Source organism: Mastigoproctus giganteus, chromosome 7 (genome assembly GCF_048544385.1).
Source record: "Mastigoproctus giganteus isolate SK-2022 chromosome 7, ASM4854438v1, whole genome shotgun sequence".
Classification (NCBI taxonomy): Eukaryota; Metazoa; Arthropoda; class Arachnida; order Uropygi; family Thelyphonidae; genus Mastigoproctus; species Mastigoproctus giganteus.
Window position 1 is genome coordinate 18,421,990 of NC_143581.1, and position 72,089 is coordinate 18,494,078.

The window sequence follows — 72,089 nt, forward strand, 5'->3', positions numbered from 1 at the left end:
TGATTGTGCTAATCATGTATAATGCTAATAGATTCCTGATCTCATACACTGGATCACTGAGGCAGGCATCAATTGGGAAAAAATGGCTATTGAATCAATATATCTATCATGTAACTCGTCGAGTTCATATCAAGGAGCTGTAAGGTTCATAGCAAACTTTCAGAGATTCCTTGTCCAGTCTGTGTAGCTACTTAAAATGGCTGCACCTTTGGATGCATCATAGCTATTACTGTCCATGTTGATATAATCAGACAGAGGGAAACACGTGAAAAGGTGAACAAATGATGACCTCTGAAACAGGACTTATGGTTACTACCATAAGCCATTCTCCAATAATGGTGTTATGTATTGTCACTATCACAGCAGTGACATTACATCACACCCATAATAAATGCCATTTTAATTTCTGTGATTCTTGAAACTTTTCTTCTTTTTTGAATCACCTTGTATTTACATGTTATTGCACTTTAGAATGATACACGATCAAATGCTTTTATATATAAATGTTGTTGGCCATGATTAATACAGTAAAAAAATATAAGCTTAATAATATTAAAAATCGATAACATCAACTCTGCAGTTTATTGTAAAACATACACATTCTGATTCAACTGCCACACTTTTTAGTTACATGACTATGTTGGTCAGTCAGAAAGTAATCTTAACTTTCATTGTTAAAGATATGTGAAAATGTTCCTTTTGAAGTTAACTGCTCTATTGTCCACGATTTTATGTGGAATGAAACTCAACAGATGACAGAAAAGCAGGGTAGCTACTTAAAATGGCTGCACCTTTGGATGCATCATACCTATTACTGTCCATGTTGATATAATCAGATAGAGGGAAACACATGAAAAGGTGAACAAATGATGACCTCTGAAACAGGACTTATGGTTGCTACCATAAGCCATTCTCCAATAATGGTGTTATGTAATGTCACTACCACAGCAGTGACATTACATCACACCAGTATTGGAGAAGAAAGCATCCTTTTTATTATAGATGCTTTTGATACTCCAAAATCTGTTGGGCAGGTATGATGAGAAAATCAGTTGAAAAAAAGCACTTTGAATAGTTAAATGTTGGAAGGCAGACTCCATTTTTTTCCTCCAAGTTATGATGATGACTGAGTTGCCACGGCTAATCTGGCATAAAGATATCAATCTATTGTGTCTATTCTAAGGCTGCTGGTTTGTCTTCAAGATAAAAGGAGGGGGATGAGCCCTATACTTCCACCTGAAACTAGCTGACCCAGCCCCATATTTGAAAAATCCTTACATCATGACACAAAACTTGCTCACATAGCAGAGAAACAATCTTTGCTCTGATGGAGTGTGTTGCACCAAGCTCCATTCCAATTCAGGCCAGGCATATAAATCAGATGGATGGAAGGCCATGCCTTTTTTTAGTGCCACCAGAATGGACAATGCAGATCATATTTTGAGAAGGATGATACTAAGGGAGAAAATTATAAATAGATAAACAAAGAGAGGAAGCATTACTTTCTGACTCCCGTACATGCTAGAGAGTAGCCATTGCTACCTCAATTTTTGAGATTACTGAACTTAGTTGAATATAAATTAATAAAGTAATACATTTTTAGTATTATGTAAAATAAATATTTATATTATAATGATAGTACATAAATATTCAATTACACCAACGATAGCAATGAGTCCATAAAACAAACTGATCAGATAACGTGTGGGGATTCTTTGTACTCAACAATATTAACAAAATATTTCTGTTCAGGAAACTGAGACTTCATACAACAGCCTGTCAAGTTTTATTGACATTTATGATAAATACATTTTAAGGAATTGCAATTAACTTCCAAGTTATTTCATATGGTGTTTAATGAGACAGAACAAAGCAGAAAATAAAGAACAAAAATTCTGCAACAAGTGCAATAAAGGTAACATATACATTAATGTCATTTTGAATGGATCAGTTATGTCTTACCTAATAGCTCAAAGGAGCAATATTAATAAACATTTAAATTATCTCCATTTTGGAAATTTGTACCAAAATGACAAATATAACACAACTTTTATATTATGCTAATATTTAATACACAGACTAAAGCATTTTCACAGCTTATAAAAAAATAATGGACAGCTATCAGACAGAACCTGGGTAAGTGTATTTTACAGATTCAAGAAATTCTGCTTAATGGAAACATGTAATCACCTTATCTTACATTTCCCAAAGAAGTTTTTTTATACACTGATATACCAACAGAATTTAAAGGACTTAAATAATTTTAACAACACAAAAGGAATAAGGCATTTTATACATCAGATTATGTATAAATTTAGACAAAAGTGAAATTATAACCCACCTCATTTCATTTATTTTGTTGAGATCACAATAAAATTAATTCACATCCCAATATTCACATTAATTTATAGGAAAGGCTAAAATACAGACTTCAGGTGTATGAAACAGATCTCATTAAAAAAAAAGTTTAAAATAGAAATTTAACAAATACCTAGAATGATATGCTAACTCTTCTTATATTTAACTAACAGTATCAATTCCTGCCTTTTCCTCTGCATACTGATATTGTATTCAAAATGTTTATAGGAAAAGGAATGGTCTATAAACTAACTAATGACACTTCATACATACGTAGGTACATATACAAGAGGGTTCATAGTAAAGTAGTTCACAGTTTTTATCACAACTGGATTTCAACTTCTGCTAAGGAAGTTTCATGTTCTGGAACTATAGAGGAGGAATGGCAACCACCTAGCACTGCTGGTTCTATAAAGGCCACATCATTTGCAGTAGGTATGCTGTTATTTTGGGAGAGAAGAACTTCTCCATCCATACCGCTGTCCATAACGTCACACACTTCACTCATCATAACATCGGAAAGAACCTCACTTCTTCCTTCATTCATTTCGGAATTCCAAACTATTTCGTCGATATCTACATTGGGGGCAGTGGTAATATCAGTTTCCATCTGAGATGAATTCTGTTCTCGAATATATTGTTCATCATTTGCTTCAAAATAGCCTTCTTCAATATCAAGGACAATGTCACTAGCCTCGTTTAAATTGGGATTTATATTTTCGTAATCATTGTGAATAATCTCTGTTGATTCCTGCAAGGAACTACACATTTCTTCTTGATATTCATCTTCAACAGGAATGGTTTCATCTGACACTGAATCACATTCCTCTAAAGACTCATGGAAAATATGGGTTTCACTGTTAAGTGATTCACTATCTTTATGTTCCTTCCCTTCTGCAGCTTCTGGATGCACACGACCTAACTTACTACTGACTTTCTTTTCTCTCCCAGTCATTTCTGAAGAAGTTCCTTTGCGATGCAAATTTTCCTGAAGTTCACCTGCACTTTTAGAAGGTGGACAAGTTTCCCCCTCCGTTTTAACCCCACCATCATCACTATCAGAGTTAGCAGATTTCTTTCCAGATTTGTAATCAAAGAACACATCTGTCAAGTCAACTTCAAGTTTTTTGCTATGTTTTAGTGCTGCATTAATGAGCTTCTTGCTTGCTTGTGGAACTGTGTTTGAGGAAGACTTGGATTCAGTCTGTTGAGCATTATCACTACTTGCAGTTTGGTCATTTCCATCAGGATGTGATATATTTTCGGTAGGAACTTCATTTACAGCACTTTCATCCACATCTGTTTCAGCTTGATCATCAGGAACATCAGCAGCAATGTTGTTTGCTACATCTACACTGTTTTCCATTTCACCATTAATCAGAGGAGGAAAAAAGCGTTTATCAGGAAGCTTTTCTTTACCTTCATCTCTAAATATCAGTTCTTTCTTTCCATCATCATCTACAATCCATACCTCTGGCTGTTCACACACCATAAAGGCTTCAACTTTAAATAATTGCTGTGGCTGAGTGTGCCATCTAATGTGGTCCCTTAAGAATGATGTCTGAAGAGAGCTATAGTCACAATGAGGGCACTTCATTCCATCTCTAGAAGAATGGCGCCGTTGATGACTTTGTACAGCATCTTTACGAGTCTGAATATATGGACAGCGGTCACACAAGAATATTTTCTTTTCATCTAAGTTCTCTGATAATTTTGCATCTTGTACTTTTGAAGCCATAATAGACTGATTTCCAATACTATTATACATTCCAATACAATTATTAGTTTCTGTTGTATTAAAAATATTTAAATCTTGATTTTTGTATAATGGGCGATGTTTCGAGTGAACTGCTTTATGTTTGAAAAGATTTGCAGCAAAACGAACTGAATAATCACACTGATCACAGGTATATTTACTCTTTTTTCCATGCAAACCTACATGTCTTTCAAAGCGATTCAGTTTGTCAAAAAGTGCTGGACATTTAGGACATGCAAACACTCGGTGACTTGGTCTGTGTGGAACCTGCCCTTTACTATGAAGACTATGAAGCTGTTGATGGGTTCTTAAATTAATGGAACTACTAGTTGCATAATTACACAAAGTACAGTGGTATGTACCTTCACCACCATGTAAAGATAAATGATAATTAAGCGTGGAAGGTTTATAGAAGGCGCCTGGGCAGAGGTCACATTTGTACATCCTTCCTGTGCTTCCAGAACTACTCCTTAAAAATGTACTGATTTCTGCTTCTTCTAATACACACATCTGTTCTGAGCTCCGCCCATCTGCAAATGTATCTTTATTCTCAGAGTCTCCATTGTGATCACCATCCAAATCAAGTTCTGGTCCATACGAAGCTGCCCTTTTTGCAGCATATGCTGCTGTATGTACTAAAAGATGTTTGTGAAGGTGGGGCTTATGTCTTGCTCTATAATCACAATGTGGACAAGGATATGGTAGAAAAGCACCATGGAAAGTTTTGTGTATCTGAAGGTCTGCGATACTTTTAAAAACTGCTGGGCACTTCATACAAAAATAACTAAAGACCTTTTTCTTGACTAAACCAGTTGTGAAATCATATTCAGCTGGCTTGCGTGACACAGTGCCTATAAATTTTTCAGAGTGCTCAACACCAACTGCTTCAACATCATGATGATTTGATTTTCTGTGTATTTTCATGTGATTTGTTAAGCTGCCTTGATTAAGGCATTTATAATTGCAAAGATGGCAAGAGAAACGTGATGTACTCAGCTTTGTATGCATTTTTTCATGGATACGAACATTTGCACGTTTCTTGTTCATCATAGGGCAGAATCGACATTTAAACATTCTAAAGAGGTAATCACCCCGTTTAACAAATATGCATGGTATTTGTTCTGGAATTTCTTTGTTTGATATCTGCCTCTGGATTTCACTTCCATAAGCTTGGAAACTTGAATTTTCAGAAGCAATACTCTGACTTTCATTTGTAGCATCATAATCACATTCCACAGATTCATTCTGATTCCAGCCATTCTCTTGTTCAAGTTGAGAATTTTCTTCATCCTCCTTCCAGTGGACTTTCATATGTTGGGTTAAGAGATGTTGAAGACTTGCCCAATAGGAACACCTTTTACATTTGAAGGGTGCATTTTTATTAGGACGGTGAAACTGTTTATGATACAGGTACTGTGTTTTGTTGTTAGTCTTATAAGGGCAATGCTCACAAGCATGTCTCTTTGCCCTTAGTCGTGGTTTAGGATAAGAATTCAAATCAATGTTCCATTGGTTTTCACCAATATAATCACCATAGTCATCATTTCCCATCTCCATCTCTTCATCTTCATCTCTAGGTAGCATATCTAAAACATCTTCTGTAATTTCAATGTCTTCTTGGCTCATTTGTCCAGAAAATGCTTCTGCCTCATTTGGCTCCATGTTGTCATATTCAGATTCACCCGGAAAGACATTTGGTTCATTGCAATGAAGTTTCATGTGTCTCACCAAAGTTTTTCGAAATTTAACATAATACGGACAAAATGTGCATTTGTACATTGCACCCTCTCGGGGGCGATGATGCTTCATGTGAAATTTCATATAGAAGTATTTATCACACTTATAAGGGCATAATTTACAACAAAACACTTCATTTGGACTAGAAGAACTAGTGTTTTTATTTCCATTGTTAATTGAAATAAGTCGAATGCAATAACCTTCCTGACTAAAATTAAGTCGACTTTCAACATCATGCATGTAACCACCGTGACGGACTTTAACATGTCGAACAATAACATGTCTCCAACTTGAAGAGAGTCCACAAATACGACACCGAAAGGGTTTCACCCCAGCATGAACTGCAAGATGACTAATCACCACTTTCTTATCCATGTGCCGGAAACTACAATGTTTACAACGATATAATTTAAATTCACCAACGTAATTCTGGGAATTAGAATTTTCCTGAGGTGTTACAGTTGACTGATCCTGATGAGCAGTTTCTTCATTAGCAAATGATATGTCTGGGGTAACAACAATGCTCTCAGCATCTCCTTGTACAGGTGCTTCTCCCTGTTCTCTGTAACTCTTCTGTTCTGTTGTATTAACTGTTTCACCCTCCATTGCTTTTTCATGCATATTCATTTCCTCTTCATCATATTCTTCATCCTCTTCAAATTCTTCTAACATGTTAGAAGGCTGCATACCAGAATCTTCTTCAGTGTGATTACCATCTGCTTTTTCTTCTTCTTCAACTTTTACAATAAACTTCCTATATTTTTCATAATTTCTTCGCCCAGTTTCATCAGTTAATACAAGGTATGCACCCATGTGAGATTTGTCTCTGGACATCTTCATTCGGATATGTTTGTTTATATCCCATTCCCAGTTTGAACGATACCCACACTCAGAACACATAAAAGGCCGCTTATTGTAATGTTGAACGATGTGAACATGAAACCTAGATGCAGTACGTGTTAGAAAATTGCAGAAAGGACACTGATATTTTCTTACTACTATCTTCTGCGAAGGGCTTACTGGAATGTCTGTACCTTGTGAAGGTGAGTTGGCTCTTGAAATTTCTTCAATATCAGGATCCTGCCCACCAAATTCACCATTATCATCAAACTGTTCTTCATCATTCATTTCTATTAAGTTACTTTCTAAGGCTGTATCACCCTCATTATCATCATCATTGTCAGCATCGTCGTCTTCTTCGTCATCATCAAGGGTCACAAAAGGAACGTCATCTTTCTTACACGTGCTTAGGTCAAGTGGAATTTCTTGGTCGGGATTTGAACGTTCGTTTCCTGTTTCATTTTCGGTTTCTTGTGTTGCTCCTTGCCATTCACTTGAAGAATCTGAATTGCCACCAGGAACTTTAGTCAACTTTAATTTCAATGATGGTTGTCCAGATTTGGAATCAGATGAAGAAATTTTTGAAATGTGATATTTCTGCACATGTCGCGTGAGATCACCTTTCCATTTACACTTATATTCACACTTAGAGCATTCAAAGGGTTTCTCATCTGAGTGAACACGCATATGTTTTTGCAATTCTGATATCCACCTAGTTTTATAACCACAGATACCACATGTTGGGGTGGGTCCTCCTTGATCAACTTTTAATTTGGAAATAGAACTAGGAAATGCTGAATGTTGAGATGTGGAAGCTGTAGGCATCTTTGATGGTGCAGACATCTCAGTCTGTTTGAGTGGAATCACTACGGGAGAGTGCTTACCCTGTGAAGGATATGAAGGAGACTTGGCTGCTGGTGGAGAGTGTGTTGGAGATTTTCCAGACATTGCTGGAGATTTGTCTGGACTGTTCATGTGAGGCTGCACAACTGATCTCTTCCTCTTAGGTTTGATCATCTGCAATACTGTTGCAATATTATATGCCTGGGAATTCTCTTGATGGACTCGCATTAGATGCTTTGTTAACCATGCTAAATGTTCAAATCTCATACCACACAGTGGACATGGATGTTTCTTTGAAATCTGATGACCTTCTTCATGTTTTTTCATTTCAGAAGGCCAAGCTGCTCGAAAGGAACAAAACCTACATTTCAGTGACTTTTTATATATCTTGCCTTGTTTCCACACAAGTTCTGGATTCCATCCTTGTGCTTCATTTTTACCAGAATTCATGCTATTTAAATAGCTACCTTCTTCATCTTCTTCTTCCTCTTCAAGCTCATCTGTAAAAGTATAGGCATCTTCTAAATTTTCATCTTCCCATTCTAGTTCATTAGAATCATTAAAAGAGTTTTCATACATATCATTTTCATTGGGATCTTCATCATCGTCATCATGCTCAGAAAAATTATATGTTGCCCCATGGTGATTAATCAAGTGGACTGTTAGGGACTGCTTTGAATTGGCAGTAAAGCAACACTTATCACAACGAAATTCTCCACCGGTGATATGATTTCTCATGTGGCGGTCCATATTCCACTTATAAGCAGTCTGGAAGTCACACAAGTTACACTTTACCTTTGGAATATTATGATACTTGACATGCTTTCCATATCGTGCCTTATCATTTGTAACATATCCACACTGCATGCAACGAAAAAACTTCTTTTTTAAGTGCATTGTTTTTTCATGTTGCACCATCAAAATTTTGTTCCGTGTTTTAAAATTGCAAGATGAACACTTGAGCACTTTGATGTCATTTTCATTAGAGGTATGTTTTCCTGAGGGAGGAAATGAAGTTGAATTGCTAATAGTAAAATTCATCTGTGAAGCTGATGATGTTGTAACAGATGCCACTGGTGTTTTGGTAAAGCCGGGAGATGGTTCTCTAGTCACTGGTTTCACTGGTTTTTTAGGAGCTGTTACTCCTACTTTATCACGATGAACGAGACCACAGTGCCGTTGCAACTTCTGTATATGTCTAGATGCATAGATACAATATTTACATTCATGTATAGTCATACGCTCGTGATGAATATCACGTCTATGATACAAAAACTCTCTGGGATTGGTAGTTTGGAGGTTACACGATATACAAGTGTAACTCCTCTTCACTTTAAGAGGACCAAGCTGTCCTGTTTGTGTGTCACCTGACATTGTTCCTACTGATGGGGTTTCTTTTCCTAATTTAGATTCTGTTTGGTCTTCTTCAAATTTCTGATGTAATGATGAACTCTCACCAGAAAAAGTACCATTTACAGGAAGAGAAAACTGAACAGCATCTTCGGCGGTTTCACCTGATTCTTGGTTTTGCACTGGAATTGAGTTCTGTGTTACTGGAAACCTTTCATCATACTCTCGCAAAGCACTAGAATTAGTTAATAGTTTTGATTCTGAAAGTTGCTGATTGTGAGGTACGCCAAGCTTTTTCTTCTCCCTCTTGTACTTATCTGTTAAGTATTCTACTTCATCTCTGTGGACTGTCTCCGTATGGCGTGCAATTTCTTCTTGGTTCGGAGCAAAGAAGCCGCAAAGTTCGCAGGTTGTTTCTCTAGAAAGACCATGAATGTCACGCTTATGTCTGTACCAGTTAGCAGGATAGCGAGTGATAAATGGACACACAGGACACCTGAACACCTTTTCAGAATGGTTTATGGCCACGTGACGTGCCAGCATGCGCCGATTTGCAGCAACATAGTCACAAGCTTCACAAGGAAATCTTCCTAGCCCTGGCATGGCTGAGCTGAAAGCATGCTCTTCACAGACACTTACTTTAATACGATGACAGGCAAAGTTTTGTAGGGCATGCAGAGATGTCTGAAATAAACAAAGGAAAGAAAGATCACAATTATATTGCTGCTGTTAACATGCCAAGTCAAAAATAACGCATTTCAAGTATAATCATTTCATTCCAGTGTCATGCTGTTAGCAAACCAAAGAGAAAAAAGCAAACAAAATATAAGTTTACAGATCAGAAGACATTATGTTTGGCAGTGGCAATGCGGACATGCAGTTAATGATAAGCATATCATAAAATGTTTCTTACCTATTATATGAAAATGCCAACCAAGGTTCCTAAAGATTTTGAAGAATCTATTAAATAAGAAAAAAAGAAATGATCAAATACATCATAAAAAATATTACATAAAGAAATATAATACAGTGCGACCTTGATCATCCATGCTAATGATTGGGAGCGGGATGGCAGTTAATCGAAATATATGATTTATTCACAGGAAATGTGATTTGAAAGTACAATACAGTACTTATATACACAAGAGAAGAGTGTGTATATGTAACTTAATTTTACATATTTTGAAACAACAGAAAATAAAATTACCTTGCGGTAATCTGATATTAACTTTTGTTGTTTTTTTCTGTTGAAACTGTTTTTGTATATATCCGTTCTAATTTTCCTCAAACATAAAATGACACATTTAGTCAAAATTGTATAACAAAAAGACCTTGAGCAGAAAAACAACAAGTCACCTTACTGTTATTTCAATGAAAACAACCATAAGAGATGCAGGGAGGAGAAGTTCATGCACTGTAGACCCAGGGTATATTTATTTATTAAATAAATACAAAGAAATACTATAATCTCTATTGTTTATGCCAAACTGTCATTCAACTATCCACAAGCTTTGAAGAAAAAGAATAAAACAAATTGGTATTAGCAGAGGCATACGATGCAAGAAAGCAAGCTTATTCAGTATCAGCAAAAAAAAAAAAAAAAAAAAAAACCCCTTTAATTTTTAAAGCTTAAAATTAAGATGCTGTCAAGGCATAACAAATTAAAAAAAAAAAAAAAAAAAAACACAATCAAATGCACAATTGATCAAGGCATGGATAATCCAGATTCCACTGTAGTAACTTTTGATGATAAACACGTAGAATACTGCTGTACAGGCATGTTTTGAGGGGTGGAAATACAAAGCAATAATTCTTAATAAGATAAGAATTTGCATTAATAAATAGCAGCTAAAATGCCAGTTTTGAAAACCATAACTGCATACTTAAAAAGCGATTTTTAAAAAAACTATAAAAGTAAGTGAAGTGATATTTATTACAGAACTGAAGTAAAATGAAGGCAATAAAAATAAAAAGGCAGATTCAGTAGGGGATAATATTTCAAATTGTTCACAGTAAAATAAAGGGCTCAGAACACCGTGAGGCATCTGGATTTGCTTTCAGCTCCTGACAACAAGATTAATTTAACCCATAAATGCATCTTATTTCAAAAATGTCTTTAATCTCTTATAATTTACCTTATTAAATAATTTAACTTGCAGCATAGTGTAGAAGTCAGAGCACATAGCACTCATTGTAAAATTCAGATTCATCTACTAGATGGTTGCCCTGCACTAAGGACCTCAGTTAGTATTAGAATCAACATTTAAATATTTATTTTTATTTTTTTGCGATTAAAAAAAAAAAAAAACACTTCTACAATAACAAAAAATTATCCTTGATTACTTATCTTTTTGTAATACAGTGTTTCGCAAGTCTGAAACCACAGGGAATATTTAAAAATTGTATTCAATATATGTATCGTAAACATGATGCAAATTTTTTGTCAGTCAAAGAGAACACATGAATTGTTGAAGGAGTCCTGCTGCATGCAGTGACAATTTATTCTCCAATTTGCTTGACATTCTGTACATTCACAGCTTGACTTGGAGATGGTTTCACAAGTAAAAGACCAGAGGTGTAAGACCAGGGAATTGTGGAAACACTTCCACTGGCATGGCATCATGCTCGAAACATACCAGATATTTGCCTTGTTCGCTGGAAATGTGTGAAAAGGCTTCATTCTGCAGATATCAAGATATAGATGAAAATGTTCGGGCAAGGCACTGAAAAGTGAGAATTCTATGCACATGTTTCTAAGTTGTACTGTTTCCAAGATTCATTGGGTAATTTTCACTATATCGTGTGTGCTCTAAGGTTAAGGAAGAAATTCTCTTGGCTATATCTCAATCCATCACAGATCTACAAACAAAAATAATGTCATACACAAACAGTAATTCAAAAACAGAGAATGGAAAAAATATTGGTAATGACTCAGGAAAATACACTGACTGTAAATAAAAACCTTTAGTTGTATATTTATTTGTTAATGCTGATATAGGGATGTCAGACAAAAAAAAAAAATTCATTTGCAGTAATTACGGCATATTGTATTTAGTAATGACGAATGATACAAGGATGAAGCAACGTTACACATTAGCAAAAAAAAAAAAAAAAACCCCACAACAAGGAGGTTAGATCTGCACAGACAGCTTATTTATAGTTTGAAGTACACTTAATTCCAACAATGGCTGAAATAATTGACTGATTACCACCTTCTCCTTCTGCACAAAGTATCTATCTTAATGAACAAAAAAATTGTTCGAAGATAATAAAGAACTCAAAACATAAGTTGGTTGGTATTATTATGTTTATTTCCAAATTGAAAATACATACATAATAGGGTCAAACATTTCGTGGTATTTTCTTACCACTTCTTCGGTGACTGCAAAGATAGCAACTAAGGGTTATTGTTACGGAATTCTTACAAATTTTCAGTAAACCAAAATAAGATCTAATTCGAAGAATTTTGTTCAAAAGGTTAATTTTTATATAGTTAATAACGATAACACGTAAACTTACTAGTTGTCTTTGCAATATAAAATGTGACAAAAGATCACTCTGATTCCAAGAACTTGATTTGTGTATGGGTGAAACACATATGTTTCATTTCATTGGCTCAATGGGTAAAGGAAGAAGTTGATACACATTTAAGGATATATGATAAAAATTAAATAAATTAAAATAAGACAAAATTAAATAAATGAATTAAATTATGTAATCTAAATAATACTGTTGGAAAACTTTACCAAATAAGATCTTCTGTTACTGGGGTTGGTAGGAATTGATCTAGGTCGGTAGTCTACTTCTTAGTGGGGGGGGGGGAGATTATTTGGCTGGAAATTCTTCTTAACCAACCAAATAACTTCCATCCCCAAATAAGAAGTAAACTACAAACTAAATCAATTTCTACCAACCACCCTAGAAACAGAAGATCATATTTGGTAAAGTTTTCCAACAGTATTATTTAGATTACATAATTTAGTTCGTTTATTTAATTTTGTCTTATTCTATTTTATTTTAATTTAAACAATTTTTATTTCTATGTATTTAATTTATCATATATCCTTAAATGTGTATCAACATCCCCCATTAAGCTAATACCTGCAACAATGATATCCTCAGGGCATGAGTAAACCTGGGATTGACTATAAAAGGTAATCCCTTAGCCCACCTGGTAATGAAATTAATTAAATAAACCACCCCACAGTGTACGCGCACACACACACACACACACACACACACACACACACACACACACACACACACACACACACACACACACACACACACACACAAAAATCAAGAAGTCCTTGGGACCAAAATGATCTTTTGTGATGGTGATATTGCAAAGACAACTGTTAAGTGTTTACATGTTATTGTAAATAAAACTTGAGATCTAATTCAAAGCACACCTTTATCAGAGATATGCTTCGAATTAGATCTTAGTTTTATTTACTAAAACTTTTAATTCTACTAAAATATATTTTTCAGAATTCCATAACAATAACTCTTAGTTACTGCACAGGGAAATAGAGTGGGCCAGTAAATCAGAGAGTCTTATAATGGGAGATTTTAATTTCCCAGATATTGACTGGAATTTGGGGGCTGGTCACTAGGGTTGACTTAGTTGCAGTCACTGAAGAAGTTGTAAGAAAATACCACAAAATGTTTGACTCCATCATGTACATATTTCTAATTCAGAAATAAACATAATAATGCCAACATGGGTTTTGAGTGCTTTATTATCTTCAAACAACACAGTTTAGCTAAATATCATGCTGCTCGAGGAATACCACAAAAATTATTTGTTCAAAAAATCCCAGGGGCTCACATCTTGTGAATATGGGCTTGGCACACCCAGGGTCCTGAGCTGGATATCATCATTCTTCTCTTTCTTGGTGATTCCTTTCTACTTTTGACATACTCACTATCTCTCTCTCTCTCTCTGAGGGTAACTTGGGAATTTTTTTTAACACACAAAAAAAAAAACACCCTATTTTCAGCTTCTTAATATACTTTTTCAAAATCTCAAATAAGAAAAAAAAAAAAAAATTTTTTTTTGCCAAACTCATTCATTATTATATCATAAAATGCTAACAACGACTATATTTTGACACATCAATGGCTGAGAAACTTCAACTTTCTCAGCCATTTTGGAAATGTAAGAATTACCACACCTCAGTTAAGAAACTTTAAGTGGCTTGCATTTTTCAACATTCTGTTATTTGATCTATATTTGAAAGGGCAAATAAATGTGTTTCTCAAGCTTATTCTTTGCAAATATCCTTCAATTTTTCATAAATGAAGTTAGAGGTCAAGCATATTTTTAATTTGGTAATTTCATCACTAGTCCAATTAGAACAATTCCAGCATCCAACTAGCATCCACAGTTCATCTCCAAACTTGTTAAACCAAGCTTCCCTTTTTCTTCAATCATTCTTCTTAATTTACTCTTTAGGACAAAATTTAGGAAGAATAAATTCTAGACCAGTGTGATCAGATTTCTTATAGCTTCCAACTCGCCAAACTAATTGAATTTTATTAGAGTAATAGGGGTTTCAACATGTTTTAAAAGAAATAAAATAAAGTAAAATAGATAAATAAATATATAAAAGAATTAATGATATACATGGTAAATATTTTAGGATGGTAGCAAATATGTACTGAACATGCGTCAAGAACACAAAATAACTTATGCAGTGGAATGGTGGAAAGAGGGAAAATACAGTTTTGTTGTAAATTGAAAATTCTGATGGTAGATGAAAATTGTGGAGAGAGAGAAAAAAAAAAAAAAAGGTGGGTAATAACCTCCGCACAGCTCTCTGGGCTATCCAATCTAACTTATTTACATTTAAAAAAAAAATAATAATAAAGAAAGAAACAAAACTTACTTTCGTTTTTGTGGAAAATAAAAATCGACTTTTAGATTCCAACTCAAAAGGGCCTATATAAAAAAAAAAAAAAAAAAAATATTGCCTTGCAGTTGCATATATGACCCACAAAGGTCTCACTTTTGCTCACCACTGTTGTAAATGTTAAATAAAAAATCATGTAAAGTATTATACTGACATATTGAAATAAAAAATGGATACTAATCAAACTGGAATATCAAAGGTGTGCATGAGAGAGTGCAAAAATGATTGGGGGGGGGGGAACGGTTCCAGAAATAAAACAAATCTTAATTTTGGAAAATCCTTGTTGAAGTATTAATATAAATTCACGGAGAACAGGATAATTAGCCAGCCATACTATAAAACACTATTTCCTGGCTGTATATGTAGTTGTATAAAGTTACAGTTGGTCTCCTGTGATTCAATGGAATGAGTCACCTCAATGGGTTGGAAGTCTACCATGTGTTGTAATCCAACTCTGCATAAGTCCATGCAATTAATGTATTTACAACTAGTACTCCATTTTAAGTATGTATTTCATATTATAGCAATATATCCAATACATTTTTGTCAACATAAATAATTTGCCTTGTAAATCTTCACACCATACTCAAGCAAGACTATGGCTTCTATGGGTTTAAATTTGTGGGTATTTATAAAAGATAAATTTTCCTTCAATATCCCATTACTTATGTATTTAATATATTCTCAGAGATGTCTTGTGTCATTACCATGTACTGAGAATCAAATTAGAGTGTACTACTACATTATGTGTGTATGTGTGTTGTGTGTGTGTGTGTGTGTGTGTGTGTGTGTGTTGGGGGGTCAGAATGCAAGCTACTTAGGACCATCAAAACAATATGAAAAACTGATTCTCAGCACTGAACATCAAGTATCAAACTACAGTATGTTCCACCCATCTTCCTGATGGGAAAAATTGGTCCATACATCACGATCTTGCAATTGCAAGTTTCTTTCAAAAAAATTAGAGCACTCTGCACATTAATACAAATCGAAACAGCAAGTGCTTGTCATTCTGCTGCTCTGTTCATAGTTATTAAATGCAATGTTGTGAAACTGTGAAGACATTTCAAGAGAGAGAGAGAGAGAGAGAGAATGATGATACATGTTTTATTCAGATGAGAACTTTGAACCTCTCTCTTAGTGTTATATGAAAGCAAGAAATCTGTTTCCCAGCATGTAAGACCCAATCCAAAAATCCACTTCTTGCTCTCAAAACTTGAAATTTACAACTAATATTCATTCAGTAACATCCCTTATAATATTTTGTGTGAGAATTGGCACTATATAAGTGGGGTATGATCATTACTAGTAATAAGTGAGTGGAAAATGAGTTAAAAAAAAGTAGTTTGAGAAAGAATGATCTAATTTAAAAACGCTGGAAAATCCTAGTATTTTGAAAATTAATGACCATATCCAAAATGCATTTCAAAGTAGGCAGTCATTTTTAGCAGTCCCCCCCTCCTTTTCATTTTAATACTTTCCTAATGAAAACTAAACGTGCAGCTTTTACAGCTGAGAATTAATTTTGAGATGCACTGCTCTTAATCAGAAACCTTTCTGGCTAAAATTCTAAGAATATTAATATGCATAATAAAAGTTTGTTTCAGCCTTTCAACACCACATTAAGAACATATGTAAAATTAAAACAAATGTTTATGGCTGTCTATTAAAAGTTAATGCATGTTTTTCATGGAATAAGTTTTGGTACATGGTTTAAAAATTCCATCATATTTAAAATAATTCAACAGCTATAAACATTTTTAGTTATGGTTCTGAGAGGTTTAAATTTTTAAGCCATTTGAAAAGAAAGTATTTTCTGGGATTTAAATATCACATCTGTGTGTTTAAATTCTTGCAAGTGCCAAAAATTAAATGTATGGAAACAAAATGCTTAACTATCAAAAAAATTACTGTCCTATTTGAAATCCATTGGAACAAAGGTATCTGCATGGGAACTTAATGCCATCTTGAAGAAGGGCAACATGCCAAGTAAAGACATGGTATCAGGAGTTCACAAAATGCCTAAAGATAGCACAAGAACTTTGCTCTCTCTCCAGCTACAGAGCATATTTCCTAATGTTCACATCTTTCCAAGTGGGCAATAACACCAAAAACCAAGGTAGAAAAATGCAAAGATGCAATATGAAGCAAACTGTATACAGGATACGAAAGAACTGGTATCCACAAAATAAAAATATATGTAACAGTATAGCCAAATTTGGGCCATTTCAAAACTATTTACAATGCAATTTCTTTAATAATGAATTATACTTTTTTCACGGGATATTTCAAGTTGCAAAAAATTGAAATCTGCTCCAAGCAAGTTTTATATGTGTAATAGGGTTTGTGTTCTAAGGATTTACATATTGCCAATATATCTACATACATTTTATAAGTGAAAGGTGGAATGCAATATCATTAAAGGGTTTTTGAAATAAAATTGCTTCCATTTGAAGCAATTTTGTGATTTTTTGAAATAAGTAAATATAATTACATCTGTTTCTCACTATTTTGTGATGCACTCGTGCTTTCTATTTAAAGACAAGCAAGGATATAATAATTTGAATTGCGGAAGAACTGAATGACTAAATTTTCATATTATATATGGAATGGCCAGGGCCAGTTCATTCAGTGTACCTTTGCATTCAAAGAACTGACTGATCCATCCAGAAACAGTGTATATAAATGTGCAACTCAGAAAAAAAAAAAAAAAAAAAAAAGCCCAACAAGCATGACCTAGGTGATTTTGAGTGTCATATGATGGCACAAGATGTGCCAGTATCACGTATATTACTGCCTTGCTGGAGTGTTTACACATGTGTAAATTGACATACTGGAAGGTTCAACAAAGAAAAAATTCAGTCAATGACAGCAGCTGGAGACAGCTTGTTGATGTGAAAGGCTGACGGACAGTGAAAAGAATTGTGCAGTCCAACAACTGGTCAAACGACAGTCCAGAACAACAGTGGTATGCAAAAAAGTATATATGGGATGAGGTGAAACAAGCTATTCACAATTGAGATGCATTGCCACCGTCCAATGTGAGGCTGAAACAGGATGCAATCAAGTCTGCAAGGGCCACTTTCAGCATCATATGGATTCCATTCCCTGAAATTTGACAATGTTCTGAGACCTGAAGGAAGTATCATTTGCTATTAAGTCAATATAACTAATAAACTGGCCACAGTGTACATACAGAGTAATTTGAAATGACGCTCCATTTTCAAAAATTTGTGTTAAAACCAATAAAGATAGTTATATTATATAATAAAAGAAGTTGCCTTTAAACAAAAACAAGTGTTAATTCCTTCCCCATTTACCAAGCTAGTCTAGTTTAATATACACTCCACACATACACCTGCAGACACCAAATTAGTAATAAATTTCTTGTGATATAATTCACAACGTAGTGCACCAAACTGCAATATCAATATCCTTTATCAAATAATGCAAAAAACGAGTTGTGTGTGTGGGGGGAGGGGGTTAAGATTGAGCGAATGAAGCAGACAAGAAATGTATCTGGAAACCCAAGTTGCTATACTGTGAAAATTGGCTGGTTGTTTAAAATAAGCTCCAAGGCAATTATGGCTATGCAACATTGGTATATCATGTTGGTGAACCAACATTACTTTGAAAAAAAAAAAAAAAATAAATAAAAATAAATAAATAAAATAATAATAATAAAATTAAACAATAAACTAGTTCTAATACGTGAACCATGTTCTGCTGAATAAATTTGTTGTATAGTTCATTAGTCAAAATAAATATTTATTCTTAATTGATGCATAATGTGATCTTTATCATTAAGTTTTCAGTACTGTAGGAGTGCCATATGCTTTCTTTATTTGAAGAAAAAACTTGTGCAAAATATTTTTTTGCAGTCTTGCTCAATTTCTATCTCCATTTTTAAAAATTGTTCCAAAAAATTAGTTAATCTTGTATAACTACAGGGCCATATATATGAAGATGATAGCTTCACATGCTCAAAAGGATGCAAATGTATGGCCCATTTACAAAACAAAGAGCTCTAGTAGTAGCAATAGTAATAATGGAAGCATGTGATGCAAGAAAGCAAGCATATGAGCTTATGTAGCATCAGCCAAAAATTTGTTGTATGCCTAGAATAATGCTGATAAGAAAAACTTCTAATTATTAGCATTAGCATTAGTAGAGGCATTTGATGCAAGAAAGCAAGCTTATGCAGCATCAGCCAAAAAAAAAAAAAAAAAAAAACCACTCCCACTTCACCCCTCTGTTCGTTCAAAATACCTGTCCAGCTGAGCCTTAAACTTATTTAGGCTATCAACTTCCACGACAAGGGATGGAAGTCTGTTCCACCAACCAACCACTCACTGGCTAAAGGCAAATTTCCGCACGTCTATCCTACATCTGTCTTTCCTCAATTTGAATTTATGCCCTCTCAGGTGATTATTCTGAGTGAGAGGAAGAATCCCATCAGCATTGAGCATGCTCAAACCATTCAATGCTTTATACACCTCTATCAGATCACCTCGCTGGTGCCTAGTCTCCAGACACTGTAATTTGCAAATCTTAAGCCTTTCTTCGTAAGAGCACCCCTTTGTTCCATTCACTAATCTTGTTGCCCTTCTCTGTACTCGTTCCAGCAGCTCTACATCCTTCTTGAAATGAGGCCTCCAGGCCTGTATACAGTACTCTAGGTGTGGCCTGACCATTGCCTTATACAAGGGAATAATCACCTCCTTATCCCTGCTAGAAAAATTCCTATATATCATTGACAATACACCATGAGCTACTCTTGCAGCCCGTCTGCACTGCTCAGAGAACTTCATATCTGCCTGCACAACCACCCCCAGGTCCCTTTCATTCTCTACCACTGTCAGTGTAATACCACAGAGTTGATACGTTGCTCTGGGCTTGCTGTTTCCCATGTGTAGTACTTTACATTTGTCAATGTTAAACTTCATTTGCCACCTCTCAGCCCATCTGCTCAACCTTTCCAGATCCTGTTGCAGCAGCATAGTGTCAGTAGTGTCCTTGACAACCCTGCCTACCTTTGTATCATCTGCAAACTTCGACATTAAGCTTGATATACCATCATCAATATCATTTATGAATACAGAAAACAATAATGGACCCAGCCCTGAGGGACTCCACTAATAACATTAGTCCACGACGAGCAGTGTCCATTGATTACCACTCTCTGTCTTCTCCCCCTCAGCCGCCCCTTTACCCACAGCAGCAATTTGCCTCCAATGTTACACTGCTCCAATTTGTGCAGCAGTCTTCCATGTGCAACAGTATCAAAAGCCTTTCTAAGATCCAAGTATATAATATCAAAGTTATTCCCTGCATCCAGTTCCTTTGTGACTGCATCATAGTATCCAATCAAATTGGTCAGGCAAGACTTCCCCTTAACAAAACCAGACTTCCCCTTAACAAAACCATTATGTCCAATAGATGGACTTCGACAGAGGATGGACAATCAGCAAAGGTGATGGAATGTCATTCTGCAATGCTGCTGAATGAGTTGAATGAGATGTGCCGGTCCACAGCTCACTGATGTTCGACACAACAGAAAGAAGAAGGCACATATGTTTGAAGACTAGGTACAGGACCTTCCAGAAGCACTGACATATCTGTTTGATGTCTTAGGTCAACTACTTTTGTCCAAATTAGGAGTGCTGTTGTGCCCCACATGATTCCTTGCACGGTCTGCAATCTTTGGTGGAAGCAGGACTGCAATCTGGAGTCCCACTGAACTATCTGACCCTTGCACCTAGGTGTTATCATGAAAGTCTTTGGTGGTGTCATGGTCCAATCGAAGGCTGGAATGGCATGCAGTAGCATTTAGTAATGAGAGCTGTTTTAGCCTAGGTGTGAGTGATGGACAAATGAGAGAGAGAGTGTGCATGCAGACTGTATAAGGGAAAGCACATATTGCAAACTCATGGTATAAGGGTCTGAGAAACTTTTAAGCATGACATGAAAATCTCTCTCATGTAGAACACAGTATAACAGTCCATTACGTTGAAAATGTCATCAACAAAGAAGTAATCCTGATTTTGGTGAATAGTAATAGGGGCATGTGATGCAAGAAAGCAACCGTATGAGATTACGTAGCATCAGCCAACAAAAAAAAATAAATTTAAAAAATAATAATAAAAAATAAATTAAAAAAAATAATAAAACAATAAAAATTCACACAACCATTCCCTCTAAAAGTCTGTCCAGTTGCTCCTTGAATTTATTTAAGCTATCAACTTCCACAACGACAGATGGAAGTTTGTTCCAGCAATTAACCACCCACTGGCTAAAGGCAAATTTCTGCACATCTATTCTACAACTGTCTTTCCTCAATTTGAATTTATGCCCCCTTAGGTTCGTAATCTGAGCAAGTGGAAGAATCCCATCAGAATTCAGTGTGCTCAACCCAATCAAGGCGTTATACCTCAATCAGATCACCTCGCAGGTGTCTAGTCTCCAGCTTCTGCAATACAGATAATGTGATGCTCCAACACGATAATGCCTGTCCATTATATGCTGCCAACATTACCAGATTGGCTCTTCAACATTTGAATGTACTCCTATAGCAAGATCAGCAGTTCTGTCCCCAAACAAACACATCTCGTAATATAACCGGAAGGCACCTGACCTCAAATTTGATACCTGCACAATTGATCCCTTAAATGAAGGCTCATCTGAAACAGGCCTGGAACAGCGTACTTCAGAATGACATTCAACACCTCTTTAACTGAATATATATGCCTGAGTCAGTGCTAGTATTCAAGTATGTGGGGGAGGTCACACCCAATATTAATTTTCAACAATGTAAACAGTTTTTGTTGATATCTCAAATAAAACTTATTGTATTCACTCAAAAATTAATTTATTCCTATAATCCCACTTAACATTATCACCAACTTTGGTCAAAATTAGATCACCTCATGGTGTTCTGATTGCTGGTGCAAACAGTACATTCAACTGCTTAAGCTGTGACATCCTTAAACCTGCCGCACAACAAATCAAAGTAGCAAGAATGAAGTGTTGCTGGATTGTGTTTTGGAAAAGAATGGTTCCATTGCACAAAATCTATTTTTTCTCTGAAGATTAATTACTATATTTAACAACCACTTTTCTACCATGTGAAATTAATAATATAGTTTATTAAACTTATAGACCAAACCACTATATAAGGTGACATTTCAGGCATCTTACCGATACCCATCATCAGACCATGCTGTTAGGGGTAAAAAATATAAAGGGTTACAATTTAAATTATATTACAATAATTATTAATTATGAATTTTAAGTCTAAAGTATTTAAGGTTAAATTTCTATTATGGTTACAATAGAAAACATACATTACAATAAGTAAATACGTACGGATAAAATTACATAAAGATTAAATTCTTACCTGCTAACAGACTCCTGCTTGCCAATGCTACCAGAACCTGGTGTGCATACTGGAAAGAGGTGCTGCCAACAGTTAATTTATAAATAAGGGATTAAGTCTATTAGCTAATAGAAAGATGCCAAGCTTTTCTATCCTGGATTCAGTGATTCTTGTTGGAGTGGAAGACTTGGGGTGAACTATGCTCTCATAGTCCGAACGTTAGGAAAACCCTACTTCTCATTCAATGAGGATTGTATACACAACTTTCTGGCCTCATCATGGAAAATGCCCTCTCTCCACTCATAGCAGAAATATTTATGCCCGAATTAGAGATGAATTTCTGGAAAACCAACCTAAAAAATCAAAATTCTGGAGCAGATATGTTGAAGATATAATAGCAATCTGGAGCTATGGAACAGAAAATCTACAAAAATATTTTGAAGCTCTTAAAAACAATACCAATTCAAAATGGAAATAGAAAACAACAGCAGGCTTCCTTTCCTAAACATCCTGTTCATCCCCAGGGCTACTTATGGAAGTTTACAGGAAGTCTACAGACATTGGGTTCATCTTAAACTACAAATCTTGCCATCCCTTCTCAACAAAAATCTCTGTTATCAAATCCTTCATTCTCAGAGCATATAGAATTTGTAAAGAAGAAACCCTCCAATAAGAACTACAAACAATAACCAGGCTTGTCCTGAAGAATGGATTTCCTCTACATGTTATTAATAGATAGTAATTAGATATTAGTAGAATATTAATGATATTAATAGATAGAAGGCATCGCCAAGACCTTCACATAACCCCAACCCAGCAGGGGTAGAAATATAGCTTACATACCAACAATCACTACTAAAATAGCAAAAGAAGTAAGAAAATATGGAATAACCACCTTTTTCAAGAGTTAAGCTTCCATTAAGCAGATCTTAAAACAACAGCCCAATAGTCCCAACAACCCTAGAGGTCCTATTTATAAAACAGATTGTAGGTGGGGGTACATACATAGGAGAATCCTATAGAAGAAACTGCAGAATCAAAGAACATAAAAAAAAAGACGTACAATATGGAAGAATCCTAAAATCCGACACAGCCTTACATGCATTCCATTGTGGTGACACATGGGATTCCAACAATACTAGAATCCTCTATACAGACAATCAATCTGTATAGAGAATTCTAGTATTGTTGAAATCCAAAAGAGGAAAATATAAAGAAGCCTTCTTCATAAAAATGTTCGGAGCCTCATCAATTAACTGAAAACACGGAGTTGAATTCAACCCACAATATTTCCACCTTTTCAACAAGAAAATAGAAGAAAAGAAAAAAATAGTCCAGATATCCGGAAGAGCAGCCCATATACAACTCCCCCCAGAACCAGCCTGCACAACCACAGATGATCGGAGTATGAGAGCAAAGTTCACCCCAAGGCTACCACTCCAACAAGAACCACTGGATCCAGGATAGAAAAACTTGGCATCTTTCTATTGGCTAATAGACTTGATCCCTCACCTATAAATTAACTGTTAGCAGCACTTGCCAGTATACACATCAGGTTCTAGTAGCATAAGCAAGCAGGAGTCTTTCATCAGGTAAGAATTTAATCTTTATGTAATTTTATCCGTACGTATTTACTTATTTAAATATATGTTTTCTCTTGTAACCAAAACGAAATTTAACCTTAACTACTTTAGACTTAAAATTCACAATTAATAATTATTGTAATATAATTCAAATTGTAACCCTTTATATTTTTTGCCCCTAACAGCATGGTCTGATGATTGGTATCAGTAAGATGCCTGAAACATCACTATAAATGTATAGTGGTTTGGGTTTATTAAGTAGCAATTAATCTTCATGGAAAACAACCATGTCAAGTCATTCCCTAACTATTTTTTCTCCCTTCAGACATTTCTTTAAACTAGTTCTGTTGCTTCACCTTTGAACAAAGATTTCTATTGCTTGATATCATGATTGCATTTTTTTTTTAACTTCACTGAACTGGAGAAGTAAATTATATTCTGTCAACTTAACTAACAAATCCTCTCATTTCTTTAATTACCTTTTGGTTTTTCATACTATTGACAGCAGTCATTGAAAATCTTATTTTTGGCTGAAAAAAAATCTAAATCACAGTCAAAATTAATCAAGACTGCTTTTAATTTTTTTTTTTCATTAAATTTGGCCATATGGGTGAGTAATAAAACTAAGAGAACAAACTTGTGTTCAAAAAGATCTAAACTCCTTTCATTTCACAAATATACATGGTCTTGGTTCAAATCTCAATGATGCCAATTTCCACCTACAATCCCCACTTACTTTTTCTTGCAGAATCCCATTTATTGGTTGCTTCTACCACCACTTCTCTCAACTGCCCTATTTGCTCCATGATTCCTTTCCCTTCAAAGATGGTACTTGTGCATATGTCTGCTCTGATATTCCTTGTTAGTGACTTCTTCACCCAGGATCTCCTATTTTTGACCTCTTGTGGCTTAAAACCTCTACCACAATCAGTCAAATTCATCTGATGCTTCTATCATTCTCCCAATTCTTTGAAACTCTACTTTCTCTACTCTTAACTTTCCCAAAAGTGAGGTAATTTTCCTTGGTGATTTTAATGTTCACAACTGCAGCTGGCTTCAATTTCCTATTTAACGTGGACCCAGCTTGTCAACATGCTGATGTATTTGCAATTACTAATAACCTCACACACCTTCATTTACCTACCAGAATTCTAGACAAGGTGCAATATGGCCTAAGTAGCTCTTGCACCAGAAAACACTACAACAACAACTCCAGACAATTTTAACCACACACCCAACATTCATAATCTGTACCTTACCAACAATCCTTCAAAGTGCAGTCAATGATAGTGGTACTATAGGTGCTTCAGATCACAACTTGGTAAGTCTCTTCTTCAATGAAGTCTGCCCCTCCCCTCTCTCAGCTTGGATTGTTTGGCATTACAAGAATGCAAAATGAGATGATCTGTGACATTTCCCTCTATTCTTTGCCATCACTGTTTTAAAACTTCCAACCTCAATTTTTGCTCAGACCATATCAGTGAAATTATTCATGTAGGGATGAAATCCTATACTCGCATTCCACCCAAAATTTTGTCTTTTGTCTAAACCTTGGTTTCCCAATAAATGAGCTAAGGCTGTAAAGCATAAGAATGTGGCACATTGTAATTGGCTTAAGTCCAAATCTTCAGCTTCATTTTCTTCATACACTGAAGCTTGCTACAATTGTAAAACAGTTATTAATCAATCCAAACTTGATTTTGAACAGGCTAAGAGTAGAAAAGTTGATTCTTGCCAAAATAGTAGTCAAGCATTCTAATATTCAACCAAAGCTACTAACATTTCTGCTGATAATAATAATAAAAAACCTTCACACATCAATTATCCTATCCACTGCCTTTAATAATTTGTTGTCTAATCCTTCCTTAAATTTATTCTGATTACCCACTTCATATAAAACCAAAACTACTCTCCGGCTGAAAACAAATTTCCATACATCTAGCATTAGCATTAGCATTAGTAGAGGTATATGATGCAAGAAAGCAAGCTTATTCAGCATCAGCCAAAAAAAAAAAAAAAAAAAAAACCCTCTCCCATTTCACCCCTCCGTTCGTTCGAAATACCTGTCCAGTTGAGCTTTAAATTTGTTTAGGCTATCAACTTCAACAACAAGCGATGGAAGTCGGTTCCACCAACCAACCACCCGCTGGCCAAAGGCAAATTTCCGCACATCTATCCGACATCCGTCCTTCCTCAATTTGAATTTATGCCCTCTGAGGTGATTATTCTGAGAAAGATGAAGAATCCCATTGGCATTGAGCATGCTCAAACCATTCAAAGCCTTATACACCTCTATCAGATCACCTCGCCGGTGCCTAGTCTCCAGACTCTGTAATTTGCAAAACTTAAGCCTTTCTTCGTAAGAGCAACCCTTTGTTCCATTTACTAATCTTGTTGCCCTTCTCTGTACCCGTTCCAGCAGCTCTACATCCTTCTTGAAATGAGGCCTCCAGACCTGTATACAGTACTCAAGATGTGGCCTAACCATTGCCTTATACAAGGGAATAATCACCTCCTTATCCCTGCTAGAAAAATTCCTGTATATCATTGACAAGACACCATGAGCTACTCTTGCAGCTCGTCTGCACTGCTCAGAGAACTTCATATCTGCCTGCACAATTACCCCCAGGTCCTTTTCATTCTCCACCACTGTCAGTGTAGTACCGCAGAGTTGATACATTGCTCTGGGGTTACTGTTACCCATATGTAGTACTTTACATTTGTCAATGTTAAACTTCATTTGCCACCTCTCAGCCCATCTGTTCAACCTTTCCAGATCCTGTTGCAGCAGCATAGCGTCAGTAGTGTCCTTAACGACCCTGCCAACCTTTGTATCATCTGCAAACTTAGACATTAAACTTGATATCCCATCATCAATATCATTCATAAACACCGAAAACAACAATGGACCCAACACTGAACCTTGAGGAACTCCACTAATAACATTAGTCCACGTTGAGCAGTGTCCATTGATTACCACTCTCTGTCTTCTGCCACTCAACCATCCCCTTATCCATAGCAGCAATTTGCCTCCAATGCCACACTGCTCCAATTTGTGCAGCAGTCTTCCATGTGCAACAGTATCAAAAGCCTTTCTAAGATCCAAATATATAATATCAAAGTTATTCCCTGCATCCAGTTCTTTTGTGACTACATCATAGTATCCAATCAAATTGGTCAGGCAAGACCTGCCCTTAACAAAACCATGCTGCGTCTGAGCTATAACTGAATTCTTGTCTAGATGATCCTGCAGTGCTTCTTTAACCAGTGCCTCCATTAATTTACCTGGAACAGAAGTTAAACTAACAGGTCTATAATTACTTGTGTCAGCCTTTGATCCTCCTTTGTGAATTGGGGTTACATTTGCACATCTCCAGTCTATGGGTACCTCCAGTCTATGGGTACCTCATCTATCCTGCAATCACCATTTTTTTTTTTTTTTTTTTTTTTCACTGGTGCTTAGTTTCCAAGCACTGCAATCTACAGAACTAAAGTTCTACTTAGTAAGGGTACCCTTTTGTGTTGCTGACTAATCTTGTTGCTCATTTCTGCACTCATTCCAACAGATTCACATCCTTCCTAAAATGAAACAAACTTCCAGACCTGTACACAGCTACTCAAAGGGTAGCTTAATCATTGCCTTATATGAGAATTTAAACATATCATATTGAAGCAAATTCCAATTCATTTAATATATTTCCAGAATTCTGACCAGAGATAAAACAGAGGCCCACCATTGGGACCAAAATAAAACGAAAACTAATGCAGTTAAATAGATGTATTTACTCTCTCAATTTCTCCTCCATCCCCTCCAAAAAATTGCAGCTAGTACAATAATTGCAACTAACATTCTTCTACATCCTTTTGATTAACTATTTATAGGAATTTTGATAGATGGTAATATTCTCTGGTTTCCCCCCCCCCCCCCCGGTATAACTTCTGCCTATTTTTTTTTTTTTTAGATAGCTACAGACTTGGTTTCAACACTTGAATAAACATGTATTTTCACAGCTTTTCAAATGATGTTAAAATGCAATGTGTGCTGTGTCCGTATGGCTTCAAAATCAATATCCCATTTCTGCCCAGGAGGATTATCAGCATTATGATAAATCTTCTTTTACACACTTTAAATTCACTGCTGTGGTAACTATCCTGAATGCCACTCAATTAAAAATGTGTCAAGCATTCTGTGGCGGAATGCATGTCCATATCTATTACCCCAGTCTAATCACAGAGGAATGAATATACTGGGTTAAGTGGGAAGAACTGACAACCATTTTTACATGTTGCTCGAACAGCATGACACATAGGTAATGTAAATTTATTAAAAGAGGAATGAACCACTTTTAACCTATGCAAGATTTAAATACCTGTTAATTTCCAGTTGGTAACTGTATACAGAAATTAATCATTTCAGGGTGTGGGCCTAACACTTCATTATGAACTGTCCTTACAGTCAATGCTAGTTCTCTGAAGGGTGGGTAAGTAAGCCAATAAGAATATTTTAAACTTTTTTTGTATAAAAATACGGTTATCCTGACAATTGAAGGCTAAAATCTGTAGTGCTCTAATACCATGTTTGAACTAAAGGACTTAACCAGGCTGTGAATTCAAATTTTCAGGAAATGCATATGAAGAATCATCCCAAAGAATGGCCTCTTTCCTGCCCCCCCCACCTTACAGGGACTCTTATGAAGATCAGAAATTGGTCTCTGTTTTTTCCTTGGTAGCATTATCACTATTTATAGAAATTTATTTTTTCATTAATGAAATTTTTTAATCAACTGGTCTAGGATATTGGATGTCATACCGCAAACAAACTGGTTTGCTTTTCCTCGGTAGTACTGTCACCATTTCTAGAAATTTTTCTTTATTTTAATGAATATTTCTTAAGCAACTGTTGCTATGACGTTGAATGTATTACCACAAATGTCTTATCTATTAAACTTATGATTTCATTTAGTTATTTGGACTTCCTATCTTGTTTGAATAATACCAACATATCATATCACCAAATTCCCCGAAAGCTGCTATTTTTCAGTATATGAGATTATCTTTTATGAGATATATCATTCCAAATGAAAACAATACAATGATGTAATAAGCATATAAAATTATTCTATTTGGATTTTTGTTTTAATTTGATTTCTGTTTGTGCAAGGATATGGGAATTTTTATTTATATGAACCACCATATGACTATCATCATATTAAACTCGGGATTCATGTGAGATTATTCACCTTCTTCCTTTTAAGTTAAGTTTTGTAATTTGAGTGAATTACCAACTCAGTGCCTTAGAAGAAAAGTTTTTCCATGGTTTCCATATTAAGAATTTGAAAAATATCTTTGAACAAATTATTTCCGCATGTTTATGGGATTCTGTACAAATACCAAAAGGTCAATAAAACCAAAAAATTGTTAAAAAAAAAAAAAAATTGTTCAAGTAACACTTGAAATATTTTTGGATTTTGGACAAAAGTAGATCACGCAGTAGGTGGTATCATGATATCTGCTTTTTAAGGGCACAAAAGGTGATATTGTTGTATATGTTGCCATTAACGACAAAGAGTAGATCTGCGAGACTTACATAACAATGGCAATGATGGCAAGAGTCACAAGTTAGGGCAATTAAAAAAGTACCCAGTTAGAATTGAATTTAAGTGTCTGCAAATTCTGCTCAGACATGATAGGAGGGAGTATATGTTAAGAGCCTTGTCAATCAATTCAGCCCTGGAGAGAATGTGCAAGGCTCATCGGGTAGAAATTTTTTCAGCGTGGGTCTGTGCTTGTTAACAGGAGAGTGTTTTTACAGGAATGGAATTATACTTGAACAGAAGGAGTGCAAGAATATTTGCTGATGCTATCAAGGCAGTGATAGGTGGGTCAGAAAACTGCTAGTTTTGGCAACATGCAGACTAATAGTTTAACTAGAGCCAGCCACAGGCAGATGTGAAACGGATTCTTGCATTGCTGCTATTGGTACATGCAACAGACTAGAAAGCAAGGTGCCTGGGATTTCAGGCCCTGCTGTGGGTCATCATGGAACAAATGAATAAATGGGCTGTGTTAGGGTAAGAGCAATGTAAATAAATTGATGAATTTGAAGTACTGATTAAGTTGCCGAATGAAGACATTGTAGGTTTTTTTTTTTTTTTTTTTTTTTTGATTAGGTAGTTGTTGGCGTATTGGCTTCTGTGGCCATATTGCACCTCCCAAGGTTTTTGCAGTACTTTGATCCAAGCCCGAGGCGAGAATCGAACCCGCAACCTTTGGGTTGCCGGGCAGGTACTTTACCCACTCGGCTAGCCCGGTCGGCGACATTGTAAGAATAGCGGAGACGTGGTCACTTAGACATAAGTGATGCTGAATTTGAATATGGTGAGTAGAATGTATACAGGAAGGACAGGAGAGGTTATGATCTTAGTTAAGAGGAATATTAAATCTAAGGCAGTGCATCCAGTTGACTTGGGTGATGAGTGCAATGTTGAGTCAGTTTGGTGTGATATAAGCACTGGGAAATCAAAATTGAGTAGAAGTGTGTTGTAGACCTAATGATTATGATGAGTACACCAAACAGCCAAATATTGTATGTTTGTATTTTAAGTATAACATTATACATATTCCTATAGAGGAAAGACCCATTAAGAAAACCAAAAAATCTGGTATATGATCCTGAGATCTATATTAACTGTAGATAAAATCTAAAACCAACATATTGGCTTGAAATTCCTAAAATTAATTTCATAAACAAGTGCCATGTTAAAAAAAAAAAAGCCATTATAGCAATATGGATGTACGAGACCCTAAATTAATAGAAAGTGTACCAATATGCAGGGTTATGAAATAACTACACGGAAACATAGATAATGTTCTATTTTTAATGACTTCTAATCAGATTCCAGAAGTGGCCGTCTCCAAGAAAAGCAGTACTGCTATCAGAGAAGAAACCATTTTTCTCTGAATTGAAAATTATACGCCTTAAAATTATATACACGATTATATGCCTGGTCAAAAACTGTTTAACTCAATTTTAATTTTTTTTTTTTTTTTTCATATTAGGTATGTTATACTTCTAGATACTCTACAGAAATCCCCAGTTTTGCATCACAAAGAGCACAGAGCTTAGATTTTGTGGTTTTTCTTATTTTCTTCACTTGAATTAAACTTGTGAATATAAAAAGTTCATACAAGTAAATTATGAAATCAGTGTGTGAACTCAATATGGAATCAATGATCACAAATAAAATCGGGCACTTCCATGGGCAGGAGCAGCAGTGCGTAGCACACACTTCTTGATTAGACCGGGGTTCGAGCCCGTAACCACCAAATACGGAAAGGTCAGGTAATGACCACCGAATATCCCCAGAGCAATATGGCCTTAGTTGCTAATGCTCCTAAAAACCAAACCAACAACAAATAAAATCCTTCAACAGTTCCTTTCAAAGAAAGTTATTGCTAGGTTTCAAATTCCATGAATTTTTGAAGTGTCTAACTTAACTTCCAGAAAAAGACACCAGTTCTTCAAATCTTTTTGATATAGATTTTAGTTAAATCCATTGGTATAATGGATTTAACTAAAATCCATATCTGTGTTACAAATATAACTGAAATTAGGAGGAGAAAATTGTTCATTCTACAGGTTTCATTCAACAATACACCAAATGGAACAGACCCCATGCTACAGGAGGGGTCTGTTCAACAATACACCAAAAATCCTGATACACTTCAGCGTATCAGAATTTCTAACATATGATATTTTAATTGTGACACACACAATATTTTAAGTAATCAACTTTTTGGGACCCATGAGTTGAGAAGCACTGGCATATGCAACATAACATGATGGGTTATGTGTAGGACCCATAAACTTCAAACATGCATACCCAGTATGCATATTTAAAATCCTTGGGTACCACAATGGGTAGAGCCTGTGACATTCTTGTTCTGACAACAAAGAAAGATGCATTCTGAAACCTTCATCAAAGGTTGCCACAAAATGACTATTTATTATGACAATGCAATAGAATAAGCAAAGTAATTATGAAATTTAGTTTTCAGATTTACCAAAACCATTGACAGAAAATCTTTAATGACCCTTTGGTGCAAGCAACCTTCAAAATGGGATAGAAATAACAAATGATTAGAGGGATCCATCCACAAAGTTAAACCTTTTTGATCTTCAAGAACCTTCATGGATGCACAAGGACCTTGTGATTTACTAAAGATGGGTTACGAAAAATCAATTTGTGTGAGAAGGGTGGTAAGTGCTGTTGTGTGTGGTCAACTTGTTTGGTTAATACGATTAATTTACAGTTTACAAAAGTTCCTAAATATTTCACATAACTTATAGGGATCAAACAACATTGGCAGTTACTATGAGCAACTTTTAATTAGAACCAAAAATTGGACTTGATTGAAATAATTATCCATTATAATAGATGGAAAGTGATTTATTTTTTGGGTAGGGAGGAGTGTGAATACCAGGATGCATGGTCTTTGCATAGGTACTTGAAGTTTGATAACTCTTTGGTGGCAATGTTTATTGAATGCCTTAATAAATAATTGCACAAGTCGAATGTGCTGAATATACCATGTCCTTCTTCCACAAAAAAAAAAAAAAAAAATTGGTATTCCGCATCTCATTTACTTAGTATTTTTTAAAAAATATTCTTTATTATCTCATAAAAAACAGAATAAATTATCACTATTACGTTAACAGATGAAAAATCCTATCGGATTACAACTGAAAATGATTATAGCAAGGGTTTAAAAGGAATAAAAAAAAATAGCATTTCACAAAAACGGCAATTTCTATATGTTGTAATTAATGCATGAACTCAATAATCCTTTTAGGTTCTATTTATGATCTTTTCGTTCAACGTACAATATGAAAGAGTAAAAATATACACCCAATTTTATTATTACATCATAAATTTCCGGATGTTCCATCAAGCTTGGACTATGAGCATTGATATGTGGCCAAAAATTTCTGAAAACTTAGCATGGTACATTAAAATCAGCCATTAAAATTGCGATGTTTTAATTATTTCCATCATACAAATTCATGGCAGGAACTTTAAAACAATTCTTGTTACTTCCCAAAGAATCGTTAACTCCAATGAGTTTCAATGAATTGGGCAAACGTAAATACCGTATATAGCAAACCACAAAAGTTTAAAATTAGTAATTCTTTAATTTTGCATGCTCAATTATAATCCTTATCCATGGTTGCAAAATTAATTACTATCAAGTTGCCATCTTCTTGGGTTCAAATTCCAACAACTTGCGCAAAACTGAATATTGCTAGGTACCATGATTACGATAATTATTTTTGATGCACTATTTATGCATACGACTACCACCCTTCTTGCTGGCAACTACGGAATTCAAGATGGACGACGTTTATCAACTAGGTTACCGTGCGCTGGTAGATCGACAGAAATTACAATCGACACGAAGCACTACTTCCTCAAAAAATGCCAATACCATCTCTTCAAAGCATTGCATTAATAAAAACAAAACATCATTACTTACCATTCACGCTATTCCGATGGTCCAAAAGCCTAACCCAACACCAAACGAGCGACCCGGACAACAAAGTGATATAGTCTCCATGTACTGGGAAGGCAAAGCTGCAGAACTAGTCGTCGTTGTTACGCCCGATGGCCATGCGCCATGTTAGTGCCAACTGTGCAGTCCCGAAGAGCAGGCCTCCCACTGTACACCATTATGCTCCGCGCTTGTTATCGAAGGTTGCCCTGCCATCAGCAGGGCTTTGCCGAGTACCTTGCCAATCAAGTTGATTAGTGTCGAAACCTCAACGCCAGATACTCTGTTGCTATGTAGCAAGTTTTCGAAGTCACCGATTAGAAATTGGAGTTCCTAAACTACTCATTCTTCTCAAAATTAAAGACCTCTTCACGACGACACAGTCCACGCCGAGTAGTCAACTTCTACAAAGACTCCGAACGCACCACTAGCGATTCGTGGCATCCACCTATCTCTGAAAGGAAAGGAAGTCACGTGACTCGGATGTCTGGTGTACCATTCCTCTGGCTGGATGGAATTTAAGCAGTTGCTTTCCATTGGAAAACCAGCAACGAGGTGCTCAATTCATTATCTTAGACGATCTAACAGAAAGGCCATCATATAATTGTTGTTTATATTTGTATTTCAGTAAAACTAAAGCGAGAGCAACGATAAATGGCACTGCTTGTACAACGGACGGGGAGCGTGCCCATGTCACCCATGCGTGCGACCGTAGCAGCAGCAGCAACGGCTGACGGCCGGTAAGCGATGCCTTGTCCTGCGGCAGCTTCGATTTCCGCAGATCAGGCTGGAACTATATATGAATTACACATATTTTCTCTTCTCCAAAGCGTGCTGCCAGCTCCGCGAGCTTCATTCGGTTCACCTTTACACACACCAGCGTTTGGTCACTTCAGGGAACATCTGCATGACACTCTTTAATGGTCCCGTTTTGACACATTGCTGGTCATCGAAGGAGTCGCAGAAAAAAAAAAAATTATGCATCGTTAAAACTTTTAAAGGTAGCAAGCCAGCTCCATAAGATTCTAAGGGGGCTACCAAATGGTAATGGTAACGAGGTACCAGGGGAACACCGTACCAGGAAAGAATAATTAATTCATGTTTGTTGATGGTAGCATTCACCATTTGTACGAACATTTCAGCATACAGTATGGACAAATTGCCCAACTGAATCTCTATAGATAAAAATAGTGGTGGGGGGGGGGTGAAGACATTGTCCGGAGGCATCATAGTCCACCATTGTCCTTTGACTTGAACGCAGATAATTAGATCTATTCTCCACTTAACAATTTTCCTGTTGAAACGGGTTAGTATTTAGTTATCCCCCCCCCCCCCAACACACAAACTGGAACTCTGCAATTTTTATTTCTACTGCGGCTTTCAGAGAATTGAAAGGTCATCATCGGGTTACAGGAAATTAAAAATGTATTCTTTTTTTTTTTTTTTTTTGTGTTTGTTTGATGCGTTGATACAAAAGCATAATTTTAAAAGGTTGGTGCTACTGGTTCCTTTCCTTCAGTCTTTCCCTCCTTCCACGTCTCTCCTTTGGAAGGGGGGGAGGAAGAAGCTACTTGCTGACGGAAGAATCCATGGTTGGCATAAGATTAATCCAGTGGATGACGGTGTCGCTTATACTTTATCCTTTATAAAGGAGTTGCGAGGTTCACAACTCAAGTGGTAATTAAAAAAGCACTTGTCTATATGCCACACGGATCCACGCCAAAAGCGCAATTTCATCCTTGCATAATGTCCCAGTCATGCACCAAAGGTTTCTTTAGCTAATAAGAAAACAAACCAGTAATCGTTACTTTTATCTTATCACAGCGCAATGTGTGTAAACCAGTATCTCAAGTTCGTGAAGTGTGTTTTGGACATGGAAAACTCCTGCGCAGAAAGTCAGAGGCCATAAGTGTTGCGATGTCCAAAATATCCTAATTTTATGCATGCCAAAAGCAGTATCGTTCTCCTTCGCTTGTGTTCCATTTCTTACTCCAGCCTCTCCAAAGGGCCATATCAAAGCAAAAACAGGGCCGGGACCATGCGAATGTACTGTAATCGAATAAATCCGTTTTCACCAACGCTCAAAACTTAAGCCTCCAATCTTCTCTGCAGCGTTCTACTTCCTGTGTTGAAACAGAATTAACGCATGCGCATACTAGATGTATCTGATCGGAGCTTGCCAGCGTGAGTGCTTGGCCTCTAGCACTTGTCAGCATTCAAATACACCGCAAGGGCAGATCCAAACGTTGGCTTTATTCAGCAGAACACATTCCCACAAGCTGCAAATTCTGCACGAGATAGCAGTGCTTCTTGTCATCTGTGACAAACAGGAAAAACGCCCCCTAGGCGTCGCTCTGACTGTAAAAGTGTGCACTCTTCGAGAAGTGTTGAAGGAAGATTATGCAAATAAAGTAGAAGAACGGTGTTTCGCTTTTATTGAGTCAGCAAAGAAAGCACAGAGTTAGTAGTCATGCACACTCACGCGCCAAGTTATTATTTTTTATTTAAGTAACCGAACTTGAAACTTTTACTTCTATGTCTTTTAAGTCATTCACTCAGTGTTAAGGGAAAAAAATAAAATAAAATAAAAATAATATGCATACATACATCCTGCATGTCCACTAACCAAATTTTATACATACAATTAAATATTATCCATACTGCTAACTAAATTATACAATGTTTTTGTAGAATCATCAACAGTAAGGTTATCTTAGAATTATACATACTAATCTGTGGTCGAGGTTATCTAGAGATAATGTGGCAAAATGTATAAAATAATAATTTGTATAAAATATTTAAAATAATAATTATTTAAATAATTTTATTATTATTTAAAATAATAATTATTATTTTAAATAATAGTAGCAGTTACAAAATTAATTTTAAATTCATTGCGAGAAAGAGGTGAAGGATATATATATACTTTTCTTTTTTCATCTTCTAATAGTGGTTAAAATGAAATTTAGTTAATAAACAATTTTGATGAAAGTTTTCAATTCAGTTATTCAAATATTTCTGAGATGTACTATCCTTTATCAAAAATAGCTTGTGGAAATACTTCAACGCTAACAAGTACACTAAGTTACCAAAAGTTTGGTGATATAGTGAATCTTTAGACAGTTTCTCAGAATGAAGAATACCACGCAACATTTAACTATCGAAGCCACTCCAAGCAAAGAACTGTTTTATATGAAGGTAGTACCGGTTTTCTCAACTGCAAGCAGGCAGCAGCAGGAAGAAAAAGAGCTGGCAGACCTTCAACATTGTGGAATGGTAGCTCTATGCAGCATAAGAAGCAAGTATGGTAGGGCTACTAAGGCCGTTTCCTCAGCAATTCTACCATGCTTTGTGGAATTTATTTGGCTCTTAAGCTCACAAAATGTTCGCGTCCCTAATGTAGAATGCCCTTAAAAATGGAAGGGTCAGTTCCTGTTAATGTGATTGGATATGAAACAGACAATTGTCCAATTTTTTGTAACTTAACTGTAAATGAGAAAGCGCGCACTCAAACATACTCACACACACAATGAATTATATAGAAACCATTGATAAACGAGATCGAATGAAAAATATCCACAGCTAGTACGGTCCCTGGGGACGTGCTGGGTCTCGACACCCTGCATATTTTCACGGTACCTTGGGCTTTAACTTCCCTCCTGTAAGGTCAAAGCAAAGGCTTTCATCTTCAGTCTCCCCCTACCCCCAGCGGAGCGTTATCCTATAGGCAAAAAATACACCTGCCTAGTTCCCGATCAGAGAGTACCCCCAAAATCACTGTTTCAAAACCTCATTGCTGTTTTTTACTAATATTTTAAAGTAATTTTTATCGAAAACTGAACTTTTTACCTGCCAAGGTCAATGAACACCTGCCTTTGAAGATTAATTTGAAAATTAAGTTTCTTTCAAAAATGGTTTTACCGATTTCGATGAAATTTTATATTTAGTTATGTCGTATAATTTGTTTGTTTTGTTGTCACAATAAAATGAATCTGAAAATATTCTTTATCAGTTTTTTTCTTTAGTTGGGGACCTCAATTTCCATTTTGTCTTGGGCCCCATGAAGGTATAACGCACCACTACACGCACCCATCAAGGTAATGATATATTCAAGATAAATATTCTAAACTGGCTTCACTCTGAAATGAAAAACAGCGTGTTTATAGACGGACGTCAGAATTACATCATTCATACTATAGAAATTATCGATGACTCTACAAGCAGTATTCATTATTATTGTGCACACAGACATCATCATCCAGAAAAGTGTTAGTGCTTAGAGATAACGTTAGCTGTGCGATATCACAATCATTGGTTAGGATGAAGTTCCATAGATTGTACGGATACCAAACACATCCGTATAACATTTCATGATCTAATTTTACAGCGATACCCAATGCCAGATTAGAGGCCCTAAACGTAAGGTCGCGGGAGTTCCCAGACCAGCATTAATTGGACTGATTTGGATGGATGCCAACTTTCGGGTCTTAGAATAACTATTCACTACTAATAAATGCTAAGAAAAATCAAGCCTTGGCAATACCGTATGAATGGTTTATTGAGGTGGAGAGCGGTCGGTTCAATGGAATCAACTAACCTGAATGTCCGCCTAAATGTGATACCCCCCCCCCTCGTCCATTTTGAACACCAAAATGTGATCTCGTCACATTTTGGTGGACATTCAAAACCCCCTCTCAAAGCTATTTAAGAGCTATTATATGGATATACCAACTATAATAACTAGTAAGCGGAGAGGCAGAGGTCTATATGTGAGGGACCCATGAGTCTTTTTAACTGTCTTGAACATGCCAATTGGACCAGGGCAATGGACCAACGTGATGTTCGTTCATAGCCTGTATTCTCTAGTAAGCTGAGAGGTAGAGGTCTATATGTGAATAGGGCCCATGAGTTGTATCCTTTTTAACTGTCTTGAACATGCCGGTTGGATCAACGAGATGTTCATTCATAGCCTGTATTCCGATTCTTGACGTATTCTCAATTTACCCTACATCTGCAGAGAAGATAATTGGAATAATTACTCCTCTAAGATTATTTCAAAAGCCTGCTCTTCGATGTTCTGCTTCTGCATTACACATGAACTAATTTGCATCTTTCGAAAATTACATGCTTTTCCCATAAACAAAGAGGAGAACCAAAGTTCAAGTAGAGTTCTTACGTGCTTCTGCACCGAACTTTTTGACGTGTGCTGATTATTTTGGCAAACTGTTGCACTTTTGCTTACCAGTGTAGCTGAATAACCACATTACTCCGCGATATAACAGATTAATTTACTTTTCGAAAATCTCTGTCTGTCTGTGACAAAACATCTGGTGAGTATGTATTTATAAATGACCGAAGATTAAATACTTGCAGCTTCATATCAGCCCTAGAAATTGGGTGAGAGATTATATCAAAAATAAGATGGAGTAATTTAGGTGTTCTCTTTTGAATAATTATAACCAGTTATCATCAATATCTTCACTGTTATTTCAATCAATGGAGATCAAAAAGTTCATTAATTGAAAATAAAATAAAAGAAACATGTCTACACCGAGTTTACTTATATAATTAATTGTGAACTTTGATCTCTGAACCGAATGAACGAAATACAGAAAATATATTTAAATGTCCCAACACTTATTTACACATTTAGTAAACTAATTGGCTATCTGGCTAAGTTTCAGCATAAATTTGGGTTTGCATCATCAATACAAAATAAAACTAAATTAATGCAAAGAAAAGTTATAGCTGTGTGTGAGCAACTAAGGCGATGAGGCGTCAGCGTATTGTGTCTGCAACTGCGTGTATTCTTCGGTAGGTTTGTGTTGCTGGAGGAAGAATCCTACCCTCGTGGGTAGCACACTTGGTAGAATCGCTGTCCTCCCGACACTGGCTGAAAAAGACCTGAGTTCGATTCCCGTCGATGACGTGGGGAATTTTTATGGGCATTTTCACAACGTGACTGAGTTGGTCGGTCTCAGGCGAGAGTAAACTGGATTTTCACCGGGAAACATAAAATCGCCCACAGAACACATGCAATTTACAGATGGTATACACGGAACATATGGCCTTAGTTGCTGATGCTCCTAAAACCTAACGACAACAACAATGAAGAATCCTGGTTTCCAGTACAACAGCCCTCGCCTGAGACCGATTAACTCATTCACACTGTGAAAAAGTCCATAAGAATTCCTAGCGTCATTGATTAAATTTGAACTCAAGAATACCCACTGCTATCCACGAGGGATTGCTAATAGATGCTAAGAAAGTAAACTATTAAGAATAAATCTATGAATTAGAAAACCTAAGATCAATTCTAAAATATTCGCCCTGAATATAACAATAAACAACTTCCCACAAGCTCAAATTTTCCCTTACTATAAAATTCCCAAGCTGGAAAAGGATAACTCGCTTCTCAATCTCACGGCTAGGGAAAACAGAAATTAACAGTTGGAAAAACCCAGGTGTGAACCAGTGCGAGATTATCTTGTTTAAGCAGTTATTGCAAAAGAATTCCCTGGGGGAAAACCTGTATACCCAAATCCAACCTTTATAATCCCTAACGGAAGCACTATGTAATCTAAAACCCAAAAACAATGAAATAATAATTTAATAAACTAAACAAAAATCTACATAAACATTTTCTTGTTCTTTTCTTCATTAACCCATATTCAAAATTTATAATAGTCATAAAAAAATAAATTGAATTAAAATTATCTGTGATTCTTAAATTCAGTCTTTGGGATTTTCTTCTTTTAAGTTTTAATTATGGGTAGGATGATCTGACTTCCCCTCCACCGACACCAACCCCGGAATTTTTATCTGCAACCATGTTTCACTTCGTTATATCTGCCAACCCAATCCAATCCAACCAAAGAAGTATATAAAATATAGCTTGAAAAACAGCATGCCAATCCAATAAACGATTGGTCCATTTTATGCGTGTGTAGAGTTATTGTGATGTTAAATAAATTTGTATTTTTTTGGCATGTGCCAAATACTTGCCACCATCACATTTGGGGAATTTTTGTCCTTCCATCGATGGACAGATAACATGACAATTAATACAACCTGCAAACCCAGTAACAATAAAAAATTGTAATATGAGAGATGCTAAAAGGTGTGCGAGTTCAAACTCAAAGTGCATATTAGCTTCAGATTTAGGGAAGTCAAAACGTATGACAACATAATTTCTTGACTTTTTTTTTTATGGCATTGTGACAAAATTTTCTGTCAAGACTTTAAGCTCTGGAACATACAATTCACGCTGCCTATAAAATTGTACATGACAAAGAGCAGTAATGACTTCTAATGTAACAGAACATGTGTGTTTTGGGCTGAAAAACCCGAACTTAGATATTCCTGCAGTCGTCAACTGGAATCGAACCCATAACATTCCAGACTGATCGCTAGGTGGTCCTTGCAGTGAGACGCAATAGGGGTATACAACTAACTGCATTTTTCCTTTTGAACAAGTCAGCAGCTACAGAAAGGAATTTGAAGGCAAACTGTATTCATGGAAGGCTTTACAGGGTGACTACACTTTTCAACGTCAGAGAAAGGGATCATTGCTGAGTGCGTGGTCCAATTCATGCGAATAAATATGATAAAATCTCGTCGTGTACATATACTTTTTGATTTTATAGTCCTAAGATAACTTTTGGATACCAGTACACAGGATTTGTTTTAGCAAACTACACCCTGTGCTAAACCCTTTGCCCAAATACTTAGAAACCATTAGGGATTGCAATGCTTGAGTTGTTCTTTCACAATACTGCAAATTGCATCAAACCGCTTTTATTTATTTTTTGTTTGTAACCACCCTATAATTGGCTATCACTGTAATAATAGGAGCTGTGGGTTAGCATAATGCTCAACCACAACTCATCTAACTGTTCCAGTTGTATACAACTATACCCCAAGGTTGGATTTATATCGGAAGTGCACTACCGGACTCGCTCTTAATGAGGATCTCCATCCTCACTTAATGGATGGACAAAGTAATCATCCAGGTATTGTCCTGTCCGGTTTCTATTGGTTGTTTTTGCCTCAACGATGACTACTAGTCTCTACTGAGACAATTTAATTGACTGTTCTGTATGAAGAAGTTTGCTTTCATGGAGGAAGATTTTTGTTTCGATCCTGCAATTCATTATGTCACATCGTAGATGTTGAATTCATATTTAAATACTTTTGGAACTAGTTGGTGCTTCATATCAGGTCATAACCAGCGGAACTACGTCCAGTGATCAGTTGTCACGGGCCTTGCCAGTGGAGTGAAGCAGCATTCCTGCAGCTACAGACAGGAAACTGATAGAGGATGTACAGCCGCTAAGGGAGGTCCTAACCGTCATTAAGGTTGCAACAATGATGTCTTTTATCACTGAACCATGGCGTCCAAATAGTTCCAATGAGGAAGAGTATGCTTAGTGCTGATATCGCGTTTCGTTGGTGTTTGTTTACAGGATAATTTTTTAAATATGTGCAGTATTCGACATTTTTTATTCGGTTGCAGTGAAGAGTGCACTTTTCGTTCCTGTGGTATAATATTTCTGCGATGTAACTTTGCTTCGTGTACCTTATGAAAGACAACAATTTTATCTAGTAGAGGAGATTTTTTCACCTCTCTCAGATGTCTATATTTTAAAATTTCTTGTTTTTACTCTGGTAAAAGCAAGTAGCAAATGATGTTTGCAACTTTACTATTTCAGATAGCAATTATAGCAGCACTCAGTTAAAATGGACAGTGGACTTTTTTTTATGGTGGATGGAACACAGTTTCGATTTTCCAACATAAGTAATTATAATCACAGCTGCTTGTATTGACCAACATGTATTCGTTAAAAAAGTTGGTATTCACAAATTACTGTTACAACGGTTGCTTCTCCACCTACCTTCCTGTATGCCTTTCATACATCATGCCATATATTGCTAAATATGCTCCAACCGTTATTCAGCTGTTACATATGATCAGTATTCTGAGTGCATCCAATAAATAAAAATCACAGATAGAACATGTTTCTCATTTTACTGAAGTTAATGGAACGTCTACTGTACCTTAATTTATTTATCTTAGTGAAAGACTACAAGATGGGCATAAGCCCGCCCACAACTTAAAACAATACACGCTGCAGTGAATGCATATATTAATTTTAATGCACTGACGTTTAAAGAATTAATAAAATTCTCAGGTTCAGAATGACTGTTTTTGGAAACTAATTCTAGAAACGTCAGTGCATGAAAATTTTATGTATGTCCAACGTAGTGTGAATTTATTTAATTCTCAGTGGTTTGCCCATTTAGAAGTCATTCACAACTTGCGCGACATGTCGTATATTTAGGATCTAAGTCCATTGAAGAAAATACATACATTGTTATTAGAAATGTTATGAATATGTATATAAAAAAACGGTTTTAACCGTAAAGATGAAAACTCAGTCTTATGCGATGGATAAGTTTGTTTTGCTGAGAATCAGTACATTATTAGAAAGACAAGTTAAATTTATATTAGTCGATGAAATACACCAAATGACACTTATTAATATTTCGCGATAAAGGCCAGTTGGCAATCCAAAACTAAAACTCCAGTGAACCACACTTTGACTGTGTAGAGGAGGCTCTTCAATACAGACGTTCTGGGTCGTACCGTTATAGCTTCTTTCATTGAAGAAGTTAAGGTTCGGTCAGTTGGTTGTAAGGTTTTAGGTGCATTATCAAATTAGACTATATTGCACCATGTACAATATATCTGTAAATTGCATGTATTCTATGATTGATTTGATGTTTTCTGGACGAAAACATCCAATTTTCTGGGAGGAAAAACCATGCTATTCGCTCTTGAGATCGACTAACTCAATCCAGTTGTGAAGAAGTCCCATAAAAATTCCGAGCGTCATTGACGTGGTTCGAACTTAGATCTTTTTCACCCGGTGTGAGGAGGACGGTGATAATACCAACTGGGCTACCCGCGAGGGCCCATGGGTTTGCTATAAAGGATTAACACTGTCTGCTCATGTATGTGAATGCTGGTACGTAGAATACGAGATCCAGCCCATACGCTATCACAAAAAATGCTTGGTCTATTATTAACTATTGCACTGGTTTATATTAGCTGCGATAAAAAAAGAGTTTTAATGAAGTTTTTAACTTCTCTAGTCGCTACTGTCCAGCTGTCACTCTTAACTATCCACAAAAGTAAATTATTCCAGTAATTAACAACTCACTGGCTAAAAACAATTTAACACAAAATTAGAATTAAAAAAAAAAAAAACACCTCGGTATTTTTCTTTGGTTTATTTTCATTTTTATATTTTTTAAACATTGACTTCTTTCTCTTCAAATTTCTCATGGCACCACTATCAATTATTATTAAATAATAATTGAACGAATATTAATTGTGAAATTAATAATTATTAAATACCAAATTAAAATGTCATCATATTATAAACGAAAGAGGGCGTCCTAAAAATATCCACCTTACGAAGGTAAGGGAAAAAAATGGCGTTATTTAATTTGCTTGGAGATTTTCAACTTTAGTTAACATAAATGTTATAAATCAATTATTTAAATTACAATAAGCATTCTCTCAGCGAACATATTTTATGTCTATAAATCCGATAGAAACTTTAGATTGAACTTGGAAAATTTGCGATATTAATACAATATTACAAATGAAAGAAACTTTAAATCGATTTATTAAAAAGAAAAATCAAATGTCTGACGTAGAATATGAAATATACACTCATGAACCAAAACATTATGACCACCCTTGTTTCTACGAGTGGACGCATCCCACAGTAAGCCCTCATGGTAGCACAGTTGGTATAATCATCGTCCTCCTTACACAGGGTGGAAAAGACCGGAGTTCGAATCCCGTCAATGACTCGAGGAATTTTTAGAGGTTTTTCGCAACGTGGATGAGTTAGTCCGTTTCAGGGGAGGTAGCATGGTTTTTAAGTCCAGCAAACTGACATAATACACGCAATTTACAGATATTATATACGGCTCCATTGGCCTAAGTTGCTAATGATCCTAAAACCCCTACAACAATCTCAGAAAAAAAAAAAAAACCTGACATTTTGTATCACAAATTTCTGCGTGAAAGTCAGTACAGATTAAGCAGTTCGTTTTTTAAGACTTCCATTTGGTTGTTGGTTGATAAATTTTCTCACATCTGCAACCATTCTTCCAATTTGAATTTATGCTCCCTCATGTGCATGGTCTGACCAAAAGAGAAAGGATTCCATCGGCATTGAGCTTACTCAATCCATTCAGAGCCTTAAACACTTCTATCAGATCACTTCGCAGATGCCTGTTCTCCAGACACTGGAATTTTCAGAACTGACCACCCTTTTTTTTTTTTTCTCTCTTCACCAATCTCGTTATCCTTCTCTGCGCCCGTTCCAGCAGATCTACATCCTTCCTAAAATGAAACCTCCAGACTTATACGCAGTACTCAATACTTTGTATTTCAAGAACAGACCTCCGAAATACTCCAAAACATTAGAAAAGTTCTATGCGAAATTACAGATTTATATTTTGTTCAAGTTTTATTTGTATTTAAAAAATTATTCCGTTTTTTGTTTGTTATCTAACTTTTGAACACAATTGCAGCTTAAAAATTAAGTCTGAATCTAATGTGCCGATTTGAATTTAATGTGGAGTATCATGTGTTTGTAATAATTGATAAATCGAAAGGTATATAATGCTGTATTTATGTAATTATGGCAAAGCAGTTTGAAAAATCTCAAACTGGATGATCGAGATCCCAATAATTGGACATAAAAGGTTTGCTATAAAACCACATATGACAGGTATTATGTAATCGAGGCAATCTCACATAAAGACCTTTCTGTTGAAAATGAAATGATTTAACTGTTTTTTTATTCTGGTATGTCATAATTTTAAGACGAGATGTCCATGACGCTAACCATGATAAGCCGTGATTGGCATCAACGATTTCTTTATCCTCCCTTCCCTAGGGCGTTTTATTTACCTGCATATTGCATGAGCTGTTCTTTAGACCATCTGGTAGGGGGAAACCCAAGATACTTCCTCTCCCCTTTTCTTTGATGGCGACAGAATTCACTTCTAGGTGAGTTCGGTTTTCACCTACATTTTGAATATCAATTCGCTTACTCTGTACTTTTGGGAACCTATTCTTATTAATTCAAGAAGAATCCTTCGAATGTGTTTAATAGTCTTTGCAATTAAGAGAAGTTCTTTGGAGCTGACTCTGTAAAAGATGACTGTGCTGGAATTAGCGGAGGTCAACGAATTTGTCAAACAAAAATTACCATCACCCCGAAGACGAGAAGCAATTTAAACACTCCCATTAAATCATAAAGAAGGGAAAGGTTGAAAACTTGTGTTAAAATTCAAGTTGTTAAAACATTAACCCCAGATAAGGAAACTCGATTAGAAGAGTTAACCATAACTGCAATTTTTTGGGGCTTAATAATATAAGGAAACAGCTTTAAATGCACTGTGAATCTTTGACTCAATTTGGATTTTTATAATGTTAATAGAAATAAGTATCACTCAACTTCATTCGCTTCTGAAGACTCTCCCATTGCAAATACGTTTCTTGCCGTCTTAATGATAGTTATTAAAGAGAAAATTTAAATCTAATATCCACTGAAACAAAAAATTCCACACCCAGTCTCTAGACAAAATAATAAGTATACGATCATGATATCTTACATCCAACTGTGTGTTCAACTCACCTGTTTGTACCGCAGTGTGAATATTCACTCATCCATAATATTGGTAATACGTGCTATTTGTCTTGAAGAGCAAATACATTAATGGGGAAGATTACGTTGAAAGTGAGAAATCTGAGTGGTTAGTATTCGTGTACGTAAAGCGACCAGGATATAAAAATTTCAATCTTCGTATAGATTTATTTTTATGATAACTTTTGATAGATCCATCCGCAGATTGAAATACGCACATGGGTCAGGAGAGTAACGTGATATCGACCATGGTGATAAAACTGGCATCCGAAACGAGAACAGAAAATATTACACTTCAGAATTCAGTGACTTTGTCAAGTGAAACTGGTATTGCCAATACTGAGTCGTACTTCCTAAGAACATATTGAAGGACGGCAATGAAAAACAGCTTCAAGTGGAACCGTCAAAGCTCCGGTTTGCAAATGAAATCGGTGGGCATCGACCTTCAGAACCGGAAGAGCATGTGATAGTGCTGGCATAGTTCGATTGGGTCTCTCTTAATAACGATTCTTTGTTCAGAAGAATGTGAAATGAAAAAAGAATTAGAAATAGCGAAATTTAAAGCGGTGGGATCCATTTTTTACCATGGGCTTGGCAAGTAATTTTCATAAGGAGAGCATGATAAACTTAGAAGGGAAAAATTAATTTGTGTTGATAATTGACTCGTTCGATCTCCTGTAACGACCCTCTCCTCACTTTCTTCGTTCACCATAATTTTCCCTGTTGCAGGAGACAGTTTTTGTTTGTAGATAAAAGATTATTTTTCTGTTGAGTGCTAGATAATTGAACTGAATGATGAGTTGCTAAATAGTGGGTTGTTTTAACGTCTAAAAAGAAAGGAGTATCCTGACCTCCAATCTCTCTCCTAGCATAAGAACATAACAAATATTTTTCCCTCTGTATCAAAAGCCCTTGCGTGTAACACATTTGGTATTATCACTGTCCTCCCCACACTCGGTGGTAAAGACCTGAGTTGCTCCGTGTATATTGTCTCTAAATTGCGTGCGTTCTTATGTTGATTTTCCGTTTGCTGGACGAAACACACAAGTTTACGGGAGAAAAAATCATGCTACCCTTGCCTGAGACCAACTAACTCAGCTGCCTTGTGAAAAAGGCTATTTTATAGGTATAAAAGTTTGCATATTTGCAGTGGAGGAGTGAGAGGGAATCAATCTATACTATGCATTGATGCTACAAACAGACACGTGTAAAGGCATTTTGGAAGTAATGTATGTACACTTTTATCAAAATATATAGTGTACACTGTCCTTCAACACACAAATCCAACTAAATAATAATGATTTTTAAATATTTGGCGCTATTAGTATTAGCAATGGCCACATGGTGCAAGGAAGCCTATGGCATATGCTGCACCAGCCAAAAAAATAAAAAGAATAAAATGATAATAATAAGGAAAAATAATAATAATTAATAAATAAGAGAAAAGGAAATGGACAACCTAAGCGTTTCCCTCCTCCTGTAGGTATTTATAAATAAAATAAAAATATTTTTTCTGTTTATACTCCGGGACGACCAAACGGTCAGAGGAGTTCATAAAATAGACAGAATATACGTACAAGAAACAGCAACGTATTCAGTAGTCACGGGCTTGAACCCCTGTCACTCAAGGCACGTGTACTTATGCACCGGCGAGCCTGACCACTAGACTACGGCGGCCTTCTTCCAGTTGACCTTTGAATTTCCCCAAACTGTCAGCCTCTACCACCCATGTACGTAACTTATTCCAGTAATTTATAACTCGCTGGCTAAAATAAAACTTCTGCAATCCAGTCTAAACAATTCCCCCCATAACTTGAAATCATAGCCCCTAGTTCTCGAATCATTAAAACCGTGAAAATTCCGTCCTTATTCATTTTACTTATGCCTCTCAGAGACTTAAAACCCTCAATCAAGTCTCCTCTAAGGTGCCTAGTTTCCAAGCTCTGCAACCCACATATTCCAAGTCTTTCCTCATATGGACGTCCTTTTTCCGATCTCACCAGGCGAATTACCCGTCTGTGGACCCTTTCAAGAAGAACAATGTCTTTCTTTAGGTGCGGTCTCCATACTTGAACACAGTGATCCAAGTGTGGTCTAACAATAGCCTTATACAATGGGATTATGACGTCCATATCTCTACAAGCAACTGTTCGATACATCATCGAGAGGACACCGTGGGGCTTCCTTGCAACCTGTCTACAATGCTCAGAGAACTTTAAGTCTTAAAGAAAGAACTTAAAGACCGTATCGTAACACCAAAGTCCCTTTCCTCGACTACTGGCTTTAGTTCAATTCCTCCAAGTGTAGAAGTTATTTTGGGGTTACTGTTTCCCAAGTGCAACACCTTACACTTTGCTGGATTAAAGCATAGCTGCCATTTTTCTGACCCTCCCTAAAGTCTATCTAGGTCATTCTTAAGAGGCTCTACTCGGCGGCGATCATTAACTACTCTACCAATCTTTAAATTATCTGCAAATTTAGGCATCACACCCTCTATCCTTCATCAATGTCATTTATGAAAATCAAAAACAACAGTGGTCCTAATACTGATCCTTGGGGAACCCCACTTCTTACATCAACCCAATCTGAGGAATAACCATTTATCACAACCCTCTGCCTCCTGCCCTGAAGCCATCCATCGAAGGATTTTCCCTGTGATTCCAACCTGTTCCAGCTTATAAAGTAACCGCTCATGTGGGACTGAGTCAAGTGCTCTTGCTGAAATCCAAATAAACAATGTCGAAATTATTCCCAAAGTCCAGCTCTTGAGTGACCCTGTCAAAATATCTAACCAAATTAGTTAAACATAATTTTCCCTTTACAAAACCGTGCTGAGTATTCTTAATGAATATGTGCTGGCGTTACTGAAGCCCACGTTTCTACAGATTATGGTGTAAACACTACCAGCACTGATTTAACTTTCAATGCTTTCACCCAATATTATTCTTCTGTTACACCATATGAGTTCTTCAAACCATACGATTGTCAGAGCATTGACTGAAATTGATGGACTTACTTGAGCTTCGTTTTCTACGTGCTCGCCATCCTCCTTGAATGATTTATACCATTCAAACATTGAAAGCCATGACGGGATAGTTTCGTTTCTCGAATGTGCTCTGATGAATTTCCAAAATTACCCTGTAATTTTTGTCCTTCCTTAAAAATTTATCCGTTCTAAACGGTGTTAAATATTCAACAATTTCGGATCACCACAAAACATGGTGTATACATTAACCTACTAAAATATCAGAGAATGCAGCAAACAGCGAACTGATCTTAATTTAGTTGCAATTACAGGATAAATTCTTTTTTGCAATGATTTTCCTGCTCTTTTGAATTCTACTTCTCCTTTGCAATGCCTAGCGTATTTTATTTAAAAGAACTGATATGTTCCTATTGGCCCAGTTTTAGTGAAAATATTAACTCCATAAATTTCTAAAAGATCCAAATATAAATTTCACGCAAACCGTCAACTTGGAGTCCAGTTGTTGCATGTGGACGGACTGCCAGGAAAAAGACATATAGGCTTTACGTACAGACACGCCTAAAGTATATTTTGAATCCCCATGTCAGCCTACTGCTCTATATGTAGAGCCAGACATTTTTCCCTACAATGGGTGCATTCACGCCTTCAGACGAAATTCATATATTTTACTATTATTTTTGATTTATGTTAATTTTATTATTATATATTATTTATTGTGTATTTATTTTAATAAAAATGCCACGGAAAAAAAATATCTCAAACTCTGGGCCGATCTCAATGTAGGTGAGCAACACTGGTAAGTTTGAGTTATTAAGTTGTCGTACTTTAAGAAACTAACACCCTCGGGGGATAAATAACCGGATTTTCTTCTTTTGTGAGGGGTTTAGTGTAAATTAATCTGGACATAATCCACCATATCTTCCAGAATTCGTGGACAGATCTAACAATAGTGAGTTCTACGAATTCGCTGAAGAAAAATTAGCAACTTTTTGCTCAATACCTAGTAGAACCACGAGATGTCTAGATGCAAAGCTTTACAGTCGATTATCACCCCTCACCAATCTGGTTGCCTTTTTCTGAACCCTTTATAGAAGTTCTGCTCTTCTTCAAGTGTGGCCTGAACACAATATTCTAAATGCGATTTCACCATTGTCTTATATATAGAGGGGCAATGATTTTCTTTTCTCTACTTGTGAAAGTCGTATTTATCATAGACAGGACACTATGAAACTCCCAACACGAAAGTTATTAACACCTATAATACTTTGCACCGTGCATGGGTTGAATGTCTTATCTCATCAGTGGTTTTGTTACGCTTATAATACTTGTATAAATCGGTATCTCCTGATAGGCTTTTGCTCCATTAAACCCTTAACGTCTCTTGTCATCCAATTTGGCATCTTCTTTTGCCAAACTTCTCCACTGGAACAAATGAATTTGTAGCTTCTGGGATAAATCCGTTGAATACTTTCCGTAATGAACTCCTGTCCAATAGTGTATAGTTTTCTCTCCAGTTAATATCGAGTCCAAGAAATATTTTATTTTACTATATTCCCCCCTCTTGAAATTGAAGCCCTCACCTTTGGACACCACCCATTTTATGACACTATGGTCACTTCCCACTATTGGTGTTTGCATTGTCAAATTTTGAATATAGTTTGAATTCTTCTTGGGAATCCAGCGTGTAAATTCCACTTTCTGGTTTGGTAGTTAGTCAGATACATCTAATTTTTTTTTATGTGGGAAATTCATAAATGTTCTGAATTTTTACGTTATTTAATATTAAAATTTAATTAAAATACTAATAAAAGATTATAAACATGGATGGATGGCTTGAACACTGAAACCATGCCATCTTACATTAGTTGGACAAAAATTAGAAACCTTTTCCAGTTGACATCGACAGAATTAAACGCATGGTTTGAAAATGTAAGTTGTCACATGGTTTAATCACATGTTCCTCCGTACTGAATAAATACAATACGCTTTCTGGGCCTTCTAAGTCGATCCGGTCATGGGGCATACAGGTTATTTCCGAAAGGTGTTATCGTTGAAGCACGTTTAACAGATGCCACAATTGAGAAAACAGAGGGAATATATGATGTGTCGAAAGCAACCATCTAAAAATTATACTATGAATGTACATTTTTGAGATAAAAGAAGATGCAGCTCTAAAAGGAAGAAATGAGTCAAGAATTCGATATTCCAAGAACAAGACCAGCAATTTAAAGCGAATTGGGAAGGCTTGTGTGCAGTAAATGACCGAAAAATTCTATTCAGACAATGAAAGACCCATTTCCAACCGAACTATGCAGCGGGAGTAGAAGAATCTGGGATGTGACAGTCGTGTGCTTATGCGAAAGCTACTTTCTGTGAAGAATCGAAAAGATTCGACTGGAGTGATTTCCCAATGCCACCATTGGAAAAAGATTGCTTGGTCTGAATTTATAATTTTTTTGCACCAGTGGTAGGGTGAAAATGTGGCGTGAACTTTAAAAAGGCATGCTCTCAGACTGTCCGGCGTGCATCACCCAAGCGGTGAAGATGGTATCATTGGTAAGGAACATGTATTTTTGGTACGGACTCGGTTTTCTCATACTGTTAGAAGGTCGTGTTACCTACAATGAATATTCTACTGCTGTACTGGACCAACTTCACCCTACAATGGTTCACCTTTATTCGATGGATCCTTTCAAAAACCAAACCAAACTATACCCGGTAATTTCTTCTATATACCCATCTGTACTGCGTCTGTAAATTGCGTGTGTTCTCCGGTCGATTTGCCTGTTTTGCTGGACGAAAAACCCGTTTCTGGCAAAAAAAAAAACCAAAAAAACCCTTTGTTATCTACGCCGGAGACTGACTAACTCAGCCACAGAGTAAAATTTCGAACCCGGGCCTTTTCAATCCGGTGTGGGGAACGATACCATCGTGCTACCAGCGAAGATGACAGATCCTTTTCAAGACGACAAAGCAACTATCCATCATACAAAAATTGTATCTGAACTGTTCGAGAAACATCCCCAAGGTTTGCAACAGCTATCCTGGCTGCCTAATTCTCCAGATATGAATCCAATTGAGAATGTTTGGGATGTGGTGGAAAGGGCAGTTCGGTTTCGCAGTTCTCAGTACAGCAGCTTATATATAGCCTGTGGAAGAACGGTGAAATCAGAAGCTAGACTCCTTCAGGCACTTACTAGAATCCATGCCTCGAAGTGTACTGGCTGTAATTCGGGGAAAATATGGCCCTACTAGATAATGAATAAAGGTTTCTAATTTTCTTTTGGCCACGCGTGTTACTCTTCACATCATCAGTTATTTTTATAATTAACATCATCAGCGGTACCCTAAACTACGAAATATTTGTGGGTGCAAAGATATCACAAATTAAGTAATTTTCCAAGCTTGTACTTCTGGTAGCATAACAAAGACAAAGGTCTTATTTATAATAGAGTAACAGCTTTCTTTGCATTCTTGTATACAGTGCTTTACTCATGACGAGTTGCCTTGGTATTGTATTACTCTAATGAACTAACCACATTTTCTATTTAGAACTTTTTTTAAAATTAAATTTCATGCATCTTTCACAATAAGTTGTTGGCGTTGTCCTACTCGAAGTACCACTTCACCATCTCAACAGATTTTTTTTGAAGTCGTAAAATATCAAGGTACTCGTTTTAAAACGAACTAAATAAATAGTACATCTATATCAAATGCTTGGTGTTTTGAACACTTCATAGCAATACAGAGTGTGAGATAATATTCAGCTAGGTGAAAAAAAAAATAGTAAAACGGAAACTCACTTCAGATTGCTGTTTCCAATGAAACTTTGGAAATGTTTTTGACAGCCAAGTCTAGACAGCATAACCACTGTTATAAACAAAAAAGTTTACTGAGCATTTCTGATGAGGACAAAGTCTGCAACAGCTTCTTTCTTAAAGCAATGCTTAACAGACAATCCAAATATACAGACTCAAAAATCCTAGATGTGCTAACATTTAAAAGCGTCCTGTACTAGTAAGCAATTCTATGGCTGTATCTTAATCTATAAAATGTTCATGTTGCCTGAAATTTAATTTCGCGGTGAAGTGTGGATTCAGAGTCAAAGTTTTGGTCAGCCTCCACATTAATTGTGAATTAAATCTGCTTTGCCGTTAAAATATTTTATCTAATGGTAAATACTATCGGAATAAGACAATCAAACATATTTTCTTCGAACATCAATACTTTGTTCTGGACTACGTACCACTCATGAGACTTCTTCAGATATCAATACCACCGATGTATAGTGTATTTAAAAAAATATATTGTACTCGAAGGTGTGCTTCATTAAAGACAATTAAAAATACAGTAATTAAATGCAACCTAAAAATTAATAGGATTGCCCAAAATTGTGTCGAGATTCGACCATCACATAATCAGTTCTTTCTTATTTGATCCCTATATTGACTTATGCCACTGAGACGTGGAGGATGAATAAAAAGGATTCTAGCAGAGTCCAAGCAATAGAAATGAAATCTAGTTTTATGCTAGCTAAAAGTAGAAAAGAAATACTGATATAAGAACGAATTTGGGAATAGAAAGCCTGAGGGAGAAGATGATTACATTACGTTTGCGATGTATTGAACACAAGAAGAGAATGAACTTGGACTGATTACCAAGAAGAATGTTTGAGATGAAAATGGACAAGAAGAGGCGGTGAGATCAGATTAGAGAAGTTATAGAAACAAAGGAAATTGAGTGGGAGAGAATGATGGAAGACAAGATCTGGGAAGACAGAAAAATATGAAAGGCTTTGACGCACCTGACCCAACCTTAGGGTGGAACAGTGATGAAGATGATTAACTCTGATAAAATAGCATAGCGCTGTTGATTCCTGTTTTTAGTAGTTTTTATGATTTTTTAAACCGAAAATTAAATCTGATAGTGATGTCTTCTAGCTATTTTAGCGATATCGCTGATGGCAGGGGCATAAACCAAACTTGACTTAGTTGGGTTCTCAGTTGGGTTTGTGTTAACGCTATTCATGAACTCTATTTTTAGTAGTTTCAATTATATTATTAATTAGGTTGTTAGTGTACTTATTTTTAAATACGCGAAATACCAATTACGTGAAAGGCATTTCATGAGTGAATACTCAAAATTTATTAAAATTATACATTTTCTCCACGTTATTTATGCAAATTTGAATGGGTTTTCAGTCCCTGACGTAGAAATTAGACGGAAATAGTTAAACTTAATTTTTACCAAAAGGCATGCCCAAATATAATAAATAATATTACATTCTTGTCGACGTTTCGAACCCAACTTAAGGAATCAATTGTAAAGACAAAGCTATCAGAAAAATAAGAGTACATAAAGAATTCTACTTAAAAGAAGTTAAAGAATATGATTTAAGATATTGATGAAGGTATTATACCCTGCTGGTATAATATCTTCATCAATATCATTGATAAATACAGAAAACAACAATGGGCCCAACATCGAACTCTAGGGAACTCCACTAATAATATTAGTCCATAAAGATTAATGTCCATTTATTACCACTCTTTGTCTTCTTCCCTTGATTACCACTCTCTGTAAGGGATACAACTCAGGGAGTATAAGGGAATTCAATTTATAAGGAGATTCTAATTAACTTGTTCGGCTTCGAGAATAACAAATATTAAATAAAACTAATTAAATTTATAATATTTAGAAGTTAAAAATAAAGTTAGCCAAAACTGAATACAATAACTGAAAATTAATAGCATGGGTAATTCAAATAAGCTTCCTAAGAGATTAAATATATATATGTAAAAATAAAAACTACATTCTTAGACAAATTAAACTTATATCGGCGTAACTCTCACAAACTTAATCCCCTCACTACTTCCTCTCTCCCTTTTTTTCTAGTTATTTTATGCTTTTTTCTTTCTCTCCGCTTTTTGCTGATAACGGATGCCCACATTTAAATCCGAAACGTCGACAAGAATGCAATGTTATTTAATATACAGTATTGGGCATGCCTTTTGGTTGGAAATAGTTTTAAATTTTTTGTTTAATTTCTACTTCGGGGACTTCGTACAATATTCAAATTATAATAAATAACGTGGAGTCAAATATCTAGTTTTTAATAAATTGTGAATAAGAAATATCTCTGTTTTATTAATCCTTAGAACCTGGTCTTTGCATAAGCGACAAGCCACAAATAGGATATTTGGAAGGTTGAATTCGGGGATTATAAATTGCGCTGATTTTGCCAGCTTATAAACCGCAACGAATCACTAGTAAATGTGTTTCCTCTGATATGTAAACTGAAGGGATCGATCCCCTGCTGGTATAATATCTTCTTTCTTAGAAAGCAGTGAATTTTAAAAAATCTAGGAGATTGGAGTAACCATGGTAGAGAAGGAACCAGATTCTGCTACCGGAAAGTGGTTAGATAATGTGTCTGCAATGCTTTCTTTGATTGTGAGGAATTTTGCAGCTTTTTTCTGGACTTTGTAAGTGTTTAACCCCAAGATTATCTTTCACAAGCCCTCGTGGGTATCTCAGTTGGTAAGATCATCGTCTTAGCCACACCCGGTGGAAAAGACTTGAATTCGAGTCCCATCGACGTGAGGAACTTTTATGGGCATTTTTCACAACGTGGCTGAGTCAGTCGGGCGAGGGCAGCATGGTTTTTTCTCCTGGAAATTCAGATTTTTTGTCCAGAAAATCGACCACAGAACACGCGCAATTTACAGACACTAAAACATCTTTCACAATTTGGAAACTTATCTTTTATCTCTGAAGATAGCACTTCATATATATTTTTAATTTTTATATATTTTCTATTATTTTATTTTTATATATATTTTGTTAGTGAAATCTTAGTTTTTTCACTACTACAGATCACAGTGCTGTGACCGGAACAGTAATATAACGATCACAGTTCCGATCACGGTTTTCATTTCCAATATCGCTTTTTTTAAAATGAATTAATTCTAATCGTAGAGAAATTATTTATTACAAAAGCAGTAAGAAGCTTCAGAAAATATCTAGTTACGTTTTCCATTAAGTAAACAACTTTGAGATACATTCGTGACTTAACAAAACTCGAAATTATACGGTGAATTACCAGTCGATTGTCCAATAACTACATTGAATAATTTAATTAAATACAACGTTGAACGGTGATATGAAGAACCACTGCCGAGATAATTAAGACATTAATTGTCATTTTGAACGATTGATTCATTAGTTTACCTCCTCAGCCAGGTAATTCGTTACGAGAATAATTAATTATTCGATAATTATGTAATTCGTTACATTATGTGGTAAATATGAAGAGAGCGCGAAAGAAAAAGAAGTATTTGGGGCTTAATCGAAGAGAAATTATTTATTACAAATTCATATATAAACGGTGTCAAATTAAGACGATATTATTGTGAAAGTTTTAAATTTATTTTATTTAATTTATGGTAAATTTATAAATGATTAATTATAACATACACTGATATCAAAAGGTATTGGGAAGTTAGAGGACAACATAAGATATATAGATCTCCAATTTTGGCAAAGATATAGAGGGCTATAGTATTATAATACCATCTAGGGAAAATGACAGTACAATGAATAGTTTGTTCTGTTCAACTATTCAAGATCTATGGGATAAAATGGTGAGGCGTGTGCGATCATGGAGGTCGACTTCATAAGCAGCGTTAAAAGATTTTCTACGCGAGGAACAGAGAAATATTTCGATTGAAACTTGTTAAAAATCTGTGGAAAGTTTAGTCCTTAAGTTGTATTGAAGGCCACTTCTGTACAGGAGAGAACTTTGTTAATGATCAGCCTCACGTCATGAAACATTATGACTTTTATGACGTGAATCTTGACGTAAAACGTCAGGCTGCTATCAGTTCTTTCTCTGATTGGGTTGTATTAACGGTCGTGATACCAATCTCGATAAGTGGTGTTTAATTATTCACAGGAGCAGAGTGTAATTTTCTACATCTTTAGAAAATTAATATAATACGAATGCTACCATGGTTTCTAAAGTTATTTGAAGCAAGGAATCTGCGATCACATTTTCACTGATTGTGATTTTGATGATCTTATATGAAATATGTTGAACCAAGCAAAACACAAACTAGTTTCAAATTACAAACTTTAATGGAACCTTAATTTTTATTGTCTTGGCCACAGGAATTCCAATATTGGAGTTTGCTGTTTCAATTTGAAAGGTTCACAAAGCAGCGCTGATACAAAAAATTGAATAGTTACAAATGATATTCACCACTATAGATCTAGAAGCAACCCTACACTTACTGTCCAAAAAAATTAGAAACTTTTATTCAGTATCTAATAGGGACACCCTTTTCCTGAATTACAGTCCATGTACGTCGTGCCATAGATTCCAGAGAGTCTAGTTTCAGATTTGACTATTTTCCCATCGGGATATTAGTCAACAAAGCTAAAGTGTCCCTCTTTGGAACTTCTATTGCTATGTGACAAAATTATATTTGCCTAATGTACGTTCAATTACCTCTTACAAAACGTTTCTAATTCTTTGGCCAGTGAGTATATTTTCCTGTATCTAAGCTGTTCAGCTTAATGCAACTGCATAAATACTCGTACTAACTGAACACTAGAATCCTACGTGAAAAATACTTTTACATTTTATGTCAAAGGGACTTTAAACTTTTAAAGCAAGACAGAAGAGGGTTATTAAGATAATTATGACCTAACTTTAAAAAAATTCTCATTTCTTAAGTCCAATTAAGTTGATTTGTGTATTACGCAAACTTCTTAAAACCTGGAAAATATTCCCCAGTAAAGTATTAGTCAGCTAAGTATTTAGCAGTCTCACATGGTGGCTACTTCTATTAGGTGTCGACAGATGTCTGGGAAGATATTGGAACACTCGGTTACAGCAGCTGACGCATCACCGTGTGGGAGGTAGTTATAGTAATGTGCGTGATGTATCCTTCTAGACAAGGGGTGTGCACGGATAGACAAATGTCACGATGACTCTACCCTATGTACTATTTTATCTTCTAATCAAATGAAATTTCAAAATATCTTTGTATATGATAAAACAGAGGTGTTAAATGAAGAAGCAGTTCAGCAAAAGGCCTGTTCCTACAGCAACTCGCACATCAAATGCCTTCGTGGGTCGGAAGGATCGCCGTTGGTAGGATCACGGTAGGATCGCCGTCCTCCCCACACTGGGTGGAAAAGATCTGAGTTCGAATCCCCTCGATGACTGGAGGAATTTTTATGGGTCTTTTTCACAATGCAGCTGAGTTAGTCGGTCTCAGGCGAGGGTAGCATGGGTTTTTCTCCCGGAAACTCCGATTTTTCGTCCAGCAAACAGAAAATCGACCTCAGAACACACGCAATTTACAGACAATATACACGGGACAACATGGCCTTAGTTGCCAATGCTCCTAAAACACAACCAACAACAACAAGAGCACCTCATATAAGAGTCTCATTACATAGCGGTATGTTTGCGATGTGTGGTTTTACTACTATCATCTCCCCCACAACTGAATTCTGTTGTCTACTTTTTGGGATCAGTTGTAGCACATGACTTGAAGAGCCTGCGACCCTGTACCCTCACTTGTTTGTAGCACGTTAGCTATCAGGCAACCAAAAAATTTCGGATTCAAGCCAAACATGCTTGGTACTTGTCGAAGCTATCACATAAGAAACTTTTGCCATTTCTATTTTTAGCAATTCAAATTATTGTCTGTACAGCATCTATGGAGACGTTACAATCAACTGAGAATTCCCAAATTAAGCATTGATGTAAACTGATAACAGTCAGTAATGACAATAGTATAATAAACACATTGTTTACATGTAAACGTTGGAAATTTGGAGATGATTATCATTCTGTGAACCTGTGTCGCACACACTGAAGTCCCCACTGTATCAACCAAAAAATTTGTTGCGTGCTAGTTAAATACAGCTGGTACAGTTCACTATGAGCTACCATCCTCTGGTCCAACTATTATTTTTTTACGTATGTTTTAATTCTATCCTAAAAATCCTTCAAGAAATTTTTGGTCACCTAAAGGAAATTATACGTTAACTCTGAGATTGGGCTTTTCAGCATGACATAAATTGCATTCGGGAACTCTTAGAAACATTTTCTTATTGTTTAGTTTTCTGGATGTTGAATTCAACTAAAAGTTTCACTTCAGCAACGTAAATTCAGTAACAGGTGATATTCAAGAAGACTCAAGGCTAACCCGAGATTTTGTAGCTCTAATGATATTCTGGCTTCCCTTAAATAGTTTATGGGAACAAATAGATAATCGGAAACAATCCTTACAACTTCGACGCTTTAGGTTGTTCCTGGTTCAACAACACCTTCGGACGTTTCTAATAAGCTCCTGAATAAATGTATACTATGGCTGGTCAAATCTTGTGGATAGCCGATGATTGGCTATGGTACAGTGTGATACACTTAGGATAAAGAACTTGGACAGCCTTGTCCTAGATTACTGAATTCTAATCTTCGTGAATGCTAAGTACAGGGATGTTCTTGTATTTTGTCTTGTAAATTCCTCTGATCTTATGTAGTTGTTGTTAATGGTGTAGGGTTTTAGACCCACCAGCGACTTAGACCATATTGTGCCATATATATTACTGTATGTCTGTAAATTGGGTGCGTTTTGTGGCCGATTTGCCTGTTTGCTGGAAGATGAGTTAATGGGGGAACCATGCAACTGTTGCAACCAATTAAATCAGTCACGTCGAGGAAAAAGTCCATAAAAATTTCTTCCGCCATTGATGCAATTCGAATTCGGGGATTTTCCACTCCATATAAGGAGGACGGTGTTCGTATGCACTGTGCTACTGCAAGAGTTATGTGGCTGGTCCGGCGTATAAGGAGGAAATTTATTTATTTTATTTTGTTATTAATCGATGGAGCTGGATTTATAAACAGTCATTTTGTTTAACTTTTGAAGGAAATGATAAGTTCATGCCTTTATTTTTTATTAAACAAAATGGAAAGCAGTATCTTAAACAGGTTTCTAGTATGAGATATATTGCAATCTAATTTTGTTTTCGTTTATCAACAATGGAGTGAAACTTTCCTCTTCAAGAGTAATTGGCATACAGACTTGTAGTTACATAATTTTTTGATCTCTTCCTTGATGATATTTTCGTGTCACACGACACCAGTTTCTGCTTTTATAAATTCAAATTAATGTCTCTGTAGAATCTATGGAGACATTACAATCAACTTAAATTCTCAATTAACCACTGATGTAAGCTGTTAACAGTCAATAATAATAACAGCATAAGCATACTGTTTACTTGTAAATTCCATAAATTTTTCGTAAGAAACAAACAAGTTGTTTACTTAGTAGTTCTCAATTTTGGTCGTAGAATTTTCCAGAAGCAGATCTACAACATTTTGGGCTATGAAATATCCCATCGGAAGTCTAATTGTAGAAATTAGTTTTGTATCGGTAATTTTTGTTGGAACTGTGAAATAAAGAAGACAAAAGAGATTGAATGATGACTTTTAGTACTAGAATTAGCAGTGGCAAATGATGCAAGGAAGCAAGTTTATACTGCATCAGCAAACCCCCCCCCCTTCCATTTCATCTATTCATTTCCTCCAATAGTTTATCTAGTTCTTCCTTGAATTTATTTAAACGACCAACTTCCACAACAACAGATGGAAGTTTGTTTCAACAATCAACCACAGGTTGGTTAAAGGTAAATTTCCGCATACCACTTCTGCAACCGTCCTTCCACAATTTGAATCTGTGTACCTTCATATCAGTGGTCTGAATAAGAGGAAGAATTCCATCAGCATCGAGCTTCCTCAATCCATTCAAAGCCTTAAACACCTCAATCAGATCATCTTGGTAAGAGTATCCCCTTGTTCCCCCTCACCAATCTCGTGCCCTTCTCTGTATTCGTTCCAGAAGCTTTACATCCTTCCCAAAATGAGGCCTCCAGACCTGCATGCAGTACTCAAGATATGGCCTGACCATTGCCTTATCAATGGGATAATCACGTCCTTAACCCTGCTAGCAAAATTCCTGTATATCATTGGCAAACCCCATCACCTGTCCTAGCCAGCCTATCCACATTGCTCAGAGAACTTCTTATCTGACTGCACAAATACCCAGGTCTTTTTCATTTTTCGCTATCCTGAATGTAGTACCACACATTTGGAAAGTTACTCTGGGGTAACTGCTACCCATATACCGTATTTTGCATTTATAAAATGTTAAACTTCAATTGCTATTTCTCAGCCCATCTTCCGATCTTTTCTAGATCCTGTTGCAGTAGCATACTGTGATTTCTGTCACTAACAACCTTGCCAACCTTTGTATCATCTAAAAACTTGGACATTAAGCCCGATATGCCTTCATCAATATCATTGATAAATACAGAAAACAACAATGGGCCCAACATCGAACTCTAGGGGACTTCAATAATAATATTAGTCCATAAAGATTAATGTCCATTTATTACCACTCTTTGTTTTTTCTCATTTATTACCACTCTTTGTTTTTTCTAATTTATTACCACTCTCTGTCTTCTCCCCTTGATTACCACTCCCTGTCTTCTTCCACTGAACCATCTCTTTATCCATAGCAGCAACATGCCCTTAATGCCACATTGATCCAATGTGTTCAGTAATCTCTTATGTCTCTCAAAAGCTTTCCTGAAATTCAAGTATATGATATCAAAATTATTTTTTACATCCAGTTCCTTCGTAACCACATCGTTGTAACTGTATCAGATTGGTCAAACAAGATTTCCCCTTAACAAACCCATTCTGCGTTTTGAAGTATAATTGCGGCCTTGTCTCGATTATCCTGCATTGCTTCTTTTACCAGAGATTCCATTATTTTCTCTGAAACAGAAATTAAACTAATTAATCTGTATAATTAATTTAATAAACTAATTAATCGTGCCACCCTTTGATCTCTCTTTGTGAATTGAGGATACATTCACACATCTCCAGGCCGCGGGGAACTCCCTGAATCCAAGGATGCTCTCATAATTATGGCTAAGGGTTTGCTTATTTCCTTTGCTGCCTCCCTTAATATAACTGGATATATCCCATCCACCCCAGTTACCTTTGTTATGTTTAACTTCGAACTATTTCTCTTTCACTTTCCTTTCAGTTTTACAAATTTATTTAGCTCCCTGTTAGAGCTCGATAAACCTCTGGCATCCGCTTCCATATAGAATTCCTCAAGTGAGAATGTAGATGCAAAATACTCATTCTGTTTGTCAGAAACTTGAGCAGGATTATCAACTGTCGAACCATCAATATCAAGTGGATCAATTTGATTCGTCCCTTTCTTTCGTTTACATAAGTAAAAGAAGTTTTTGCTGTTTTTCTTTGCATCCTTTGCCAAAGATTTCTCATAATCTTCCTTCGCTTGCTGACCTCTTTGTGACTTTATTACGGTCTACTTTATATCTACTTTGTTGCCCTGATAATTTATGTGCAGGAATATATCATTATATCATGATATATTCTTCAAGGATCCATCGAAATTTCCGATAGGACCATTCCTAATTCTTAAATGGCATTGACGAAGGGGTGCAGGGTGATGTCGAAATTCGCGAATTATGGGAAGATAAAGATCAGAAGAATGGTAAACACGAGCCTGCTTCAAGATGTGCTCCTTCCGAGCGACCTAGATAAGATCATGGATTTTCAGATAAGGGGCTGTGTTCTGATGCAACAAAATGCATGGTCTTCCACTAGAGAAATATTCGCAAAGTAAAGTATACACTTGGAGGGTTGAATCAAAATAAAAAGATGGATCCACCATGTTTGGACAGATCGATGAACAAATAAGAACTAACACGGTTTGGAATAAAGTATCGTCAAACTGACCTAAATCACTAAGAGCTGCAAAACAATTAAGGCAGAGATGTCTAGGATAAGATTACTCAAAGGCCAATGAAATTATATTCTTGAGCATGGCAGAAAACAAACAAAAATTAATTTTGATTTCAAGAATTAAGTCAGCATCACCGCAACGAGAACCATGGTTTCACCTGATATTTCGTGTAATTCAGTAATAAAATATCTCGGTTCCTGATCCCACTGTAAAATCAAGTCTCAATCGATACATGTAAAAATCATTGGCATCAGTTGAGGAGTTAAATTTGAGCAGAGGCTTAACAATCATGCTGCCGTTTGGTAAACAAAAACTACAATTTCGGTTAGTAGTAGAGGCACACGATGTATGAAAGCAAGCTTATAAAGCATCAGCAAAAAAAAAAAAAAAAAAAAAAAAAGAACCTTTCCATATCACCTGTTCATCCCCTCTGATAATTTGTCTAGTTTTTCTTCCAATTTATTCAAATTCCACCTCCACAACAACAGATTGAAATATGTTCCAAAGACCCGCAACTGGCTGAAGGCAAATCTCCGCTCATCTATCCTGCAATCACCCTTCCTCAATTTGAATTTATGACCCCTCATGACTGTAGTCTGAGCAAGAGGAAGAATACCATCGGCATTGCGTTTGATCAATCCTTTTAAAGATTTAAACACCTCAATCAAATCACGTCGCAGATGCCTAGTCTCCAGACATTGCAATTTGCAGGACTCAAGCCTTTCTTGGTAAGGGCACCACTTTGTGCCTCTCGCCAATCTCGTTGTCCTTCTTTGTACTCACTTCAGCAATTATATATCCTTCCTAAAATGAGGCCTCTAGGCCTATGCAGTACTCAAGACGTGGCCTGACCATTGGCTTATACAAGGGGATAATCATCTCCTTATCTCTGCTAACAGCATTTATGTATATCATTGACAAAACCCCAAGAGCTGTCCTGGCAGACTGTCCTCACTGCTCAGAGAACTTCATATCCGACTTCACAATTAACTCCAGGTCTTTTTCATTTTCCACTACCCTGAGTGTAGTACCATATAGTTGCTGCGTTACTCTGGTGCTATTGCTATTCGTATGCAGTACTTTCCATTTGCCAATGTTAAACTTCATTTGCTATTTCTCAGCTCATCTGTCTAATTTTTCTAGATTTTGCAGCAGTGGGATACCGTCATTACTGTTATTAACCCCCCTGCAAACCTTTCTGTCATCTGCAAACTTAGACTTTAAGCCTGATATATCTTCATCAATTTCATTAACAAATATAGAAAACAACAATGGGCCAAACACCGAATCCTGAAGGACTACTAATAACATTAGTCTATGAAGAGCAGTGTCCATTGATAACCACTCTCTGTCTTACTCAACCACCCTTTGATCCAGAGCACTACCTTCGCCTTAATGCCACACTTGTCCAATTTGTACAGCTGCCTTTTTACAGGAATTTTAAGAACTTGAGAAAAAGATAAAGTCGGACTGATATGGCTCAATCTGGTTCAATGGTTTGCATCCATGGGTAGTTGAAGCTGTCAGATTGGGGAAATTAAAGATCAATTTTAACGGTGGTGCGAAGAGAAATACAATACTCGTATAATTCTTGGGATGAAATCCTATTCGATTCCAATGACGTTAAGAAAAGACAACCTGCACGTTCATGTGGTATTCTGACATCGATGTTGGTATACTCCTGGATGCGTTTTAATTTCTAAGGGGTTTAATTTCAGAGAGTAATACCGCTGCAGATAATTATTTGGAGTTAGTGAACCTCTCTGGAATTGGTGGGGTATAAATGGAAATTTTATTTACTTAACATATGTAGAAAAAGTTGATGAAGGAGTTGCTGATTGTCAGCGATATTAATTGAACTCAATGTACCATGCTTACAGTACGTTCATTTCAATGTACTATAATGAAATTAAATTTCTTGCGGAGGAAAGGGGTGATGGGAGTTGTAAAGAGTTGTATTGTTTTCCGATGGCCACCAGTTTGGCTTCCCCATTTAGATCTTGAGTTTATATCTTTGGTGGACACAGACAGATGAATTACTCTCTTCCAAAGCACTCCGTTAAGAGGTACAGGAGCACTGAGACTTTCAAAGGTTGGTTGCAGGTTAAGATCTAAACTGGTTGACCATTTTATTTTTTAGGACTGGATTTACTAAGTACGAGTTCCAGGTGAAAGGAAGTCTTTATGACAAATACAGAATTACATCTTCTAGTAGTTAGTACATAGAGTTGTTGGTTGGTTGTTGTAGGGTTTGAGACGCATCAGCAACGTAGGCCATATTGAGCCATATATATTATCTGTTAATTGCGAGTGTTCTGTGGTCGATTTACTGTTTTGATGGACCAGAATCTCTGGTTTACGGGAGAAAAAAACAATGCAATCCTCGCTGAGACCGATTAACTCAGTCATGTTGTGGAAAAGATCCATAAAAATTTCTCGCATTATTGCTGGGATTCGAACTCAAGTCTTTTTCACCGGTGTGGGGAGGATGGTGATTACACCAATTCCATTGAGTTTATGGATTTGTGGTGCCTTTTTTCCTATGGTATGGTCCTTTGAGAGTTGTGCGAAGTACCAGTACCTTAACGTTCTGGACAATTCCGTGCTCCCTACCATGGACAGTTCGTGGGCATAAATGTACCAAGGATTGAATGTTTAAGTTCTGATTTCAACCCTATGGAACAAATATGGGATGAACTGAAACATCGGGTGGGGCCATTCCAAAACATCCCATATCGGTATCTCAACTGGTCGTACGCCTATTCAAAATAATTTAGTGCTTCATGGAGGACAAGGGGTGATCAACTTGCTATTGAACTGAGTGGTAGTAACGTCAATGAGAACCAACTTGCGTTCAGATTTTTTAGGAGGGTATTGCGCCTGGAAACAGAAACTCGAATGGCAGAAACAAACAGGTAAATGTACACTAAATTTCAATGAATTTAATTAATCTATTTAATTTTGTACTTTTTGACAGCTACATAAGATTTCAGATGAGTTAACTTCTAGAAAAGCTTCCGAAAGGATTCGAATCTGAATCTTTTCAAATTGGGACATTCACTAAATCAGTAATCCCGCGCGGGTAGCAGTGGTTATAACTACGGTCCTCTCCATACCGTGTGAAAAAGGTCCAGGTTCCAATTTCGTCAATGACGAAAATTTTTATGGGCGTTTATCAAAACGGGGTTGAATTAGTAGATTTCAGGCATGAACATAAAGATTGTATCCTCCAAAAAATGAAGTTTGGTGGAGGCAGTGTCATAGAATGGGACTCTTTTCATGGTTTGGCTTGGGCCCATTAGTCGTTATCGACAAATCCATGAATGCTGTGCAATACCAGGACAACCTGGATAATTGTGCACTTCCAACATTATGGCAGTACTTTAGGGACGGCCCATACCTGTATCAGCAAGACAACGCACAGTGCCATACTACTCGGGTTGTAACAGAGTGGTTTGAGGGTGTGGAAAAGTTGGATTTGCCAGCCCAGAGTCCTGATCTGAGCCCAAAGAACAAGGCCGAACTGATGACTGCGTTAAAGGCCGAGTGGAGGAACATATCACCTGCCAATTATAAAAAGCTGGTTGAGAGTATGCCGCGAAGATTAAAGGCCGTCATAAAGGCAAAAGGTTTCAGCACAAAATATTAAATGACACAATAAAAGCTCTTTTTTTTTTTGTCTAAAGGTAGGTGTCCGGATATTAATGATAGGGCAGTGTATATCAGTTTACTATGTAACGTCCCTTTGTAGATTCGCGAGTATTGAAGATTGGTGTACGCATTTTTTTGAATCATCATGGGTAGCTTTGGCTTCTGTTTTTCAAATCTCTTGAATTCATAACTGAAGGCGTGTATAATTCCAATAGGTTCAAGTTTCTGTATGTTTTCTGTCTGCCAACAGAAAACATACAGAACATGTACCGGATTGAGATGGATTCTTTCAAGACAACGCAATTGACCACACTGCAAAAATCGTATCTAAATCGTTCGATAAATATTCCCACGCTTTCCAACATCTACTCCATCCGCTAATTTTCCATATGTGTATCCACTTGAGAAACTCTCGGACATGTTGGAAAGAACACACGTCGGTTTCACAGTTGCCTACTGACCATAATACAACTGTTCAGAAATATCCTGGTGGAAGGTCAAACCTGGAACCAGAGTCTCTCAGGCACTTAGTGGAATCATGTCACGAAGTGTACAGGCTGTAATTCGGATAAAAAGTGGCCCTACTAGAACTGAATAAACGTTTCTAACCTTTTTGTTTACTGAGTGTAGATCTGTAATATTATGGGTGCCGAGAAGCATGTGACCCATTTAAAAAGTTAAATGGGCGATCCATTAATGTTCATATTGATTTTATTCTCTAACTTCTTTCACGTAAAAGACATTTTAGTTGTATTTTCTTAGTTCATCCCAAGCCTGATTGGGGCCAGGTATTGGACAATGTTGATGGATTTTTTGATTTGCTAGTTGTATGAGAATCCATTCAGTTGCTGTTGACTGAGAAACCTAGATTAACAGGCACAAAGAAGGCCAGAAGCAGCAAAGTCACAAAGAACCATATTAGCTTGGAGCAACGTACAACCGTTATATGTGACAGTAATATTCTGATGGAAAAATGGTCAAATCTGCAGCTGGAGTCTCTCGGGCACCTAGTGGAATCATGTCACCAAGTGGGCTGTAATTCGGGCACCTAGTGGACCTGCTACACTTCTCGACAAAATGAACAGAACAAAATGAACAGAACAGAACAAAATCCATGAATATTTTATTGTAAACGCGAAATTTGAGATAATAGGCATCCTGACATGCAAATTCCGAGAATCCAATAGAAATCGATCTACCACCTTTGAGAGCCGCACATTATGCAAATTATTTATGCTTATAAAAAAACGGGTTGCGACCCATAAGCTTCATTCCCATTTTTAGGCTTCGTCAGTGGATTGGAGCCACATCTCCAATACTCACGATGGCAAGTCATCGTTGTTTAGTTCACTCTTTGAGATGGCGGGCCGATGGCCGACTTGAAGCTGTGCACTGGCAGCCGGAGTTAGCACGTTGGCTTAATGTTTCACGCAGTGTCGTCTCGGCACTATGGAAACAGTTTCAGGAAACAGGAACCATTACAAGAAAAGCTGGCCAAGGTCGCTCGAGGGTTACTTCAACCAGAACAGACCGAAATCTGGCTCTAACAGCAAGACGGATCCTTACGATGTCCTGTCATCAATGGCATCTTGAGGTTGCTCAGACCACAGGTGAAAACATTTCCAACCGGACTGTGTTAAGAAGGCACAATTCAAGCGGACTCTACGAAAGGAAGCCACTGGTTTGTATCCCGTTTACCCAAGAAATTCTGGGTGACTCTAATAAGATTATTTGAATTTGAATCCCATTAACTCCAAACCACCGCAGAGCTCGTTGAAACTGGTGCCATGGACTTGGCCAGCATGATCACAAACTTAAATCGGATTGAACATGTGTGGAACGTATTGCACGCTGAGAGCCAGCTCCTCAGTCACTTGTTAAGCTAAGTTCAGTGCTAGTGGAAGATTGGGATTTGTTGCCACAGAATCTTATAGACACCCTTATATTGAGCGTGGTTCACCGCTGTTAGGCCTGTTTAGCCGTTGGGAGGGATCATGCAGTGCACTGATGTCATGTGACTTGTTTGGTAATTCTTATACAACCACTATAAATGTCCTTTATACCTGTCCGAAGTTTCTCGCTGTCTCCTCATTTCATCGTTATTCTATGGTACACCACCATAACAAATTTTGTCCAGCTCATTGCAAGCTGCGCAAGTTACACCAAGTTTTCTTTCTGTTCTGGTAATTTTGTTGAGCAGTGTAGATACTACATATTCCAAAGACCTTGTATTAAAGGTTTTTAGTACAATAAGAGCTTTGGAGCAGCGTGCGATGTCGTTTAATGAATCCTATTTTAACTTTCTCGTGTGTAGGTTGGTGGTCACGTACATGGGAGGAAGAGGGGTGCATTTTGTTTTGTCCAGGCATGGTACCGGTCCTCTAATCATTCTTTTACAAATATGTCCCTCAAAATTCTTTTTGCATTATGTTGTATCCAAATGCAATGGAATGTTCCAGGATGAGTGCTCAGTAGGACAGGACACGGATGCTTTGAAAAGCAATCCGTGTTTGCCATAATTCCTGAATTAAATTGAGAATCTGTGGGGGTCACTTGGAAAGACAGATTAGAGAGAGCCATTAAATATAGGAAACCTGGGATAATCTCAGGAGAACGGACTAAAATCATCAAGGACAGCTGTTGGATTGTACTATCTCTCATCTAATAACCTTTCTATAATCTAGAGGACTGTTTCTTTTCCTTCACTGTCCTTCAACAGTTCGCCTCTCTACCTACTATATATCTCTCTGGGTAAAAACATTCCACTCTTCATAATTCTCTTTCTGATGATAACGTATCTGTCCTTATCAAGCTGAGCTACTACAGTTTTCTTCTTTCGTGCCTTTCTGCATTGTTTCTTTTATTACGATTTAAAAAAAAAAAAAATTGGTGAATGAATTATGGACCTGTTTGTGATGATCTTCACTGGAAAAGTGCTAGTAATGAAAGTGAAGTATCCAAACAGTAGAGAATTAGAAAGCTCATATCATCAAGGACAGAAGTATAGGAACAGGTACTGGTTTAGAACTATAATGGGATAGATGGCGCTACAGGTCGTCCAGCATATTTCATTACAGTTATCACTCGCTGGAATTTAGTTATTGAACTGGGCACTTAGTCTGGGTACACTGACATTCATGATTGGTTATAGTATAGAATAATTTCGCTATGCTAAGCAGCAACTAAGGCTATGAGGCGTTCAGTATATTGTATTTGTAATTGTGCGTATTCTTCGGTCTGCTATTCTATTTTCTCAGCGTAAAAGAAAAGATTCCAGGAGATGAAACTGTTGTCGGCACCCGAAACCGACTAACTCGGCCACGATATGAAAAAAAGTTCAGGAAAGTTTTTTACATCATTGTTGAGATTCAAACTAAGGTCTTTTCCTTCCAGTGTGCGAGGGCAGTAATTATAACCACTGTGCTGCCCATAGGGGCTCTACCCCACAACGTACAGCATTGCACTGTTGAGTTCATGACTTTAAGTGATTGATCTACGAGACCAGAAAGTCGTTTCTGCTATCTAACCAGTGGGAATAGACACTGATTCTTAGAGCTCTTATGGACGGATGTTGGTCCTCTTTTTATCCCATTCTGTTCCATCTCCCTACCAATGAGGTGCATATCTTTTATATCCTGCTTTTAACTGGTACAGCCATTTATCTCTCATGTGACTTCAGTAATTAACCGTTGATTCCCGGGGATGCGATGTCCCAATATATGTTTGAGGGTACTGTAAGTAATATGTAAGGCTTCCAGAGGTACAGGACTCTAGGAGTTGTCTAGTTTGTTTATTCCTAAATCCGTAACTGGATGGAAGCACTATTTAACTGAAAGCAAGCATTTCTGGAGTATTTCTCATCACCACTTCCAGAAGAAACTCAAGGACTTCACAAACACTCAAAATATTATGGTGTTGATCTACAGAGTTCGGTAGATTCACAGGAAATCGTCTGCCATTTTATCTATCAAGATAAGCAGCGTTGGTTCGATGCTCAAACATTTTCCAAGATGACCAGCCATAAAACTGATTTTGTCACATGGCAATGCTCAATAACACATGAAAGACGACTAAGTAACACTCCACCGATTTCGCTTGGAAGTGTCAACCGTTCCTAGTACAACTTAATCATCTTTTGATTTCCATGACAAATGAAATCAAAATGATCTCTATCATTTCAGCTGCCTATAATCAAAATCTTCGTGAATAGTAATGTGTGTAAAATGATTTCTTCCACCTAGCAATCAAAAAGTCTGAGTTCGAATCCCATCAATGGCTTGAATTACGAACCTGGTCGCAACGTGACCAGGTTAGTCACTCAAAGCGAGGGCTGCATGATTTTATCGCCCGAAATTTGAGTTTTTGGTCCAACAGGCACAAAGACCATAGAATACATAGTTTACAGACCCTCATAACCTTAGTGGCTTTGGATCTTAATGAATTTGATTATCTCTATTGTAATCGCACAGTTCTGTATCATTTCTTATAGGGTACGTTCTCTAATATTTTGGAAGGCAGCGTACAATGTTCTTCTTAGCAATGTCTAATTTGGACCTTTTTGTTGTCCACTGATGCCCGGAAGACGAGTTTCAATGTCCCATTATTTTTCAACGGAATATGGAAGTGTTTGTTTTGTTTTGACCCGGGAGGAGTTGGAGTAAATTGTTTACTATTTATTGTTTATCATACAGGGAAATTAAAGTAACACGTATTATAAACGATTATAACTTTTTAATCAGTTTTCTATCAACAGCAATTGCAGCCAGAACGGTTATTTTCTATTATTAATAAATAAAATATGTGCCAATATGAAAGCCACTTCTTCTTTCTGTTAAAAATCAAAAGATTCGACTGGAGTGGTAACTCAACGCCAAGAAGAGTGTGAAATGGTGGAAAAAGATCTTGTGGTTCTACGAGTCTCAATTTACCCTCTTTGGCATCAGTGGCACAGCGAATTACCTCATGAAGTCACACATCCAGACTGTTTCGTCTCCACCACTAAAGCTGCTGGAGGTGATATTATGGCATGGGGTACGGAATGAGTCCACTCATACCATTAGAAAGTCGTGTTACTTCCAATGAATATCTCTCTGTCCAATCGGAATTGGACAGAAAGATATTCATTCTGTTCCCAAGATTTGCAACATCTGCAATAGCCGCCAATTCTCGAGACCTGAATCTAATTGAGCATGTCAATTGGAAATTGGCAGTTTGGCTTCGAAGTTCTTTTACCGACCACAACAGAGCAGATGGCATATATTCTGATTGAAAAAAGGTCAAATCTGGAGTTGGACTCTCTCAAAAACCTAGTGAAATCCAGCCATTACTAGTACGGATCATAATTCAGGCAAAATGTGGCTCTGTCCTACTAGATATTAAATAAAGGTTTTTAAATGTTTGGCCAGTGAGTGTATTGGAACTCCTTAAGGATGACAATTCATTTCTCCCTTTAGGGGGAAACCGGTCTTGTGCAAGATGCTCAGAGTTCTGTTTGTAGAAAGCAAATTTTCAGAAACATCACTTGCTACTGCTGAACATTCCACAGGT

At 36.5% G+C, this 72,089-nt stretch overlaps 1 protein-coding gene across 1 annotated transcript; it reads right to left on the minus strand.

Moving 5' to 3' along the window:
- Nucleotides 1–579: 579 nt before the first annotated feature.
- On the minus strand, nucleotides 580–33,733 carry LOC150082607 (uncharacterized). Its single transcript, XM_090377541.1, has 3 exons — nucleotides 33,292–33,733; nucleotides 9,798–9,844; nucleotides 580–9,568 (listed from the first exon to the last, which is right to left on the minus strand). Exon 3 carries the CDS (start codon nucleotides 9,485–9,487, stop codon nucleotides 2,681–2,683), a length of 6,807 nt encoding a protein of 2,268 aa, XP_090233667.1. The 5' UTR covers nucleotides 9,488–9,568; nucleotides 9,798–9,844; nucleotides 33,292–33,733; the 3' UTR covers nucleotides 580–2,680.
- Between the last annotated feature and the right edge of the window lie 38,356 nt (nucleotides 33,734–72,089).

Excerpts from the sequence above, each read along its gene's own strand:
- LOC150082607 (XM_090377541.1), bottom strand. The coding sequence starts at position 9,487 with ATGCCAGGGCTAGGAAGATTTCCTTGTGAAGCTTGTGACTATGTTGCT.